The sequence below is a fragment of the Physeter macrocephalus genome, chromosome 20 (genome assembly GCF_002837175.3).
Source record: "Physeter macrocephalus isolate SW-GA chromosome 20, ASM283717v5, whole genome shotgun sequence".
Taxonomy (NCBI): domain Eukaryota; kingdom Metazoa; phylum Chordata; class Mammalia; order Artiodactyla; family Physeteridae; genus Physeter; species Physeter macrocephalus.
Window position 1 is genome coordinate 61,076,527 of NC_041233.1, and position 72,089 is coordinate 61,148,615.

A 72,089-nucleotide genomic window follows, 5' to 3' on the forward strand; every position below is an offset into this window, starting at 1 on the left:
CTGAGAAGGGTGACTGTATCTTAAGCCCTGTTTGGATGAAGGGAGATGAGCATACAGGTTTATTCATTCTGAAGGTATTGATCGGAAAATTTCCCTGGCCGCATGCTGAAATTCTGAGCTGATAGCAGTGTCCACAGAAGCCCTGCATGCTAATTCATGGTGCAGCCAAAAAGCACACGTTTTGAAATGCATTTTCAAATCTGTGGTGTTGTGTGAAACATTATTAAACACGTATTATTACCTCCGTAGAGCTCAGTGAGGGTTTAACTATTAGAGAATTTCACAGCATATATAATATTATCCAAATGAATCAATACCTTCACCTCAAGGCTGATTCCTCAATTACTATAACTACCAGTTGCTAATTGGAATGCCTTTTACACTCTGCTCTCCCTTCAAACTGTACACGCTGTCCATGTGAAGGCAGCCAAGGAGCACAAATACATTGAGCATGAACAATTAGAGTATTCAGCTTTGGGTGATCTAAAGAGAGATGTGAGATGCCATTATATGGCATCGTGATTCTGAATCTCTGAGCTGAGGCGTGACTCTGGCTGACTGAATCTCTTCCTCCTGGCAGGAGTGGAAGATGGGCTTTTTAAAGACCTGAAGCGGTTCTAAAGCCTCTGATGTTTTCAGATGGTAATGAAGAGTTTCACCAAGTTGCTTTACATAGCATCTAACAGAGCTATTATCAGCCCAAGAGTTACTCTGTGGGGCTCTCATTTAATGCTGTTCTCTTCAGGCAGAGAAGGATCTGGCTTTGAATGGTGATTGAAGGATGCTAAGCTTCGGTGACTACAGGGAGAGGTCTCACTTTACACTCTCATGTGGGCAAGTGACTCCAGCTGGAGGATCTCCTGTGATCAGACAGGGCTGCGGGAGCCTGGAGACCTCTCTCCTTTGCTCTGACTTTGCGTTTATGTTGAGACCAGTTTGCTGCCTTTTGAGGAGGAGATGCAATTGCAGTCGCAAAGTTAACTGAGCTCCAGTGAACAAAGAAATAAATGTGACTGTTTTCAGGGATCCTCTGAAGCAAAACAAATCAGGGATCCTTCACTGACTAATAACCAAGTGCGTCAATGGCTTTTACTCACCCACTATTATGAAGTCAACATTTTCTGGCAGCTCACAAAGCAGCTGGGTGCTCACAATATAACCCAGCCTGGTGAATAATAAAATTTTGTCTATTATGATTAACATACTGGGAATAAAGATTTATGTTTTTATTTTTGCTTTTCTCACCAGATTCCTAAGCTGACTGAAACCCAGGGAAATACCAGTATTGGTTGGGCTGGGTTAGTGGTACAAACCTAAACGCCAGCCAAGGTTGGGCAGGCAAATGAATGAATATAGTGCAGGATTTTTTAAAACTCTAATATGTGTTGGAATCACCTGGGAATCTTGTTAAATCTCAGATTGCTGGGTCTCCCTTCCAGAGATTCTGATTGGACGGTTTGGGTGAGGCCAGTGAATTTGCATTTCTAACAAGTGATGGGGATCCGCTGGTCTGTGGACCACCCTCTGGGTAGAACACACATGTGTATAATGGACAGGGCCAAATATATTGTACTGAAGGGTCTGCTTCACTGGAAGTGAAACTAATTAACTCTAGCCAGTATCTGTGCTGGGATAGAGGGCTCCTGTTGTGAAATCATCTGAATTTTGGTGAAATCTTACATTGCAGGCAACTAATTTGCTATTCTTAAAATTCTTCTCATGAAGTATAAGACCCATCTGTTAGATAGGTGTGGTCAGTAAGAGACACTTGGCCTTGTAACATGTACTGGAGGAAGGAGGGCATTGTTTAGTGCTGTTAAATATTGGTTATAAAAGAATAAAACCGCCAGATTCTAAAAGCATGAAGAAAAATGTTAACTTTTACCATCTGATTCTCATACTTTAGAGCTCCATCTGGCTCTTTCAAAACCCAAATGGGAGAAAATGCACACAGTTCTTTACAGGGAAAGAACATTCATACAACATGTGAACAAGGAAACTGTGCTTGGGCATTTCCTGGGTGCATCTCAATTAATTACTCTGAACTGAGACCTGGGCTCATTATGGGCATGAATGGGATGTTGGCAAATAATATTTTTGTTGTTGTGTCTTTTCGCTCTCTTTTTTTTTTTCTGTCGTCAACAGCAAGGCCAATTAGTGCATCTGGGCTGCATCAGGAAAGTGTGAGCTGCAAGAGGAGTGACATTCCAAAAAAGATTTCTTTTCAAGCTCTGTGTCTTTAGGAAGCTTCCGTGCAGTGACCTTATACTTGGAATTCAGCTTTCAGATGGTATATCTAGCATTAAAGGTGACAGGGAAAATAAAACTCTTCCTTCCAAAGATGGTGTGTGCCTTTGGCAAGGGTTACAGATGCGACGTCTTTGAACATCCTTCTTCACGATGGCTCTGTCGCTGAAAATGGGTAGAGAAGAGAGGAAATCTGCAGTGAGCTAAACATGTTTTCAGGGTAATGATTGTCAAATCCTGTACCTCTTGAATGCAGAACAACTGTGGGTTTCATATTTACATCTAAATATCTGGTTTACCTACCATCTTGTTCCTTCCCTCTCCTACCGTCATATCTGTGTAGAAATAGGATAAAAAGGAGAAAATGTGTTAAAAAAAAAAAGTAAAATACCCCAGCCTCATCTAAACTAGTGATTTTTGAGACTAGAAGCAACTCATTAACTCTTTTTCTTTTTTTTAAAAAAATAGATCTTTATTGGAGTACAATTGCTTGACAATACTGTGTTAGTTTCTGTAGTATACCATAGTGAATTAGCCATATGCATACATATGTCCCCATATCCTCTCCCTCCTGAGACTCCCTCCTGAGCCTCCCTCCCACCCTCCCTATCCCACCCCATAGGTCATCACAAAGCACTGAGCTGATCTCCCTGTGCCATGTGGCTGCTTCCCACTAGCTATTTTACATTCAGTAGTGTGTATATGTCGATGCTACCCTCACTTCACCCCAGTTTCCCCCTCCCACCCCGTGTCCTCAAGTCCATTCTCTATGTCTACATCTTTATTTCTGCCCTGCAATTAGGTTCATCAATACCAATTTTTTTTCTTTTTATATTCCATATATATGCATTAGCATACAGTATTTGTTTTTCTCTTTATGACTTACTTCACTCTGTATGACAGAATCTAGGTCCATCCACCTCACTACAAATAACTGTTTCATTTTTTTTTATGACTGAGTTATATTCATTTGTATATATGTGCCACATCTTCTTTATCTATTCATCTGTCGATGGATATTTAGGTTGGTTCCATGTCCTGGATATTGTTAATAGTGCTGCAGTGAACATTGTGGTACATGACTCCTTTGGAATTATTGTTTTCTCAGGGCATGTGTCCAGTAGTGGGATTGCTGGGTCGTATGGTAGTTCTATTTTTAGTTTTTTAAGGAACCTCCATACTGTTTTCCATAGTGGTTGTATCAATTTACAATTCCCATCAACAGTGCAAGAGGGTTCCCTTTTCACCACACCCTTTCCAGCATTTATTGTTTCTAGACTTTTTGACAATGGCCATTCTGACTGCCATGAGGTGATACCTCATTGTAGTTTTATTTGCATTTCTCTAATAATTAGTGATGTTGAGCATCTTTTCATATTCCTCTTGGCCATCTGTATGTCTTCCTTGGTGAAATGTCTATTTAGGTCTTCTGCCCATTTCTTAATTGGGTTGTTTGTTTTTTGATATTGAGCTCCATGAGCTATTTGTTTATTTTGGAGATTAATCCTTTGTCTCTTGTTTCATTTGCAAATGTTTTCTCCCATTCTGAGGGTTGTTTTTTTTGTCTTGTTTATGGTTACCTTTGCTGTGCAAAAACTTTTAAATTTCATTAGGTCTCATTTGTTTATTTTTATTTTTATTTCTGTTACTCTAGGGGGTGAGTCAAAAAAGATCTCGCTGTGGTTTATGTCAGTGTTTTTCCTGTGTTTTCCTCTAAGAGTTTTATTGTGTCTGATCTTACATTTAGTTCTTTAATCCATTTTGAGTTTATTTTGTGTATGGTGTTAGGGATTGTTCTAATTTCATTCTTTTACATGTAGCTGTCCAGTTTTCCCAGCACCACTTATTGAAGAGGCTGTCTTTTCTCCATTGTATGTTCTTGCCTCCTTTTTCATAAATTAGGTGACCATATGTGTGTGGGTTTATCTCTGGATATTCTATCCTGTACCATTGGTCTATATTTCTGTTATTGTGCCAGTACCATACTGTCTTGATTAATGTAGCTTTGTGGTATAGTTTGAAGTTGGGGAGCCTGATTCCTCCAACTCTATTTTTCTTTCTCAAGATTGCTTTGGCTATTCGGGGTCTTTTGTGTTTCCATATGAATTGTAAATTTTTTTGTTCTTATTCTGTGGAAAATGCCATTGATAGTTTGACAGGGATTGCATTGAACCTGTAGATTACTTTGGGTAGTATATTAGCTCTAGTAGTTTTCTGATGGCATCTTTAGGATTCTCTATGTATAGTATCATGTCATCTGCAAACAGTGACAGTTTTACTTCTTTTCCAATTTTTATTCCTTTTATTTCTTTTTTGTCTCTGAGTGCCGTGCTAGGACTTCCAAAACTATGTTGAATAAGAGTGGTGCGAGTGGACATTGCTTGCTTCTCCTGATCTTAGTGGAAATGCTTTCAGTTTTTCACCATTGAGATTGATGTTTGCTGTGGGTTTTTCATATATGGCCTTTAGATTGCTTTGGCTATTCGGGGTCTTTTGTGTTTCCATATGAATTGTAAATTTTTTTGTTCTTATTCTGTGGAAAATGCCATTGATAGTTTGACGCATCTATTGAGATGATCATATGGTTTTTGTTCCTTAATTTGTTAATGTGCTGAATCACATTGATTGATTTGCATATGTTGAAGAATCCTTGCATTCCTAGGATAAACCCCACTTGATCATGGTGTGTGATCCTTTTAATGTGCTGTTGGATTCTGTTTGCTAGTATTTTCTTGAGGATTTTTGCATCTATGTTCATCAGTGATATTAGCCTGTAGTTTTCTTTTTTTGTGACATCTTTGTCTGGTTTTGGTATCAGGGTGATAGTGGCTTCATAGAATGAATTTGGGAGTTTTTCTCCCTCTGCAATTTTTGGGAAGAGTTTGAGAAGTATCAGTGTTAGCTCTTTAAATGTTTGATAGAGTTTGCCTGTGAATCCATCTGGTCCTAGACTTTTGTTTGTTGGAAGATTTTTAATTAAAGTTTCAATTTCATTACTTGTGATAGGTCTGTTTATATTTTCTAATTCTTCCTGGTTCAGTCTTAGAAAGTTGTACCTTTCCAAGAACTTGTCCATTTCTTCATGGTTTTCCATTTTATTGGCATATAGTTGTTTGTAGTAGTCTCTTATAATCCTTTGTATTTCTGTGGTGTCAGCTGTGATTTCTCCTTTTTAATTTCTAATTTTACTCATTTGAGTCCTCTCCCTTTCTTTCTTGATGAGTCTGGCTAAGGGTTTATCAATTTTGTTTATCTTTTCAAAGAACCAGCTTTTAGTTTTATTGATCACTGACTTTGGGTTTTCTTTGTTCTTCTTTCTCTAGTTGTTTTAAGTGTAGGGTTAGATTGTTTATTTGAGATTTTTTTTGTTTCTTGAGGTGAGATTGAAGTGCTATAAACTTGCCTCTTAGAACTGCTTTTGCTGTGTCCCATAGGTTTTGGGTCATTGTGTTTTCATTGTCATTTGTCTGTAGGTATTTTTTAATTTCTTCTTTGATTTCTTCAGTGATCTCTTGGTTATTTATTAGCACACTGTGTAACCTCCAAGTATTTGTGTTTTTTATAGTTTTTTCCCTGTAATTGATTTCCAATCTCATAACATTGTGGTCAGAAAAGATGCTTGATACTATTTCAGTTTTCTTAAATTTTCTAAGGCTTGATTTGTGACCCAAGATGTGATCTATCCTGGAGAATGTTCTGTGTTCACTTGAGAAGAAAGTGTATTCTGCCACTTTGGGGTGGAATGTTCTATAAATATCAATTAAACCAATCTGGTCTACTGTGTCATTTAAAGCTTGTGTTTCCTTATTTATTTAGTCTTTATTTTAAAATCTATTTTATCTGATACAAGTATTGCTACCCCAGCTTTCTTTTGATTTCCATATGCATGGAATATCTTTTTCCATCCCCTCATTTTCAGTCTGTATGTGTCCCTAGGTCTGAAGTGGGTCTCTTGTAGACAGCATATATATGAGTCTTGTTTTTGTGTCCATTCAGCCAGTCTGTGTCTTTTGATTGGGGCCTTTAATCCATTTACATTCGAGGTTATTATCTATATGTATGTTCCTATTACCATTTTCTTAATTTTGGGGTTTTTTTTTTTTTTTTTGTGGGTCTTTTTCTTCTCTTGTGTTTCCCGCCTAGAGAAGTTTCTTTAGCACTTTTTCTAAAGCTGGTTTGGTGGTTCTGAACTCTCTTAGCTTTTGCTTGTCTGAAAAGGTTTTGATTTTTCTGTCAAATCTGAATGAGATCCTTGCTGGGTAGAGTAATTTTGGTTGTAGGTTTTTTTCCTTCATCACTTTAAATATGTCCTTTTATCACTTTAAGTATATCCTGCCACTCCCTTCTGGCCTGCAGAGTTTCTGCTGAAAAATCAGCTGATAACCTTATGGGTATTCCTTTGTATGTTATTTTTTTGTTTTTCTCTTACTGCTTTTAATAATTTTTCTTTGTATTTAATTTTTGTTAGTTTGATTAATATGTGTCTTGGTGTGTTTTTCCTAAGGTTTATCCTGTATGGTGTTCTCTGTGCTTTCAGGACTTGGGTGACTATGTCCTTTTCCATGTTAGGAAAGTTTTTGACTGTAATCTCTTCAAATATTTTCTCAGACCTTTTTTTTTTTTTCTCTTCTTCTTGGACCCCTGTAATTTGAATGCTGATGCATTTAGTGTTTTGCCAGAGGTCTCTGAGATTGTCTTCAATTCTTTTCATTCTTTTTTCTTTATTTTGCTCCTCAGCAGTTATTTCCACCATTTTGTCTTCCAGCTCACTTATTTGTTTTTCTGCCTCAGTTATTCTGTTATTGATTCCTTCTAGTGTATTTTTCATTTCATTTACTATATTGTTCATCTCTGTTTGTTTTGTTCTTTAGTTCTTCTAGGTCTTTGTTAAACATTTCTCAATCTGTGCCTCCGTTCTATTTCCGAGATTCTGGATAATCTTTATTATCATTACTCTGAATTCTTTTTCAGGTAGTTTGCATATTTCCACTTCATTTTTTTGGTCTTGTAGATTTTTACCTTGCTCCTTCATCTGGGACATATTTTATTGCCATCTCATTTTTTTTTTTATAGGTGGGATTGTGTTGCTGTCTTACTAGTTGTTTGGCCTGAGGCTTCTAACACTGGAGTTTGTAGACTGTTGGGTAAAGCTGGGTTTTGGTGTTGAGACGAGGACCTCCATGAGACCTCACTCTGATGAATATTCCGTGGGGTCTGAGGTTCTCTGTTAGTCCAGTTGTTCGGACTTGGATCTCCCACTGCAGGAGCTTTGGTCTGACACCCAGCTCATGAACCAGGATCCCACAAACTGCTTGTTTGTGGGTGGCAAAAAAAAACAAAAAGAGAACAGTAACAAAGTAAGAAATAAAATTAGTCTAGAAAACTAACAGATATGTTAGAAAGAATATAAAAATAAAATTATAGATGAATCAACAACCAGAAGGTACAACAGTACCATAATAGTAAAAAAGAGGAGGAGAGAAAAGAAAATAAATAAAGGGGGGGGAGGCCTTGGCTGTGGAGGGTGGGGCCTAAGCAAGGGCGAGGTTTGGGCGGCAGACGGGATGTATGCTTAGGACCCACAGGGCTGGAAAATGGCTGGTAGGTGGGGCTTAGGCTCAACAGAACAGAAGGGGTCCAGGTGTACCCCCTACCCCTGGTCTCAAAGGGCAGGGATCCTCACCTGGGATCCCAGCAGGCTTTCTGGTCTCAAGTGGGTGAGGCAAACACCCTCCTCTCCTCTCCTGCTCTTCTGGTCCCAGAGGGCCCCTCCCACCTGCCTCTCCTGATTTCCCTGGCTTCAGGGGTGCTGATCCTGTCTGGCCTCCACTTCTCTTCCCTCCACATCCTACCAGTTCACTTGGGGGTTCTTCCCACCTCCTTGGGCATCAGGGTACCCCACCAGCGGCTGGCAGGCACCCTAGTTGTGGGGTGACTCTAACTCAGCATCTTCCTCCACCCAACTCATTAACTCTCTCTGGTCCCAGACTTTTCCCCCAGCTCACCTTGTTTTATTAGCGAGGAATAACAGAAGGCAGAAGGATAACATGTCCTCCTTCCAGTACACTGTCCCTACCTGAAGTGATTCAGATGTCTTGAAACATGGCTGGTTACAGGTCATTATCATTATTTCAGCAATTATTCATTCACTATCTGAGGTGGGCTGGGAACTGGAGACAGGGACAAGAAATGCCCCAAAACATGTTTAGATTTATAGTCCTTCAGATAATTTTCTGCTCACCAGCACTCATCTCTTATTACTCAGGCCATTTCTGGAATATTCACAGTGCTCCCATCTACCCGTCAGAAAACCTCAGTGACTAATTGTATCTCTTCCTTGAAGCTTTCCACGGCTACCTAGGCTAATATTCCTCTGTAGTTAGGTAATTCAGTAGAGCACACATTAGAATGAGACCATCACAGGTTCAATTCCTGACACGTCAGCTAATAATGAGTTATATGCCCTTAAGCAAGTTTTTCACACTTAAAAGCATATTTCTGAATTTCTGTGGTCAGTTTGACATCATTACCAGCTCCTTCTACATTGTCCTCTGCATAGCAGGTGAAAGTCTGGAACAACATGAGCTAGAAACCTTTCCCCTATATGATTCCAAGTTCAATTTTACTACATTTGTAAGATTTGGACATTCAGTATTCTCATTCAGGTGCTCTTATTCTCCGGTGGCTGTTACAGGCAGAAACATGGGCAGACGTGAAGGTTGTAGCAGCCTTTTAGGGTGCTGGGAGGAGCCCCCAGGAAGGTGTGAGACAGTGGATAGCTTCAGCAGGCTTTTCCCTGTGATTGCTGATGTTTTTAGCACCTTTAGAGTGAACATCTTGCTTTGGCACTGCAGATGGGGAGATTCTATGCACAGGATTTCTGATTTGGGGACTTTGCTAGTGGCTTCCCTGCTTTTCATTCCTTTTTCCAGAAAGATATGCCAGTGGTAGTACAAGCCTCTAATTCCTATATACAAATATTTTTACTTGGACTAGCTGGAGGGTCTTCAGTTTCCTTCACCAAACCTTGAAGGGTACAAATCCTCGATCCCTCATTAGCAAAATAGAGATGAAAAACATACCAACCAATCTGGCTATTGTGAGAAAGGAATAAAGCCGTGCATGTGAAGTGCCTAGCATGGCTCCTAGAACTCCACAAACAGCAAATTCCTTCTTTATTTCATAGCGCAAAGCACCTGGGGCAAAGCTGTAGTGCTAGTCCACAAAGACTATGTTTATTAATACAGTGCTCAGCTCAGTTATAGTCAGACCATAGGCACTGAATAAGTAGTAATTGATGGTGTAATTCCTGAATTTGGCTAAGGTAATTTCTAGCACATCTGCTACTGTCTTTCATGTCACAGGGAAGGAGTCCTGGGGGAGTCTTCCAATGACTCATTGTAAATCACATCAATAATTCTTGGATTTGGGAACAAATCACACCAAATGAAGGCTAATAATATCATGTTTCCTAAAGCCAACAGCATAATTATATATTGCTATCTTCTAACATAATACATGGGTTATGACTGTGGATTTAAGCTGTGTGCAGGATGATAGCAGCTGGTCCCAGGACCATTCTGGAGGTGGAAATGGCCTTTTGGGCACCCACAGGCATCATTCTATCATTCTAGTCATTAGTTGATAAAGAGAACAGTAGACATAAATATTGTTACTTCTTATTTCTCTATAGAATTGAAAGCAATGACTCCTTTGTGCTTTCCAAAATGTAACAGCTGTGACTTGAACTAACTTCTTTAAAGGATCTGCATTTAGGGATTATTAATGGGGCACGCTGTCTCCTCTGTGGCGTGAACTAGGGAAGCCAAGGAGATAAGTGTTGGGGTACCAAGAATGACACCATCATTGTTGGGAGCAGACTCTTTGGCTTGTTTGCCCTCTAAGTTGAGGTCAAGTTCCCCTGGAGTAAGCTCTCTGAAAGAGAACTATTTTTCATTTCCTTATGTGTGTATGTTGCCTGGCCGTGATGCACTGTCCCCAAAGACACATCATCTCTGATCAGCACCATTCTGTGCCTACTATCCTGCACAGTAATACGATGTCTAAAACATAGTCTCTGGAGTCAAAATGACTTGGTTTAAATATTGCCTTTGCCAGTGACAGCTGTGTGACTTTGGGCAAGCAACATAACCTTTCTGTGCTAGAGTTTACTAATCTAGAATAGAGACAATGTGGGGATAATGATAGCAACAGTGTCAGAGGGCTACTGAGAGAATATAGAAGATATAGAATATAGAAGATATTTATTGAAAGTCTTTAGCAGCATCTTCTACATTTGTTATTATGGTAGACACTGCATATATATAGTAGCTTGCATTCTTTTATAAATACTTGACATATTCTAGTAACTTCGCTAATCATGTAGCAAGATAAAATGTGAGTAAATGTGGTTTACAATCTCTGGTGTCATGGGCTCACATCTAGTGGGGAGGATGTGGCCTGCATGTAAAAACTCAAAATACGAGGCAGAAAATGTTAAGTACTTTACATTTTAATAGGGAAACAGAAATTTAGGTGCATGTCAAGGAAATATCAGTGGAAGAATGTCTCAACAGGTGGATACAATTTAGACATGCAGAGATGACCAGTGGTACAGAAACACAAAAAGGCTTTTGCACAAAGAGATTGGAGCCAATAAGTGCAGCAACACATAGAAACAGAGGGAGCATTCAGCTGGATGGGGCTGACTCCTTCTGAAGGACATTATGAACAAAAATATGCTGCAGAACGATCAATTAAGCAGCAATGGATTATAAAGTGTTAACTTTGGAAGTTAAGGAGCAAGGTGCTATTAAAATAACCCAGAAGTTTACTGTTATGAATGTCATTTATCAAAAATACAGTGAGCACAGTGCCTGCCACAAAATGAGTTCTCAGTGACGTTTACTTCTTTTCGTCACTGGGTCTAACTACTTTACACTTGACACACATGAGATGGTTAATCTTATGTGTCAACTTGACTGGCCGTGGGGAGCCCAGTTTAAACATTATTTCTGGGTGTGTCCTTGAGGGTGTTTCTAGGTGAAATTAGCATTTGAATTGGTGGACTCAGCAAAGTAGACCCCTCTCCCAATGTGGGTATGTCCAGTCCCTTGAAGGCATGGATGGAACACAAAGAGGAAGGAAGAATTTCTCCTTTTTTTCTTTGTCCACTTCTTGAGCTGGGACATCTCATCTCATCTTCTCACCTGAGACCGGCATTTACACCATTGGCTACCCTGGTTCTTGGGCCTTTATACTTGGACTGGTTTTCCCGGGCTTCCAGCTTGCAGACAGCAGACTGTAGGACTGCTCAGCCTCTAAAACTGCGTGAGCCAATTCCTCATGATAAATCTCTAGGTAGAAGATAGACGACAAATAGATAAATAGATAGATAGATAGATAGATAGATAGATAGCCTCTAAAACTGCGTGAGCCAATTCCTCATGATAAATCTCTAGGTAGAAGATAGACGACAAATAGATAAATAGATAGATAGATAGATAGATAGATAGATAGATAGATAGATAGATAGATAGATAGATAGATAGATAGATAGATAGATAGATAGATAGATAGATAGATAGATAGATAGATAGATAGATAGATAGATAGATAGATAGATAGATAGATAGATAGATAGATAGATAGATAGATAGATAGATAGATAGATAGATAGATAGATAGATAGATAGATAGATAGATAGATAGATAGATAGATAGATAGATAGATAGATAGATAGATAGATAGATAGATAGATAGATAGATAGATAGATAGATAGATAGATAGATAGATAGATAGATAGATAGATAGATAGATAGATAGATAGATAGATAGATAGATAGATAGATAGGTGATTGATAGATCTAGACATAAATATAGATACAGATATAGATATACATAGATATCCATAGGCATCCTATTGGTTCTCTTTCTCTGGAGAACCCTGACTAATATAACACATTATCTCATTAAGTTCTCACACCTACCCTATGAAGTAGGTATTATATCTATCTCCATTCTACAGGTGGGAAAATGAAAGTTAACGAAAGTAAAGAGCTTGCTTACACTACAAAGGTAGTAAGTGACAGAGCTGGCATTTGAACCCAGAAAGTCAGAAACCAAAGTTCAGGATGCTGTGTATGGCCTCCTGTGATCTCTGTGCTTTAGGAACCATCAGCCCTGGAAAAGATGGACATGAAGAATATGTTCTGTGTATGTGATAAGAGCTATAAGAAGGCTCTGCAGAAGGGTCTGCCAGAGAACATGAGAAGAGAACAGGTGCATTTCTGAATGAGGTGAGAGGGGTTTCCCAGAAGGAGTGTCACTACAGCTGAATCTTGAGGACTGGTTAGTTCTTGACAGCTGTGAGTGTCAGGGAGCAGGATGATGCCAGAAAAATGTAGGAAATATCAAGAAGACATATTCATGCATCCTTAGTAGCAGGCTCAATCACCATCTATCAAAACATAAATGATCCATGCCTCTTCTATCTGTAATTTCACTGACTGCAAAAGGGTGAAAGAAAAAATGCACAAAATGCTTATCTGAAATATTGTCTTAAATTAGGAAAAAATAGAAATTATATAAATGTACAGCAACAATAATATCATGAAAGTAATATAACAAACTAATACCATAAGTCATTAAAAGGGAAGATAGATACACATCTACAGACAATCATTAAGTGACAAAGACAGGTAAAAATAACCTTGTGTATATAAAATTGACACAGGTATGCTGTTGGTATAGAGAATAACCTGGAAAGATTTCACCAAAATATCAAAAGTGTTCATCTCCAGGTAGTGAAATTTGGGAGGAGTTTTAGTTTCTCCTTTTACTTTTCTAAATAGATTGCCTTTTTTCAATAGACATGTGTCCCCAAAATTCAGGTATTTAAAAAAAAAAAGAAATGAAGAAGATTGAAAGACCAGACAACTTAAGTATTAAGCAAAAGAATTATAGAATAGGTCTGTTGTCATGAGGCAAGAAAGTGGAAAGAGCAAAGCCTGGAAAAAAAAAAAAGCCCTGATGTGCCCCATCTCTTTCTTTTTATACATATAACTGATGGCTTGGGTGACAGTGTGGTTTAAGGAAATGGTGTGGTTCAAAGCTGTGAAAGATCAACTGTTCGGGAGATTTCAGAGCTGTGCTCCCACAGACTTTTAATTCTTCAAGGCAGTGCTACCCTCTTGTGGGCCCGGTCACACTGCTGAATCACAGTGGGTTGTAGGGGTGCAGGTGTATCCATCCTTCAGGCTTCGGGTTGAACATGCAAGGCTTGTGAGAGTAGAAATCCCTGGACCGGGAGCCACTGGCAATGGACTGCCTCATCGTTTACCCTAGTATGCCATTAAAATACTTTCTTCATTGTAAGCTGGGAGGTGAAGAATAATTGGGAGCCCTGCCTAAAGAGATTATTCTATGTAGTCCATTGTTTTTTGAAAAGCATAACTGGCACTCAGGGAAGTTTAAAGATTTTCCAAAGTCATATAGCTCATTGGATAAGTAAATCAATCATTTATTAAAGTAGATGTAAAATCGATGGACCAAGAGATTATCATACTAAGTGAAATAAGTTAGACAGAGAACGACAACTATCATATGATATCACTTATATGTGGAATCTAAAAAAAAAATGATACAACTGAAGTTATTTACAAAATGGAAACAGACTCACAGACTTAGAAAACAAGCTTATGGTTACCAAAGGGGAAACAGGGGTGGGGAGGATAAATTAGGAGTGTGGGATTAACAGATACACACTACTATATATGAAATAAACAACAAGAAAGTACTGTATAGCACAGGAAACTATATTCAGTATCTTGTAACAACCTATAATGGAAAAGAATCTGAAAAAGAATATATATACATATATACATATATATATCTCAATTACTTTGCTGTACACCTGAAACTTAACACAATTTTGTAAATCAACTACACTTCAATAAAAAAATAAATAAATTAGAAATAAGGATATGGGCAAAAAAAAAAAAAAAAAAAAAAAAAACACAAACAGAACCCAAACATTGAAATACAATCAAAATAGAAGAGCACACAGCAAAGAAACTGAATTCTAGGAATGATCTATTCTGACAAAGTCGCCTCACTGCTTTTCAAGGAAACTGCCTCTCTGTATCTGACACTGATTACTAGCGATAGAATTATCATCACCTATAAAAAGAATAGTTAGAAATTCAAGCTCTTAGCCATGTGCATCCAACAGGGTAGTTTTTACCTACATGGTCGTCTAGGTCTTTTTTTTTGTTTTTGTTTTTTAACCATCTCTCTATAAAGAATCTTAATCTTCATGGTGTTTTCTTCTATTGGAAGGTTCAATTCCAACTATTGATTAGTTATGATATTTATATCCACTTTTGTCTTCAGGACAGCACTGGGATGTTGTACTCATGATGACCTTACTTGGGGCACAGCTGCCAGTCAGTGACATGGATTAGACCACTCAAAGTGGAAGCAATTTGGGAGATAAAGTGCTCACTTTGAGCGGCTGCTAGTGTGTTTTGTGAGGCTCAAGTTCATTTTCCACTTTATGACTTATCCATCTTCCACATCGTAGCCCTCTCCAAGTCTCTATTAAAGTTAAGCTACACACTGGCCTTCTATCTCTCTCCTCATCCCTCAACTGATGTGTCTTCTCATTCCTACGTCCCAGGTTGCTGGGCTTCATGTTTGCCCATTGTGTTCCTTTGACTAGAATGATGAAGCAACAGGGAAATGGCTCCTGTGGGAAGCTGGCTAATGCCCCTCCCCAAAAATCCACATCCTAATCCCTGGAACCTGTGAATGTTACTTTATACAACAAAAGAGACATGACATTAAATTAAGGCTCTTGAGATGGGGAGATTATTCTGGATTACCTGGATGGGCCCTAAATGTAATTGCAACTGTCCTCATAAGAGGAAGCAGGAGATGGAAGCAAGAGACTAGAGTGATACAAAGAAAGGATCATGGCCAACAGGTACAGGTGGCCTCCTGAAGGTGGAAAAGGCAAGGAACAAGATCCTCCCCCAGAGCTTCCAGAAGGAACATGCATGCCAATGCCTTGACTTTATCCTAGTGAACTCGATTTCAGACTTCTGGCCTCCAAAACTATAAGAGAAAACATTTGTATTGTTTTAAGCCTCTCAATTTATGGTATTTGTTTGCAGCAGCGATGATGGGAAACCATTCCAGCTCCTTTGTATATAGAACTGTGCTCCCCATACTACCTGCATGCCCTTCCAGACTGCGAGAAAAATGCATTTGTGGTTAATTTCCACCTACTAATGGTAGCTCAGCTTTATTTTTCTCTATTTTACCATCTTCTATTTTACGAATGAGAACATGGAGACTTAGAAAGCAATGCCATTTTCTCAAGGATGCATCATTAGTAAGTGATAGGGTGTCAGGGGGAATCCTTTTTTGCTGCTTCCAAAACTGATGGTCTTTCTCTTACACCAAGCCCTTTCCTTAAATCTGAGCTTCCCCCTTTGTGATGAAAGAAAAGCAGGGAGTCCCTGGACACTTTTCTAGTGTGTATTCGACTGTATAAAATGTCAATAGGACCATGACTCTAACAATGATGAGCTGTTGACTTAGAAATGCTGGGAGATGAGGCTGCTTGGAACATTTTGGTGCTCTACTCCTTAATGATGGAAGTAGAATCAGAGAGACAGAAATGCCATCTGAAAACATTATTTTACTATGTGACCTCTAAGGAACCTGAGAACTGGATGCATAGAAGACTATTTCAAGAGGTTTGGGTCACTGCCACATTTTGGATAATATTTATGGGCACCCTTTCCTGTTATTTAAACGCACTAGTTTATCTCTTTCTATGCTTTTTATCTCCACTTTAGGTAGAGCTATCCTTTTTAATCTCCCTCCTTCATGACTAGCCCCAAAGTAAAGTTGCTATGAATCTACTATTGGTATTGATGATGATAAGGTCTAATATTTATTAAATGCTTACTATGTGCTAGACTTGGTGTTAAGTAATCTTGCACAAACACTTTATTTTAAGCTTCACAACAACCCTATGATTTAAGTACTTGTTTTACTGATTAGGATTCCGAAACTCAAGAGAGGTTAAGTAACTTACCCAAGATAACAATGCTAGTAAGTAGTAGAACCAAGAGTTAATCAAAGTCATCTCATTTTTAAGCTCATGGACTTCCTTTGTGCTTTCTTCAAGAACTACACTTCAGCTCAACCACTTCTAAGAAATATTAACTTCTAGCCATTCTGTTTCTGCTTAAAAGTCATATGAATTCTCTGGAGGTCTATAAACTCCCACTGCAGCTTTCTAATCTTTCCCACCCTTTTGGGCAGAGCCAGGTACTTCCAAATTATCCCAACATCTTCTTCCTTTTTTCTTATTGATGTATAGTTGATTTACAATATTTTGTTAGTTTTAGGTATACAGAAAAGTGATTCGGTTATACATATACATGCATATATCTATATTCTTTTTTTCCTATTCTTTTCCATTGTAGTTTATTATAAGATATCAAATATAGTTCCCTGTGCTATAGAGTAAATCCTTGTTGTTTATCTATTTTATATATGGTAGTGTGCATCTGTTAATCCCATACTTCCAATTTATCTCTTCCTCCACTCTTCCCCTTTGGTAACCGTAAGTTTGTTTCCTATGTTTGTGAGTCTGTTTCTCTTTTATAAATAAGTTCATTTGTACTATTTTTTGGATTCCACATATAAGTGATATCATATGGTATTTGTCTTTCTCTGTCTGCCTTATTTCACTTAGTATGATAATCTCTAGGTCCACCCGTGTGGCTTCCTGGCCCCAAGTCCATTGGCACTCCCATTTCTTCAGAACAGCTGGCCTAGTGCAGCCTTTCTGAAGAACAAAGAGTGGATCACTTCGACCCCACTAGTGTGTGAAGTTTGCCTGAGGAACTATAAAGTCAGACTTGAGAGTCACATGGTGGTGTGGAAGGTTTCATGTGGATAGAATAGTGACTTGTGATAATTACAACTTTGCTTTATTTTTTAATAATCTCTCAAAACCTATCACCACTAATCTAATCTTTGACAGTGTATTTCCTTTCTGTCTCCCTCACCCCCACCCTGCCTCAAAGGTTAGAACTCACTGGATTAAACAGAACATGGTAAAAACAGTGACTTGATGACTGATATTTAGAAACTGCACCCTATTCCTCTTAGAAAATTGGCCCAGTCTCAGGGGTGACCAGAAGTGTGACATGGAAAAATGCAAAAGAGGTTTTTCTGATGAAGGACAAAGTCAAGGCTCAGACTTGCTTGTTCACTTGAGGGGGATCTTAAAAACTCCATTGTCCTCTACAACACATTCTCTACAACGATGTCCTTTTAATTGAGCCCCATGTTCACTATCAAGAAGAGTGAGTGAAAGATGAGAAATAAAATGTTTCCTTTCTTTTCCACCAGCTATTACCTCAGTAATGGCACTAATAAAAGTGACATTAGAAAGAACTGGGAGAAAAATCATCATTACTCTTGGACCCATAAGAAATGAAGATTCAAAAGGTTATTGCAGGTAATAGATTTACATTTTAACACGTGAAATGATTGTGGGCTTAGATCGCATGCATTTAGCTTAGTGATGTGTTTCCGATAGGAGTCCCATGCTAGGTGAATAGAAGTGGAATCTCTGGGTCAGGGAGGGAAACTGGGGGCTTTTTTCCAACCCTGGGCCCTGGAGCAGGGTCTCACTGTAAACAACAATCCTCTTCAAATCTGTTCTGAAGAGCCCAGGTAAGATCGGTTTCTGTGCTTGCAGAATCTCAGACAGGGAAGAAAGACAGTGTGAGATGAAGACAAGGTGAACACGCTGTCCAAAAGCTATTTCAGGAATCTGAGCACAGCCACTGCCTGGATGCTTCTGTTCACACCCAGGCTCCAGCTGATGCATTTTGCTTCCTCTAAAACCTGAGTTTACCAAGCCATGAGTTTAAACAAGCAAAATATTGTCATTCTTACCCCAGGAATGAAGGGATTTAAAATGGCTGCCACCACTTAGCCAAAAACATACATTTCAATGGCTCAATTTATATATGAAATTGTTATTGCCTCTCTAAAGCTTTTTGGTTATAATTACCTTTACCCTGAATTTTAAGAGAGGAGAAAAAGAAGGAAAATAGGAAATCCCTCTAATGCTTTTTTTCTTGCTTTTTAACTTAAAACAAAGGAGTAATTATTAACCATAAAATTTCGCTTCGCTATTTTCCTCTTAGATTAAATAATAAGAATCCCTTTACGGCCTCTACCTACCATTGTGGAGTAATAGAAAAGGCCCTAGGCAGAGTTGCAGTCTCTAGAATAGATTTCCTATTCTGTCTCAAATATTCAAAACCACAGTGTTACTCTTTACTTCTTTTCCTTTAATACTTTTCATCCATTCTTTCAGCAAATCTGACCATGTCTCACCATTTCTACCATTATTCTACTAATGTCCATTTTACCATCATCTGTACACACACTCTTTTTAAAATAAAAGTCAAACCAGATCTCTCCTGTTTCAAACTGTCTGATGGCTTCCCAACCCACTTAGAACACTTTTCAAAGCTCTTACCATGTTCTACAAGACACGGTCCTGGGTAACTGTCACTGCATTGTCTAGCACTCTTTCCCTTGCTCACTGGGCTCTAGCCCTACTGACCCCTTGCTTACCCATGGGCATGTCTCAGCCAGGAATCTCCTCATATTGGTGACTCCACCTGGGTTGTCCTTTCCTGGGCTCTTCGGAAAGCTTGTCTTGGGCGATAGCCTCCTCAGAGAGACCTCTCTCACCACCCTGCCTAAAGAGGCCACCCCTTGACACCCTTCATCCTCATCATGCTTTACTTTCACTGATTCATCTCTACCTGCCACTATGTTTTATTTTAGTTGTTACTGTTAGTCTCCCCCATTAGCATGAGACCTCCAGTAGAGGAGGGATGTGGTTTTTGTGTTTTGATTGTTCTTGTTTACCATACTTTCTCAGTGCCTGAACAGTCTGGCAGAGAGAAGGCACTGAATGGATAAATTAACTGGGTCATCTCACCTCATTTGGTGTTAGTTGTTTCATCTTTAGTCTTAGATTTTAAGATTTCTAAGGTGCCTTTTTGATTCAATGTTCTGGAGCTCTATAGCCTTCATATTGTTCATTACTCTCTCTGTGATGCACAGACAATTTTTAAAAAGTAGCAGATACAGATAACTAAAAAGAAAAAATAACTTGTAAAATTTTATTTCCAAGAGATAGACATGATTAATGTTTTTGTGCACAACTGTTGTGGGGTGTGTATGTGTATGTACTGGGATCTAGTGTTGCCCAGAGATGAAGTATGGGCAGAAGAGCTAGAATGCCTGCTTTTGGGTCCTAGCTTTGGCACTTATTATACGTAATTGTGGGTGAGCAATTTACCTCATCTCTGCCTCGGTTTCCTTATCTGGAAAATGGGAGCTAAAAACCACTGAGTTATTTTGAGAAGTAAATTAATACATGTAAAGAACTTAGACCACTGAGTACCATATAGTGAGGACTAAAAAGATCAGTGACTATGTTTGTTCACATTTAATTATACATGCTGTCATATTCTCTGGCCACCTTAAACCTTAACTGCTCTTGTTTATCATTTTGTCTTTTCTTGTGAACACTCCCTGTCCCCTTACCCCCGCAAGCTTTGCTGGTATAATCTGCTTGGAGTCTTGCTCCATCTGGCTCATAGTCATGAGTTCAATGTCATGAAACAGTCATTGGATTAACCAATCAATTAGAAATATTGATAAAAGTCCTACTTGGGCTATGTACTCTTGGGAGCATCCAAAGAAGTATAAATACTGATTGTTTCCCTCTAGGTACTTACATACTAGCTGGGGACCTGTAACACACACACATACACACACACACATAAAGGTAACAATAGTGGTGAGTGAATCAAGTGATAGTACCTTGACACCATTAGCAAATATTGAAGGAACTCTGAGGAGGAAAAGGAACTTGTGATCAAGCTCCTTGAAGAGGCTTCCAGGGCTCTGCATGATCTATATCCTCTTACCTCTCCCGTCTCATCGCTCTCTGTTCTCCTCTCCTATAACCTCCTTGCATGCTATAACCCAGTCATACTAAACTTCTTTTCATCTCTCAAGTATTTCATGCCTCTATTTTGTCTCTAAGGCTTTGTACGTTCTCTTTCTTCTGCACAGACAGTTTCCCCCATTTTCTCTACATCCAGCTAACTCCAATTCAACTTTCAGAAATCAGTACAGACAACACTTTCTCTAGAAAGCCTCCCCTGGTGTCTGGGTGTGAGATCCTTTCTGTCTACACCTGACTATCATTTCACATTGTAACTACCTGTTCACTTGCTATACTTTCTCACTAAAATCCCATGTGGGAAGCTCATTATCCTTCAGTTCCCTGCTGCATCCCCAACTCATGGCACAATGTGCGTGTTAAATACAAATCTATTGAATAAATGACTCTACATCAGCTACTGTTTTGGAAGTGTTATTTATCCTAGGTTAGGAACATTTGTTAAGGGATATAATAAAAAATAATTCTTCCAGAGAAGTGGGGCAGCTCTTTCTAATAGCCAGCAAAGCACTGATTAGAAGACAGTCTCAGTGCTCAGGACTGACATAGGGGTCTTCGTTCTCTTACTTGTTGTCTAAATTAATTTCTTTGCCTGTGCCTCTCACAGCTAGTTACATAATATCCCACCATTCTAGGAGTGTCCACTTTCCTACAGAACAGGGTGTGGACTAGTCAGGTCCATCTAGGATGCCATCTTGTCATGCCTCTGTGGATAGCATCCTGTTCCCATTATGGCAGAGCTCTTCCTTTACTTTTCCTTTCTTCATCCCAGACATAGTTTCCATGAAGGAGAAGACATGTGGAGAGGTGGTATGGGCTGACTCTACCATGTTTGGCCTGCCTTTTCCCTACAGGCTGTAATATCCAGTTCTGGGCCCTGCTATATTCTTCCTTAGGGTGCCTTCTGACAGAGTCAGGAGTAACCTGTCTCTGACACTTCTATAATCTTCATCATATACCTTCTCACTTCACCACATTCTCTGCATCACACTTCTCTGGGCCTGGATACCTGTCTGAGGACTATGATGGATTTGCACATCACTATTTGGCTTTAACCTCTAGTTATGGATCAGTCCCAAAGGCTGTCAGTTCTGCACCATTTTGCCCCACGTTATAGCTAACTTTCTTAAAAATTCCCTACCCTGGATTTCCAGAGTGCTGTGTCTTGCTATATTGATTTCCAACACTTTCCTTTATATATATGTGTATATATATATATATATATATATATATATAGTGGGATCATAACTAGAGAATAGAGAACAGAAAGTATCTTTTATTTCCTCTGTATTACCCAAATCATGGAGGACAATTTCAGACACATAGAGGTCACTCAACTTCTGTGTGTATGTATACAAGTGTGTGCGTTAAAGTCCCTGGGTAGGGAATGCAGAAAGATAACAAAGATAAAGTTTCAATAGCCTGCTCAGTTGAATGTTCTTTGATGTCCAAAGCATTGATAATACTGGGGTAACTTTGTCAACTGATAACAATTCTCCTCTTTCTGAAAATGCTGGAAGAGGCAAAAGATGCTTTTTTCTTTCCAGTTTTTGCAGCCAGGTCTCAATTTTTTCTGGCAGGTACGTCTTTGACAAGTGGGTACTCACTCTTTAGGGCCAGTGCTTCCTCCTCACTTGCCAATTACTGACAACTCTTGTGTGGACATATGTGAGAGCAATGCTTGATGCTGATCCACATAGACACCTCACAGAGGCCTCCAGTCCTACAGCTGGAACATGATTGCCAGGCTGAGATTGACTCCAGGGAGAAAGATGGTTCTGTTTAATTTGAAGGCTTTTTAAGTGGTGCTCAGGGAACAATAGACTGCTAATGGTGTAAGTGAATTTGTTAATTTTTAATTTTCTTAAGCTGTGGCTCCTTATTAAGAACTCCCCTATGTAAAGTATGCTGGTTTTGTTTGGAGACAGCAAAGCATCCTTGGACTGATGATCTTTGCACATTAAGTGCTCCTGGTGCTGGGACTTTATTGCAAATCCATGATATCCAACCTCAACTGCAGGAAGTCTCTCAAATCATCCACGACACTTATTCTTGAGGCCTTAGTTCTGCTGCTTCAACACTGACCTCTGCAAGAGGACTCACCACTGACTTCCTAGTTCCATAAGGATATATTTAGTAAGTACCCATTATAAGTTAGGCATCATGGTAGATAGAAGGGACCCAGATGAATAGGACACAGTCCCAAGATAGACTTCAAATAATCTGCATATTTTTTGCTTCACTTCTGCTAAAAATATATCCTGCCAGCCTCCCCTTCAATTAAAAGAAAGAATTTATCTTATTTTTTTTGGCAATTTTTAAAATTACATATACAAATCATGACAGGGTCCTCAATATAAATTTGTCAGACTCTGTCCTAGGTCTTTGGGATATCACAAGGGTTAAGAGAGGCAAAGTCCCAGTTTTTTTAGAGATTAAATTTCAATTGAAAAGAGATATATTTTATTTTAAAAATATAGCTGAATAAGGTGATTCTGAATAATAATAAGTATTATAAAGAATATAAGTTCTATCATAAGAGAGAGAGTGAGAGAGAGAGAGAGAGAGAGAGAGAGAGAGAGAGAGAGTGTGTGTGTGTATAGTGTTGCTTCATATATGGTTATCAGGAAAAACACTATCTGAAGAGTTGACACTTGAGCTAAGACGTTAAAGACCTAGCCACCCAACCATCCTGGAACTGAGTAGAGAGTTAAATCAGTGAGTGCAAAGGTCTTAAGCTTAGCATGTTCTGGTGAACAAAATTAAAGTCCTAAGCATGAGTCAAGACATAGGAATGCGGTAGGAAAAGAGATGGGAGAGGAAAAGGGATGGAAAAGGGGGGAAAGGGTCTGGAGACCTTGGAAGTCTGTAGTAAGGAATTTGGATTTGACTGAAAAGCCATGAGAAGGCAATGGAGGGTTTTGTCAAGATAACAAAATTATTGAATTTTAATTTCAAATATTCTTTTTTTTCCCACTGGAGATATTTCTTTCTCTTTTATTATTATGAAATGCTTCAAACTATAGGGAAGTACAGAGAATAACATTGCACCTATGTTTCCACCATACAGATTGCTTCAGAACTTTTTTTCAAAGATTTAATAAAATACGGCAAAACATTAAGGAAAAACAAGTATTTCAGATATAGTTGAAGCCTCCCGTGTATCTCTCCCAATGCCATTTCCTGTCATTGGAGATATTTCTTTCTCTTTTATTACTATGAAATACTTCACACTATAGAGAAATACAGAGAATAACATTACTCCTATGTATCCACCATATAGATTGCTTCAGAACTTTTTTTTAAAGATTTAATAAAATATGGCAAAACATTAAGAAAAAAAGAAAAGCATTTCAGACAGAGTTGAAGCCTCCTGTGTATCTCTCCCAGTCTCATTTCCCTCCTTTGCTCCTCAGAGAAGCCAACACTATCTTCAATTTTGTATTTATCTTTCCCAAGAAATGTTTTTACCACATTTAAATGTATCCATTAACAATATGTGCTATAGTTTTGCTGTTTAAAATCTCTATAGAAATTATATCAACTGTATGCTATCCATCTGCAACTTGCTCAGATATTATTCTTAATTTATGAAGATGAATGGGTTGTTACCAGGAAAAATGGGGAAAGAGAACCAATTTCCATGAGATCATGGACATAGTCTATGAAAATATAATTGTGGTATGATCTGGTATATTAGAAATAAAGGTAGAGAGGTTCAAGATGTGTGCTGGGTGTAGGACTGATGAGAATTGCTAATGCATTCCATGGGGGAAATGAAAGATAGAAGGAAAGAATAGGTCCCAGGATTCTAGCATGTATCCCTCTATATTGATGTATTTTACTGAGATGTGAAAGACTGAAGGACAAACACATTTGAGAGTGATGAAATATATGTTTTGCTATGCAGGCTATAATTCTGAGATGCTTACTAAATATCTAACAGGAGGTGTCAAGTAATCAGTAAGTTGGTGTTTGGAGCTCAATGAAGGGGTCAGAAATAGAAATTATAAATTTGAGCTTCATTGTTATACAAATGGTACTTGGCTGAATGAGATCGGCCAAAGAGGAACAGGGAGTGTATTGACAAAGAAGTAATATAGGACAAACATATTTAGAGATTGAACAGAGGAGGATGACCCAGCCCAAAAGACAGAGTTGGAATGGCCTGAGGGAAGAGCCTAGTGTGATGTCATTAAACTCAATAGAAGAAAATACAGACAGTCCCCGACCTTTGATCTTGTTGTTTTCTCAAACCCCCAACAAGACTCTCCTTTTATTCTGTACCAAGGGTTCTTACACTCAGCACCATGGACAAGTGGACCACATAATTCTTTGTTGTGTAGGGTTCTCCTATGCTCTGTAAGATGACTGGCAGCATCCTTGGCCGCCCCCCATTGTGACAACCAAATATGCCACCAGATATTGCCAAATGTCCCCTGGGAGCAAAAATGCCTCTTGTTGGAAACTACTGTTCCATACTAATTACTTTTATTACCTCCACCCACTTATTCTTAAATTCTATAATTTGGTTTCCATATCATTAGTCAATAAAATTCTCTTTCTGTGAAGTTGCCTCCAAGCAAATGCAATGACTGTTTGGCTTATCTTTATCACTTTTGTTTCCTATCCAGTTTTGAAAATCTCTCTTGAAACTACCTTACATTGGCTTCCATGATATTCTATCTTCTGTTTTTCATCCTACTTCTAAAATTACTCTCATTTTCAAATCTCTTCTTCTGCACTTTATATGTAAAGCTCTATAAACCTGACCTTAAACACATCTATTTCTATTATCTCCTTACTTAATCCCCACAACTTCCATTATGACCTCTCTGTAAATGGGAATCAAATGTTTATAGAACTTCAGCCTCTCTTCCAGGCCAAGAATTGTATTTCTTCCTGCGTTGATTTTATTTATGTTTATAAATTTCTCTGGAACTTGAAAGTTCAAACTCAGAAACTGATCATTTCTCTCAGCCATACAGTATATTCCAACACAATTATTTATATTAATACCACTATGTTCCTAATATTTTAGTGTTGAAATGCTAGTATAGTCTTTGATCCTACCTCTGTAATGATCTCAACCACTATCTCATACTGGCCTAATTACTTCATCTACACAGTCATTGTCCAAATGTAGTCATTCAGTAGTTTGCCTGGAATATTGCTCTGGCTGATTTTTTGATCTCCTGGCCTACAATTTATTTCTCTTCTTTGAGGACTTCTAATTAGTCCTTGACACTGCTTTTCTACTTGTTTTCCTAAAGAAAATACGTGAACATGATGCCATGACATGCCCCCCTCCATCAATTACATCTCAGGTTATGCACACAAATGTTTTCTAAACTCCCTTAGGCTGTTACCAGGTCCTCCCTTATCTGGTCCTAAACTGTCTTCCCAAATTGATTTCCCTTTGTACCAATCAAATGTAACAGAGACATGTCCCACCCATGTAACTCACATTTTCTTACCTTTTAGTATTGCTTGTGATTCTCACTCTGCCTAGATCCATGGCCCCGCTCTCTTCCCATGGAACAAACATATCAGCTTCGACGGACTCTCCTGATCTTTCCAAAATCCTTAACCTGCTATCTCCCCTTATTCAGTTATTAGAAAGAAAGCATTGTTTACAGAGTTCTTACAGGATGCCATGCACTATGCTAGTTTAAATATATATATTATATAATATAGATATTGTATAGTATTCTTATACACTATATGAATATATATGTATATATATGATTTTAATAGATATTTCCAATTTATAGGTAAGGAAATGTAGCACAATGAAATTAAGTAATTTATTTCACTTTGTATAAAATTTAGATTGAGGATCTGGGTTGGCTTCCTAGATCTGTGTGGATCTAAAACCAGTGCTTCATCCACTACAAACATGACTTCAAAGGTAACACTACTTTCCTCTAACTGTTCACTACTTTTTATCTAAACTTCTATTTTTTTAGCATTTTTACTTTCAATATTTGTGCAACAGTTATGTAGGTAGACACTTCATTTTTCACTGAGCTCCCAAAAGGTCTTTATTTGAATCTTATGTATATTCTCCAAAGCCCCTAACCCAGTACTTCACACATTCAGCTGAGGTTTGCAGAAAATTTCTCTGACAGAAAGATGCAGTTTTGTTGTTGCACATATCAGCACTGAACTGAGACCTAGAAAACAGTTCCAACTGCAGATCCAGCTCTAGTGATTGATGCTTTCAGTCATGACAACTTGAGCTTTAGACCTCCACCATCAATATGAGGCATCAATATGCCTAGTGTTCTATTAAAAGGATTTAGACAGGGTCCCTGCCTCTAAAACTACAGTCCCTAAATTTTCACCAAAATAAATGTATTTATTGGAGGGAAAATCATTATGACCTATAAAATGGAATCATATTTGGTTGGAAAAACACATTCATTTGTAATCACTAATATCATAGCCGGGATTTGTTTCTTCTATTTTATAGCAGATCCTGGGTAATATCATAGCATGACTGTTGAGGAGAGTCCAATTTCTAAACCCTTCTCTAGTATTTACTAGTTATGTTGATGTGGTCTAGACTTCTAAACATCTTGAGCCTCAGTTTCCTCTTCTATAAAGTGAGGGGTTTGCTAACACTTACTAGGGTGGTAAGGGCTTTGATTGGATAACACATATAAAATATTTATCTGAGTACCCAACACACACTGGAAACCCAGTAAGTGATAAATAATAATATTATTAATATGTGAGGGAATATGTGTATAACAGGTATTTGTGGGACTGTATATGTGTGTATGTATATATACTTATTTGTGGAAAAACAATGCCTTTGTAACTCATAGTCATACAACAGTTCCTCAGCCTCCACCTCACACCAAGATGAGCATTTGTCATCAAATAAAATGCAAAATAATGACATCAGAAAATGAGCCTCATATCTGTGGAGTAGCCCAACTGTCACACATCTGGTTTTTCTTTTCTCTCTATTTAGTACCCACTGATGTTGTGAATAACAAGTTCATGGACAGCAGTTTGGTTCTAGCCGTTTGAAAGATCTCAACACTCATGGCAATTATGTATGGATATTTGATCTGACACCAAGTAGAAGGACACTATTTGTGGCTGCTTTCAGCTTCTCAGAGGGTCCTTGTGTTTGCTTCTTGTGGCAGATGGTAAAAACTCTCTACCTGTTAGGAGAGTTTTTATCTCTCAAACTGGGCCATTAGGGGGTATAAATTAAATGCTGATCACAGGTAACCTAAGGTCTGGGACTGGTAGCTTGCTTGTGAACTGATCATGGCATGTAGATTATAAATTGAGGAAGAGGGCCTAGGTGAGTTGTAACTCTAGATTTCAGGATAAGGTAGCAGTAGGCAAAAGCCACAGAGATGTGTGATCATTACCAGAGCAACTAGCTGACCTAGAGTCATGTCTCACTACTTTTCTGAGCCTTGTTTTCTCATCTGTATATTGGGAATGATAATGCAAACCCCATGGTGTTGTTGAACCATGAAGAAATTAGGGTTATAAATGTGCCATTATTTTTATGAGTCTTGACCATACTGATTTGTGTTATGATTTTCAGAGCCTTGGCTGTCATTCTGTGAGAGCCAATTCTCTGATAGGCTCAGTTTCTGTGCTCTGAAGATTTTTACCTTTACCAAAGGCATTTGGTATTTTTACTTGCAGGTGGGACTAATAGCTTCCAAGGATATAATAGGTTGGACAGGAGAGTCCTGGTCCTCACCTTCATTGGGTGATTTGTCCTTTGGGAAACATCTGTTCCTATATTAGGAGAAGGAGCATACATCAGAGACGAGAAAGTAGATGCCTATAGTTGTGGTAAGTTTTAGAAAGGCATAGCAATAAAATAAAAAGAAAACATCCTTAAATTCTCATTAAGTTTCTTTCAGAATGGAGCTGTATTTTCTAAAGTAAAGCTTCTTTTTCTCCCCTCTATTATTTTTGAAACCTTGTCCATTGGATAAAATATTAATCAGCTCAAGGTAACATATGACCATGATAAAAAGACAAAGGTTTTAACCATTCATTTGGCAGATATTTATTTTGTGCTTACTGTAGGCTGGGCTCTGTGATCCTCACAGGCTGAAGGAAAGCGTGAAGGTGATGGGAAGACAAAGAGGTATGCAGGGAAGTACAATGATACATAGCAGGCAATTAACTCAGATGGGGGGTTCAAAAACTGTTCAAAGGAAGTAATGTCTTTATTGAGACCTGAAAGATGAGCACAAATGAAGATTGGAAAGGAAACGTATTCAACTTGGGAAGAGCAATCTGTGCTAAGACAGTGCATTTGTGCAACTCTCTTCTTGAGTGAAGCATATATTTTAGAAGAAAATGATTACTGAAGAAGCTAGGAAGGCGAGATGGGGACAGATCATGCAAAATCATGCAAATCATGGTAAATTTGACCTTTACCTTACGAACAAGGGGTAGGGTAGCATCAAACTATTATACCAGGTGTGTGACTAGTTCTGGTAAAGCTGAGGCTTAGAAGAGCTGAGATGTCCAGGCAGGTATCCAGGAGAGATGGTGGTAGCCAGACCTAATGTACTGCTATTTAGTAAGTACATTGTGAATACATATTGCGCCACTAATTTTGTCCTGGATCTTATAGGAGACATAAATATGACAGTACTTGCCCACAAGGGAAATCTGTTTGCTACTTTGAGTGTTATAGTTTCCCCAAACAGCTTAATGACAGAAGGGAGGACATTTATGTCCTAGGATTTTCTTGGAGCTCAGAGCAAAAATCATACTGGACAAAGTTAAAATGGCATGGAAGATTTTTAAACAGTATAGGATAGAGAGAGACCAGACTGCAGTCTGAACTGAACATTGCTGAAACAAGAGGCTGGAGAGTTTTTAAGAGCTGGAGTAGGGAAACTTTAAGGCCATCTGTGTTTGCTAATTGGCCTTGCCCAAGGGAAAAGTAAACTTTCTCCTATCTTCATGACAGCAGGTAGTTTTACAACAAAACCCCTAGCAGTTAGACCCCTACCCTCCCAGAGACTTGGAGATAGGGATGCTATTTTCCTTGATGATTATATTTCAGATAGAAAGCTCCCAGGACCTTGAGAAAGACATTCCTGGGTTATAAAACTGGCAAGAGACTGGAAGATTTACATCTCAGAGGAGCAGATAAAGAATTTGTAATTACAAGTTTTCTAAAGTATGTGCTCTAAAAAAAAGGGAGGTCCGGGGCCTAGAGGCAGGAGAAACCTGTCTCAAGTTTGGTCAAGCTGAGGGAAATGTTGAGGCTGACTTGGTCAGAAGCCACCTGCCATCACACAATATATTGTCCAGAAACGCAGTTTTAGTTTGAAATCCTATCATGTGTATTGTATTTCACAATGTATGTGTTTATCAAATGTAAAGATGTTTGTCTTGGTTTGGATTCTGCCAAGAGCAGAGCTTGAGATAAAGACTTGATTTGGGGTGGTGTCTTTGGGAAATCATTCCAAGAAGCAGCAGTGAGAATGAGACGAGTGAGACAGAGAAGGCAGAAAATTCAGTAAAGGCATGTTGTGAAGGTACACTATTGAGTTGTTGCAGTTGGCTATAAGAGCTGAACTTGGCAAGGACCTCTGAGAGTAGTATCAAAAAGAGGAATGCAAGGAATTTAAGGAAATGTACTACAAACTTTCCTCCTGCAATTGGTTCTGAGAGTGAAATTGATATTCATTCTGTACCTCCGTCATCACCCATCCTAAGATTTTTCCTCACCTTCAAAGAGAAATTTAGCTCCTAGGTTGTTTACTCGTTGTGGTGATCCGATCCTTCATCCCAAGGGATAATCCTTTGATTTTCCTTCACTTGTCAGACTATGTTGGCTTTAATTTCCTACTTACTGTACAGACCAGACATAAAATTCCAAAATGCATCTTAGTAAATTCCCATAGTTCCAACTATAATCCTCCTCATCTTATGATGTAATAGCAACCCAGCTTCTCAATACCCAGGGCTGATAACCCCAATCTTTTTTTGACCTGTTTGCCTTCCCGTGTGTAGATCCCGAAGTGACCTGGCAGCATTTTTAACTTTGGGTCCAATGGAATTTTCACTGTGTCTCTCAGTGGAAATATTCTTTGCTGGATAAGAGCAATTTTAATCCAAAAAAGCTTAAAATTGTGGTGCCAGAAAGCACAAATTCTGTAACTGGCTTCTGGGCATAATGGAAGAAGGGCCAAACATATATCCATCTCTAGCTTTCCAGTCTGATGTACTCTAGCTACTGACTCTGCTATTACTATAGTGCATATACAGGATTTTTGAGAACAACTTCCTCCCATAGCATGTCATCCGCAAGCTGCTACCTTAACTGAGCCTTTAATAATTTATTAAAATTCTATCAGGACATCTGCTTTGAGATGATAAAGTACATGGTAGGAAGAATTAATACTCTGGTCACGAGTCCATTGTTATATTTTACTTGCTTCAGAATGAGTCTCTTGGTCCAAAGCAAAATTTTATAGGATTCATGTCACTAAGTCAGGCTAATTTTAATAATTCTGTAAGCCCTTGGAGAATGGGGCAGGCAGAATACTGTAGGATGAGATGCCAAACCTGTATCTGAAGTAGTTGGGTTTTTTTTTAATAAGGAAGAATAACTGCTTCTTCAGAGTTGAATGAGTCCAGTGGAGTCAACTTGCCACCAAGTGGCTGTCTGGTCTTATTGAGGGATATTTCCATACTGAGCATTCAGTTTTTGTCACTGATGTTGACTGCTTGGACATTTATCAGTAGCAGTGGCTAGATCAGCTTTGATGAGAGAGAGCCCATGTAGAGCCTCCATCCCTGCCACCATGGCTGCTCCTTTCATAGCCCCATTGTACAAGCCTTGGAATGGCTGAGGACAGAAACAGGCTGACATCCACTGGATGAGCCATTCTATCTACCAGATTCTTTAGTGCCTCATTCACAGTTGAAGTTCTCTGTTGGCCATTAAAATAAGACCCAAAAATCTGCCTACTTTGTGCTAAATCTTTGGACCTATCTATATGCCTCTTCCCTAGAGTTGCATATTTCCAGGTCCCTGACTCCATTGGGAAGTGAAGTCTATGGATCCCTTACTTAAATCCACCTTTTACCCCATATTAAGTTGATGACTAGTATAATGAACCAGGGAAAAGTCCACTTGAATCCACGTGCCCATTGGAGGCACTGTTGGAAGGACTTAGGCCAGGCTTACATTTATCACTTGTCATGATTTTAAAAATAAACTGCCCTCTAGTTGCAGAAAATGGAAATCTTTGTGAATGTTGCCAGAAAGCCTTCTTGCTTTCACAGCGTGCCCGAGGCTATAGTTGTCTGATGGAATCCTGCCATTCTCTTTCTTTAAGGTGCCGAAAGCAGTTAGCAAAAACCAACCAACTCCACTGTTCTTAAAATCGCTATTGCACCCAAACTGTCCAAGTGCTAGAGCTATTATATAAACCAACGTTTGCCCTTACATCTGTATTATATCCCAATCTACCACAAGTTCAAATCTTAATAATTGTGATATTTCAACGCCTCAGATGTTATCATGATTGCACTATCAGCAGTGGAGTCTGTACTGGCACCAGAGTGGTCCAATATCAGAATCCTATTCTAAGGTTCCATTTCCTGGGTTCATTTCTATAGTCCTAGTTTGGTTTCTCCTCATGATAGGCATTGGGTACCAGTATTTCATATGGATAGTTATCTTTCAAAGCAGGAATGAGGGAGTAGAGAATAGTGAGATAATGAAGTGAGAGAAACCTGTAAGTTTTTCATTATCAAGTTGGCTTCTGTAGGAAATAGAGGCTCAATTCCAGAGGAACCTCTGAAAGGTTCCTCCCAAAATTACCTGACAAAGAATGAGAGGCTCAGGAATTTATCTATTGGCTCTTGTGCCCCATTATTTGAGAGTTGCCCCGAAGGGTTTGTTTTTGTTTATTTATTTATTTATTTATTTTTGGCTGTGTTGGGTCTTCGTTTCAGTGCGTGATAGACTTTTTCTGGATATGACGGGGGTACAAAATTTACTAAACACAGTCCCTGCCTTTAAATTTTATTTATTTATTTATTTATTTTTGGCTGTGTTGGGTCTTCGTTTCAGTGCGTGGGCTTTCTCTAGTTGCGGCGAGCGGCGGCCACTCTTCATCGCGGTGCGTGGGCCTCTCACTGTCACGGTCTCTCTTGTTGCGGAGCACAGGCTCCAGACGCGGAGGCTCAGTAGTTGTGGCTCACGGGCCTAGTTGCTCCGCGGCATGTGGGATCCTCCCAGACCAGGGCTCGAACCCGTGTCCCCTGCATCGGCAGGCGGATCCTCAACCACTGCGCCACCAGGGAAGCCCCCAAGGGTTTTAATAGTCCTGCAATTATGGGTTCTACCTTCACTTGGTATGAGCTGGATCCCAGAGCCACGAGGCAGAAACGTCCAGAGATTCACAATGGCTTCTTGAGGGGTAGCACTACCAGCCTGCACAGAGTTGTTCATAACCCTGTGACTCAAATCAGAGATAGGCCAAGAGGATGTGATGTGGGACACCAAAAACACATTACAGTATTCTCTTTTAAATCACCCAAAAAGAAAGCAGACAAACAAATAAGAGCAAAACCAACAAACCAACCAACAAACATAAAAAGCTCTAGAATGACGAATCATGAATATCTCATGGATCTTGACGATGCCTGATAATCAGCTGCTTTTCCTTGAGCTTTTGCGTAACCAATCTTGACAAATATGACAAGAGGAAAATAACTTCCCCATGTAGTAATTACTCTAATCAATGAATGCAACAATATTTATTGGTTACCAGATTCCAATATAAGTAGCTCAGGAGATGCTGTCACAGAGAGATTTCCAGGAAAAAAAAAAAAAAAGCTTCTATAAATAGGCAAGGTGAATAGGGTTCAGCATAAAAGAGAGAAGAAAGAACATGCTATAAGATTCAGTAAGGAGGGAAAGATTAGCTGAGGAAATCAACATGGCTTTATGGAAAAGCTCATCTGATTTGGACATTGAAGGATCGGACAATAAAATTATTGAAAAAGGATAAGTCTATCTGAGGTGAGTACTCTAATGCAGGGAACAGTAGAAACGAAGAGAGTGTGTGGTCAGTGAATACCAAGTAGTTCTATCTGGGCTGATTCCAAGGTGAGTTAATTCTTTTCCAAATGAGAAACTCAGGAAATAAACACTGTCATAATTTGACAGAAAATTATTTTGTAAGTTGTCTTAAGTCCTAATGAAGTCACCTTGTGATGCATACCGGGAATATCACCCGTTGAGAATGAACTGCCTGACCAAGAGTTTCTAAAGCCGCATGGCACAGACGTCAAACACAGAGGCTTATGTGCCGCAGCCATTAGGGAGTGTCCACAGTCTGAACTGCACAATCTTGGAAGGAAAGAATAGACCATGGTTTCCAATAATGTCAAGGTCTTGCCAAGGAGAACACAGAAATGGAAAAAAGCAGCAAGGCAGAACTGTGATTTCCTCTAATTATTCACTCCTGAAACGAGATTTTTCTCAAAGCAGAACAGAACTGCTCTTTTTAATTTTTTTTTTTTTTTTTCCCCAAGGTCTGGGCTGAGGTTTCAACTTTAAAGTGCAGGTGAGCTTTCAAGTTATAGCACGGCAGGTCTCCATGTTACCAACAACAAAATTTCTTTCATCAGCGCTCCAAGTTCAAAGGGAAGAAAAGCTTCAAATGCATATGTTTTCAAAGGGACTAAAAGGACTGATCATCTATAGAGCCAGTCACACCTGTGAGCTCACGCCAGCTACAGTCAAGTTTTTCTAAACACGCTTAGAAAAAAAAAAAAGTCATCTCTTAAAGGGCAAGTATTCTGTCCTTTTCGGTGCCTGATGCCTTGCAGGAACTCAGCTCCAAGGTGTTGAGAAACAATGTCATAAGACCTTTGTTTTCTGTATCTTTTTCTTTTAAAAATTATTATTAATGTTATCATTATTTGAGGTGACGGGACAAGTGAAGGGGATAGAATGGAGGAGGATCAAAAGCTGGTGCTGCTATTGTCAGCATGGATGTGAGCCAGTGAACAGTTAAAACAGTTATATTTTCTCCCAGTATACTGAATATACGACACGGCATCTGACACTAGACTCAATCCCAGAACCAAGCACAGGTTCAGTAGGAAGCCAATTGGGTTCTGTCCCAGTGGGTAAAAAAGTCTCCTCATTAAGATTTTTCCATTAGGTATGTTTCTATCTAAATGAGAGAATAGAGGGGGGGGTGGTCTGCTACACTGCATTATCTGGGTTGGTATTGGCCATCTTGCTCCACTGTCCATTTCTTCCCTGTCATTCTGTAACAATGCTATCGTTTGAGACAACATGAAAGGCTCCTTTGAGAACTGCCTTTAAGTATGCATTTCCAACAGTAAATGATAAAAATGTTCTGATAGAATAGAATGATTGGATTAATAGAATGGAATGATTGGATTAATTCAGCAATTAATCCAACAGAGCATCTTCACTTATGGGATTAATGGGGGGCCATGACATGATTAGAGGCTCAAGCAGGGGTTTACAAGTATTTCAACACAGGTTAGCCTCATTTTAAGGGAATCTGACACACTAAATATGCAAGTGAATTAATCAGGACACCATATTTACTATATTTAATTTAAAGCAGGGATTCTTTACATGTTAGTTTTGTAAGGATTCTATAGTATATTACTTAAGTAACAACACAAATTGTATTTATACTCAACTATCCCTTGAGATTGACACATGCGTATGTCAAGTAGAAGTTCATCCATATATTTGCAAAAGGAAACCATAATTTTTATACAACTACTATAAAGTCATAATTGCTTTTATTCTTTTGTTTGTGTGTCTACCTTTTCTCTAAATTGTGAGCAACTTGAGGATGGAAACCAGGATTTTTATATTTTTTATTTAACTATCAATTTTTAAAAATTTTAGCCTAATGTTTGGCCATAACAATGACAGTAATAATGGTAGTAGATATGAACCTAAAATTATTTGGTATTTGCTATGTGTCAGATACTATTCTAAGTGTGCTTTACATGCATTATTCTATGTGGTAACCACAACTTAATTTAAAAAAGGGGAAGGGCTTCCCTGGTGGCACAGTGGTTGGGAGTCTGCCTGCCAATGCGGGGGACACGGGTTCGAGCCCTGGTCTGGGAGGATCCCACATGCCACGGAGCAACTGGGCCCGTGAGTCATGGCTGCTGAGCCTGCGCGTCTGGAGCCTGTGCTCCTCAACAGGAGAGGCCGCGATGGTGAGGGGCTCGCGCACCGTGATGAGCAGTGGCCCCCGCTTGCTGCAACTGGAGAAAGCCCTTGCACGGAGGCGAAGACCCAACACAGCCAGAAATAAATAAATAATAGAAATAAAGGAATTCCCTTAAAAAAAATTTTAAAAAAAGGGGGAAGATTAAATATATTACCCCAAATCACACAGCTACTCTGATGGAGAGAAAACCTTGAACCCAAGTATGTTGACTGTAGAATCCGTATTCTTATCCACCTTAGATATAGTAGTCTTCTAGTTTTGATTTAGGTTCCATAAGAAGGGAGGCCTGAGACAAGTAGTTGATTACAAATAGTTTATTTGGTAAGTGATTCAAGGAGCCTAGGTAGGAGAAATGGGTAATGAGTCAGGAAAGGGAAGGAAGCCAATGACAGGATGCATTAATGAGCAAGTTACAGCTCCCCTTGCTGGGGCTCTCGGGAATATGGTATAAAACACACCCAGAGTCTTCACCCAATTAGCAAGGAGCCTGATACACCAGCTCCTACTTACTGAGAGCCGCTCATAGAGTGTCAACTCTCTAGCATGTCTGGCCTTCCCTATGTGGAGATGAACACAGTTCCATGGCCTAAGGAAGCTCTCAGCAGATAGTCATGGTGGATTAGGGATGGTGTTGGCTTCTTCAACACAAGCACACATTTTTGGACAAAAAGAATGAGTAGAGATGTGAAGTATTCATCAGTTCTGGGTCCTTTGATGACCAGCTAAAAAAAATTAGTGCAAGTTCCTAATGGGGCTCTCCAGTTGCCATGCTAATTTTGTGGATCCCAGCCCTATTATGAGGAGATGAAGTTTTTTTTTTTTTACTGACATCTTAAAGCTGTTCAGACAATTACTATATGGTCATTTTCCCTTACCAGAGATAGTGCAACCAGCCTTCCCTGGCACCAATTAACTAAAGGAAAAAAAAAAAAAATGAAGGAAAAATTGTAGTTTCCTGTACCACTTCATTGCTTTACTTAATTGACCTGTTTGAGTCTGTACCAGAACTGAATCTTGTTTGAGTGGCAAAGTTTAAAAATCAACGTAAATTTCAATTTCATGCAGGTTTCAACATAGAACATTTTATAGTTGTTGGTGGTGGGGGGTAGTGACAATGAACTGAGATGGAGAATGTATTTAGGAAAAGGAAACAAATTAGTTGCTTCATGTGCTGAAGTCTTTAATAATATGGTAATCTAAAGCTGAGTTATTATGAATTCTGAATAAGCATTGTCTGCTGTTTAAAATTTCCCATGGCTTACTGTCAAATATATTAAAATGGATTTGGAAAGTCTGTAAGCCTTCTAATCACGGATAAAATATATTATTTTACGGGACTCTAAATTTGTGGTAATTATGTGCCATTTAGTTAATCTCTCTACATTATTTACCAAGCATATTTTGTAGTCAAATACTTGAAGAATTGACAGGGTAACATTCAACAGCAACTATAAGCAGAAATGAGAGAGAGAGAGAGAGAGACATTAGGGGAAAAAAAGCATCAGAATGTAAAACTGATTTGTTTTCCTGTTGGTTGTTTATGGAGTATTCCATTCAATGAGTAAGATAGTTAACAGAGTCACCTGTGTTCTATTAAACACTCAGGTTTGGGTGTGTGTGAACACATGTTTAAAAAAAAAAAAACAGTCTTAGGAGCACAGTGACCCCAACACAAAAAGCAGATTTAATGAGACTAAGTATTAAGATTCCAGCTGAAGCACCCACATCACAGATACTGGTAAACAGCTGTGGCGTGTGAGGACAGTGCAGCTGCTTAGATATTCTGGAGCCGCTAAGTAATTGTTCACATTAAATAGCTTTTCTGAAGCTGCTTGGAATTGGAAGGGATTTATTTTGCCAAATCATTATTGATAGATATTGAGAATGATGTTGTAATGATGCATTTGGCCACCTAAATATTTCCAGATCATCCATGCTCACACATGGTAGCTGAAAATATCTTGATATTTATAAACTCTCGTGCCAGTGAACCCTCTGGTGGGAGCATTCAGAATGGCCCTGTAGCTTCCTGGGTATCCCAAGGGAAGGGAATTAAGACTTTGCCATTTTTGACTTACAGCTATAGAACATATAAGAAGATACAACTTGAAAAGGGGGACGTCTGGGCTGTTGGCATACAAAATTCCATTTTTTGTTTTGTTTGTGACATGAAGGTCCAATGTAGATCTTGGACAGACACAGTTCTAACCACACATCCTCAGCAGGAAATTTTTATACTAAAATTAATATATTACAACAGTATGATACATAGGTGGTCACTGTAAACTAGAACCTCAGTCACTGGATATGGTTCTCTTGCATTTTACAGAGCAAAGAATCACAAAGATAGGAAAGGAAATAAAATGCTTTCCTTTCCCCATATTTTAAGTTACTAAGTTAAAAGATGAATGCATAATAGCAAGTGTGTCATTCCCAGTGGGACTTCCCTCCTTCGTTGCCTACATGTTTCCTATATCCCATTCATTGCCTTGAAAACGGTTTGTTAGAGGCTGCTACCTTTCCATCTCTTTAAGGCAAGTACTTGGGATTCTCCTATCATGTGAGCTCACCAAGTCTCAGAAGGTTTTATTTATTTTAAAATACGGCTAATGATGCTGGGTAACATGAATATTACTCTGGAAACTTCCATTTTCTTCCTGATTCCCATGTGAGGACTACTTCATGTTATAGGGCATCTCTCTGAGAAGAAAAATAGCAAGATTAACTGCAGTAGACTGGAAACTCTTGGAGGGTGTAGTCTTACTCTACTTTGTATATCCCCAGGACCTAACACAATGATTTTTAAAAAACAGGTCTCATATGAGAAGTAAATTCTGTTGAAATGAATTGAAATACATGCACAGACAGGCAGCTTGCCTTGGTTTTCACTCTTAAATGTCTTAAACTTTAAACCAACCATGGGAGGTCAGGCGCTGGTATGGCTGAGTAGATGACTTTAGATATCTTAACATGCATTTGTAGTTCTATGAAGATGCATTTGGAATATAAACTCCCTGATTTTGATCTGGTAACCAAAATGCTAAAATACATTCTCTAAACAAGTGGAAACAATAAACACAAGATTATTTTGCTAGAAACGCTAACATACAAAGCATTTGAGGGCAGGGTGGGGAGGAGGACGCGTTTTCTGTTCTGAGGGAGGAGGTTAGTAGGAAATATCAATACCAGCATTTTGAATTGAGAGGCTTCTTGGCTTCAGAGTTGCCAAAATTCATCTTATTCTGTTTGTGAACCAATTCATCAAGGTATGTAGGGAAATGACAATCACATCTACTATACTGATGGAAAAACTAAGAGATACAGAATGTGTAGTTTTTGCAAAGTCACTCAGATATTGATGGTGATGAAATAGATATCTACCCTCTACTAACTCTGAGTTCAAGGTCTCTCCTCCCTAACCATATTAACACTGAATTTCCTGTTCTCCCCACTTCTATTCTAAAGTATGTTGGCACTCGAGGCATACTAGAAACATGCAGTCACATCTGAACTCCTTCACAGGTCAGATGAGCACATCTTGAAGAGGAAATATACAGTGAGTCTAAACATGTGCATCTCATTCAATTTGTATACATGATACCAAAGGAACTTTTCAAAGCTTACTCCTTCTGACTTCTGACAGTACATAAACCAGTCTTGTAAATAATGACTAGCCTGTACAGAGTGCTTTATACAAATGGGAGCAGATCCAGGGGATATGATAACTATATGTATGTGTATAACTGTGTCTGCTACTTATTATTATTTTTAACAACTCTGTTCACTCTCACCAGAGTAAATAGTAGAAATGACTGAATCCACTGGTCTTTTATTTTCTTTAGATATAACATAATTCTCCATAGGTGACAAACAAATGGTATTTTTACTGACAGATCTCAGCTGCTCTAAAAAGAAAAACACATTATTTCCTCTTATATTTATTATGCTTTAAAAAAAAAAAAAGACCTTTAGCAATAAGCACTACTTAGAGGGCAGAGTCAACGCATTAAAGATAATGTCAAATTATAGCTATGTCCATGAGAGGCCATATACATTAAAAGAGTAAAAGTTAGTATGGCCTAAAATAATCTAACTAGTTTTGTCTGATATATTTTATGAAAGGAGAGAATACACTACATTTTGAGTGCTCTGAGATACTAATAACATTGATCTTATAATAAATAATAATGAATATCTGAATGTATTCCAAAAAAGTGGAAATCGTACAGATGATATTCTTTAGTCAAAATTAATAAACCAGTGTATGAATAAATTAAGAAAACTATAAAACAAAAAGAACAAGGAGAGAATAAAAACTGAAACCACAGAATTTATAGAAAGTAAAATTTAAAAAGGTTTATATTCCAGCCTATGAGATATAGCTAAAGCAATGAAAAAATATAAAAATTTTATTTAAATAATAGAAAGTAAAAACAAATAAATTAAGCATCAATATCAATAAATTAGAAAGTGACCAACAATAAAAGCCTATAGAAAGTTGAAGAAATACTTTAATAAGGATGTAACAAAAATAAGTTAGTAAAGAGAAAAATAGTAAAAATAATAAATGTATTCACTTTTTTGAAAAATTTAAACAAAATAAAAATAGATTATACATTGAATTAAATATAAATAGGAAAAAAGCACACACACACATAAATAAGAAATGGGAATGGAGATATAAATATTGATACAAGGGATATTAGTAAACTAAAACATCTCAGCTTAAGTCTGTACAAATAGATTTGATACCCATATAAAATAAATGTATTTCTTAGCAAATATAAATTACTAAATCTACCCAAATAAGAGAATAAAATGAAAAGTCAAAGAAAGCAATAGTGAAAATTTATTCAAGTGCTCTTCTTAAAAGAGTACAAGCGTCAATGGTTTTATAGGTATATATTACTGAAACTTTAGGAATAGATAAATAAGTGTTATTTAAACTCATTGAAACATAGATGATAAGGGATATTTCAGTATTCTTTTAAAAGATAAAGTCGGTGTAATACTATTCCTAAAACTTGATAAATATGTTAAAAAAAAACACTAATAGACTAATCCCTCTTGTGAGTCTGCAAAAATTTCAAATAAAGTATAGAAACATATTAAAATACTTGATCATTAAAATATATTTCAAAACAAAAATACAATGATCTTTCAAAATCAGATCAATTAATGTATTTCACAGTTGTAGTCCAAAAAACAAGAAAGCCATTTCCATAAAAGTTGGAAAGGCGTTAAAAATTCAACAAGGCATTAAATTCCAACATTTATTACTAACTTAATGCATGTACTTACAGATTAAATACATTTCTATTCCAAAAATATACGATTTTTGGCATATTTAAAATCTTTTATGTAGATGGCATTAAACTGTGCATATCTTTTTGTAACTTTTGTTTTAGTTCCACGTTATATTTGTGGAACTAAATATATCAGCATATTGAACTATGTTGATACTCATAGCTTTAACTTAATTATTTCAAATGTAACTATGACAGTGTTGATTTATCCACTTTTTTATTGATAGACATTTAAGTTGATTCAGTATTTTTCTTTATAACAATGGTGCTGAAAACATGCCTTTACACGTCTTTTTACAAACAAATGTAAAAATTTCTCTAAGGTATATTCCCAAGACTTCAATTGATTGCTTGTAGTGTATGTACATCTTAATATTTACTAGAACTCACTAAATTGCTCTCCAAATCGGTGTTACAAACTTATGTTCCTATTAGCAGAGTGCAAAGCTCCACATCTTTCCCAAACCTCAGAATTGACAGATTCTAATTATTGTTTCTCTGTGATATGTGTGAAATGATATGCCATGGTTTTAGTTACATTTCCCTGATTCCCTGTTCCAGAGCATAGAAAAGGAAGAACCTCCCAATTTCTTTGCTGAAGCCCAGTATTATAAAGACAATGAAACTCAACAAAGATATTACATAAAACATAGAAACAAAGGTCAACTTTCCATATGAATAGAAGAATAGAATTAATAAATACAAAGTTATCAAAATAATTCAGAACACACTGACAGACAACATTTAAATAACTATGTATAGTTTTTTAAAAATTTTTTTGACATAGGAAAAGCTATATATATTTAATATATACAACTTGATAAACTTGAAGATAAGTATGCACCTGTGAAATCTTCCCCACAATCTATGCCATGAACTTATCCACCACCTCCAAAAGTTTCCTCTTGTCCTTGTATTTATTGTTATTATTATTTTGTTAAGGACATTTAACATAAAATCTAATGTCTTAGAAAAATTTTAACTCTACTACACAATACACCATTGTTAATTGTAGGCAATATGCTCTACAGTAAGTCTAGGATTTATTCATCTTGTATAACCAAAACTTCGTACTCGTTGACTAATACCTCCCCTTTGCCCCCTTCACTCCAGCCAGGCCTGGGCAACCACCATTCCATTCTCTGCTTCTATGAGTTTGAATATTTTGGATTCCTACTAAAAGTGGTATTATATAGTGTTTGTCCTTCTATCTATTTTATTAGTGTAATGTTTTCTAGATTTATCCATGTTGTTGCAAATAGCAGGTTTTCTTTTTTAAGGGTGAATAATATTCCAGTGAATGTATATACAATAGTTTGTTTATCCATTAATAGCCATGGACATGTAAGTTGCTTCCATGTCTTGGCAATTGTGAACAATGTTACAATGAACACGGGGGTGCATATAATCTTTTTGAGATCCTGATTCCAATTATTTTGGATATATACTGAGAAGCAAGATTGCTAGATCATATGATAGTTCTATTTTTTTATCTTTTTGAGGGACATCCATACTGTTTTCCATAGTGAGTGCACCGATATGCATTCTTAGCAATGATGTACAAAGTTTCCCTTTTCTCCAAATCCTCACCAACATTTGTTATCTTCTGTTATTTTGATAGGAACCAACCTAAAATGTATGAGGTGATATCTTGTGGTTTTGATTTGTATTTCCCTGATGATTAGAGACGTTGAGCACCTTTTTCTATATCTGTTGGTCATTTGTATATCTTCTTTAGAGAAATGTCTATTCAGTTACTTTGCCCATTTTAAAAATTGGGTTATTTGTTTTTACTATCGAGTTGTAGGAATTCCTTAAATATTTTAGATACTAACCCTTTATCAGATATATGGTTTGCAAATATTTTCTCCCTTTCCATAGGTTGCATTCTTATAAAGAATGGGAGGTATAAAAACTAGAAAAAAGATTAAAAACTGTCATCTCCTTCAGATGATATAATTATACACATGGGAAACCAAGTGAGGCAATTAAAAACACTAAAAACAGAATGATAATGTAGTTAGTTTCACCCAAAATTAATCTAAACATTCCACAGTTTTCTGATCACAAATGAACCTTATTATATAATATAACAGATACATAATTTATAATAACAAAAAGTATACTATCTAGAAATAAATTTGTGAAGAAATATACAATATATGTATATAAACTAGTAAAAGTGGAGTAATATATCCAGCACCAAATATTAAAACACATTATACAGTGACAGTAATTAAAAAAGTATAGTCCACTATGTACCAATGACAAAATTTAGAGATTAGAAAGGGAGTCAAATAAATGTTTTTTATTTATCTGTTAAAACTCTAGATTCAAGAGGATGATTTATTCAAAAGCAATATTGGAGTAACCCCTGAAACTCTTGGCAAAAATTTTATTCTTACAAAATAAATTACATATTCCACTTCTGTCATGAAAAAGTAATTTGGTCTGGTTATGTGTTTCTTCCAAAAATAACTTTAAAATTGAAATATATGATACATATATATATTTCAATATTTTTTATATATACTGGAAACCAAAGAGCAGAAAATATTAAAAGCAACCATGGAGACAAAAAGGTATATTACATTCAGGAGAACAGCAATATGAATGACAGCTGACTTCTTAGAAACCGTGCAGACCAGAAGAGAAGAGAATGACATCTTTAACTTGCTATAGAAACAGTCAATCCAGAATTCTATATTCAGCAGAAATATTTTTCAAAATTACGGATAAAGTAATAACCTCACTAATCTCTCTGAATTCTCTGGTATAAACTACACATGATTAAAAAAAAAAGCCCATTGCATAATCAACTGATGAGGTCTATGCTGCCAGAGGATTCTGCTTGTAAATGTATCAAGAAAACTATATTAACCTTTAAAATTAAGCTAAAACCAAAGCAGTAACTTTTGCCACTCTCTATCAGTCAATGTGCTGGATATGCTATTTTTCTCCAAACCCATTCTCCACCATTTTTCACCCTTCTGTCTGCCCTGAGATGTTGATCTTTACAGACGGCATCAACAGCCTCACTTTCCTTCCAGCTTTCAGTTGAGTTCAACCAGTGGAAGGTACCAGTAAGAGAGTGGGTTATGAGTTACCATGTCTGTATTCCTCCATCACAGACCAAGCTCCTTGATGTAGCCATCTCCTATAGCTATACCTCTCTTTCAGACTTCTGGTGATTTTTCCTATTCTGTCTTCCTCAGAAGAGTAAGAGTATAAACTCCCTGCTAGCAAAAGAGTACTTCACTGTCCTTTGTAGTTTTCTCTTAATACTGCTCATACCTTTGTCAACAGTATTTCTTTAAACTACCCTCAGTTATCCTATTTATTACATCACCTTTTTTTAAATATAAAAATCTGGAAGGATACTGTCAAGGTTCTTATTTGCAAATAACAGGAAGCAATGATGGAAGTTTGAAGCAAAATGGCAATTACTAAGCTCGCACCATCAGAGTGCTAGAAGGCCAGGGATACTGACTAGTGTAGTCTTCCATTAAAATTTATCCCTGAATAAACTAGTATTAATGTCTACAGGGTTCTTCTAAGATCCGTCATACTCTTTCTCACTCCCACTGTGTAACAGCAAGCCTAAATCCCTTGATGAAGGGAATCAACCAGCCTGTGTAGTACTGTACATTCTCCCATCATTTTTGTTGGGTTTTCCCTGGTTGAGAGAACCTGGCCAGGGGGCAGTCTCAGATTCATTTCAGTGGAATCTTTTTTTTTTTTTTTTTTTCTTATGGTGGAAGAGCTCTTTCTTGAGTATGGATATTTTTAAGCCAACAAAGTCCAGTAAAAAGAAAACAAATATTTTTTTTCTAGCATTGTAAGTACATCTTTATCTAGAATAATGAGAAATGCATTCTCTTCTATGCTTGTGTTCTGCCTTTGAGAGAAATAGTACCCAATGTCTTGTGTCTTTCACCGTGATTTCTTTGGTCAGAGCCTATGGAGTATCAGATATTATTATGGTAAGTTATGAGATTTCATGGAAAATTATGTTGACAGAAGAATGGCAGGCACAAAAGGGATAACCAATTTTCAAAATTTGTCTGTTCTGGTGAAGACAAACTCTTCAACTCTCCAAGATGGAAAGGGCATAATACAATACCCTTTCCACTATGGCCCAAGGGTACAATATTCTTTGAGTAATCTGGTGTTGGTTGCTGCAATTGCAAAATCAGGCATTCAAGTAGGCTGGGCCCATCAAAAACAACTAAGATGTTCTGTCCAACTCTTTCTGCTTGAGAGTCATCCAGTGACTAGGTTCTTTAGGATAACAAGAGGCAGTGTTCTAGAACCTTTAGGTTCCTCTGATTCTTGTGAGATAAAGGCAACTTCAGGATCTGAGAATGGGATTTAGAAAAAGCTGTGTCATAAATGCAAAACAAGACAAAATCAACATAGAGAAGAGGCTGAACCTGGCCTTCCTTAGAAGAAATTCACATAGAATACTTTTTTCTTATTCATTTAAGAAAGATTAGAGATTAGTCACAAGGGCACTAAAGTAACAGTTAAATATGTTGTTGATGGATATTTATTTTAAAATCCTGTACCCGTCGTCAGCTATACGATCTTGGTACTGTAGCCTTTCCCAATCTCCGTTTTATTATTAGTGAATGGGCAAAACTGCAATTCCTGCCTTATAAGATGGTTATGAGATACTTAATATAGTTTCTATAAAATTCTTAACACAGGGCATGGTACATTCTAAGGGTTCAATAATGGTGACTATTGTTTTTCAGAAACTATAAGTTCTCTGAAAAATAAATTAAAACTGAAGTTTCCATAACTTAAATTTAAAAAAATAACACATTGATAGAATAAGGATGGTTGATGTATAATCCAGGAAAAAAACCAAAAACAACAAACTCTGAAGGAGTAAATTCTCCAGATTCAAAGATGAGAAGCATTCTATTTATTTGCTCTAAGATTTCTGGTTATTGGAGATGTATATTTCATCACTGGGCACACCAGTTTTTTCCATAGTTAGGATAAAATTTCTCTAAATATTTAAATGTTTCTCATTATTCTACACAATATTCCACAGGTCACAACTTTTAATTTGAAATCCCCCAGTATCTGAAAACTGAATTCTCATTCCCTCCTTCCCTTCCCTTTCTCCCCTTGGTAATTTTTCAGGAAATTTGTTTGTTTGTAAAATCTGAACTGTGTTTATGTGAAACTCTTTCTACTCATCATCCCTCCCCAACTCCACCCCTGCCACAGAACTCATTGGGGATGCTGAATAAGCTACACAAAAAGTACTAAATCACCATTCAAAAACCCTAAAAATTCTAAATTCCAAAACACATCTGGTACCAGTGGATCGGGACAAAGCTGTGTAGACTCACCTACTTTTTTAGGTGCCATGACACTGGAATTGGATTATCCTTAAAAATGGCTAAAATTATTTTAGATCCTGGAAAAGTAAGGATTCTGTTTAAACAGTGGGTCATATTCCCTGAACAACTGATAAATTCTCATTTCTGGTTCTGCCAAGCTGATAGCCCTCACTTCAGGCTTTGCCCCACTCAGGAACTTTCCACATTGGCTATTCCTATTTGACTGAGTTCCACTCTTCATTGAGTCTGTATATCCAGCCTTTACCCCAGAGACATTCTCCTCATGATTCTCCACCTCACCCAACAGCAAGGTGGTAGCAGCAGTACCAGGGACTTCTGTAACAATTGACTAAATGACTCTCCAGATGGGGTGCTGTCACTGATACCCTAGCACTGCATCTGCAACAAGCTCACTTTGGTTTTCTGTGCCAGCTTTCTTCATTTCCTCTTTACTTAGAAAGCTAGACTACTTACTTAAGTAGGATTTCTAGAATTCTGAAATGTAGCCCTGTAAAATTAAATCTTCAGATTGGTTCTTCAGTGAAATTGAAAACTCATATGTGCGCTTGCATATCCCTTAGCCAAAAATGAAGTTTAATAGTTCCTTTCAGATGGATGGGCAATGAATGAAGAGATAAGTCAATTAAAATCATAACTGTAGTAATGAAAATAATCATGGTGCTCGGAATATCGGCTTCAGTAGTAGTGACAGTAATTACAACTGCTGTGGCCACCTCCACACTGGTTACCATGTTCTCAGCTTGTATGTATGTGCCAGATACCGTGCAAGGTGCTTCACAGATATTATCCCTGACCCTGTTACATAAACAATTAGGCCCATTTTACTTATGGGAAAATGGTGTTTTCAGAGTACAAGTAAATTTTCCAAGTTCATGTGGCCATTAGATAATGAAGCCATGTTCTGAAGATGGGTATATGAGAATAAAGCTGGTACTCACCCTGCCATTTTATTTTGTTCTAGCTTGTCTTATGTAACTTTGACTTTGGTTATGGGACTTTATAAATTATTTTTTCATGCTTTCTTGTCTCCATTCCCCCACCTGTGGAGTAAGCCTCTCAGCACTTCTATTTTCTTCGCACTGCTCCTCTGTCCATTGAGCTTCTAAGCACAGGGTTCTGAACACAGCAGTTGTTAAATAAATATTTGTTAACAAACTGTCCCTTTTTTATTCATGTAAAACATTACCCACAGCGTTCACTACTCTGCCAATTACCTTGTTTCAAGTCTCAAAGTCACTCCATAAATTAAAGCTTGACATGGGGCTGACACAGTCTACCAAAGCTTTGTTCATTTTCCCAACTAAAAATGGTGAAAAGCACCAGTGAAGTTCTTAAGGAAAAAAAAGAAAACAAAGAAAATGATTTGGGGCTAAGTAGGTAAACACAAAACTCAAAGCTTATGGTAGTCTAGCTAAAGAAAGGAAAGAAAAACAAGCAAATAAGTAAAAGGTTTGTAAATGAAAATATGCAATGAGGTATTAAAACAGTTTGACATTTCTCCAAGTGAAAACACTGCTGGTCTATTATACCAAAGGAAGAAGGTAAATACGTATTTTCTTCATTTCTAGTTTTTAGCTAATGCCGAGAAATGAAATTATATTTGCTGAAGAACCCAGAGACTGCTGGCAATATTTTCACTTGGGTTATTTTTTAAAAAAGAAGAGATTTTACCCCAGCCATGGCTCTTTTTAGAAAACTGCAGCTTTTAAAATTAAAGTTCAACAGATGATTTTAAAGTTTGAAATTAATTTTTAAAGTTATGTAATTTTTAGTGGCTTGTTGACTGATATTTCCCACTCAGGATGAGAGATTAAGGAAAGGTGTCACAAGAAAAATTATAAATGACACTCTGGAACAGCCAACTTTGATCAAAAAGAAATAAGAGAGAGAAAAATCTGCTTTGGTCTGTCTGTACAGCTTGATCAACACACTGGTCCCAGGTAGCTGGGGCGTGTAAGTCAGACTTGAGGCTGGCAGTTGGTTCATCAGTCCCAGTCTCTTCAAAATTAAGGCCAGCTCTTTAATAAGTCCCACTCTAATCCTGTCATTATTCAACTCTCTTCCAAACAATATAAGGTAAGATAAAGAGCTAGAAAGCGAAAGAGCTGCGCAAGAAAAAATTTTGTATCTAAGCAACAAATATCCAATGAAAATAATTCTTTCACACTGAATCCTAGGTCTTTATTTGAACATACAAAAGCACAAATAAAAAACCTTACTCCTCAGCACGATTACCTGGTCTCTCTCTCTCACTTGGAGAAGTAGCAAATGGTAATAATGAAGCCAAAAACTACTTTTTTTGAAGTTAGAAGAAAGTTGCACTCTTGTGGTATATAATCCTCTGTGAATTGACTAAAACACAGAATGAAACACCATTTGAAAACATTATGAAGTTTGAGAGCCATTATCTGTGTGTGAGTCTGTAAGATGTGAACATTTAATAAAATAAGGCACATACATTTAATAGGATAACCATGAAATATAGAAGTTTAGAGAAGTTTATATATAGAAATATAAAGAAACAACAGAACATGAATACTTACATACCAGATGCCCTGCCAGGTACATTTTTGAACCTTGAGTGTGGCCTAGGTGATGTGTCTTAGACCAGTGATTCACAACAGTGGCAATTTCCCACTGTCTACCCCCTCCCATCCCAGGAACATTTTTGGCTGTCAAAACTGGAAGGAGGGCAGGGATTGTGTGTCACTGGCATCTAATGAGTAGAGACCAGGGATATTTCTAAGTGTCCTACAATGCATGGGGCAACTCCCCAAATTAAAGAATTATACAGCTCCCAAATATCAAGAGTTATGAGGTTGCAAAACCTTGGTTTAGACAAAATTCCAAATAGGCTGGGGAAAATAAGAGAAAACCATTGCAATGAGGCTTGCTTCACCTTCTACTCTCCAGCTCCTTTGTAAAATAAATAAGAAAACTGTGTCAAGACACCAGAGGCTAACAGATCTAGAGCCAGAAAAATTCAAGTCCTGTAGGTGCCCCAGATGAATTCAGGGCATGTGTAGCTCAACCTAGATGAATCTTTCCTAATCAGCCAGGGAGTTAGGAAATGTCCAAAATCACCTTTCCTCAGAAGCTCTGCAGTCCTCTCGAACCTCTGACTTCTAAGCTCCTGTAGAAAACAGCATCTCTGAAATCCTTGAACTACATGATTTATTTTGCTTATTTAGTTGACCATCCACATACCCAAGATCAGGGCATTTCTCATCTCATTTGAAAGTATATAAGGAGCATTGCCCAAGCTACCACCAGTGCTGACTGTCTATTTCCATCCCAGACCCACTGCATGGGGAGATGAGAAGCAGTGGGTAGCTACAGAGGGGAAAGCACCACAGTGAGTGCTGGGGCATGGTTAATTACTCTGTTGTGGCGTGTTCTCTCTAGCTGAGTCCCAGTGCCACAACAAGCCATTATTTTCAGCAGAAATAATGAAAATAATTCATCTGAAATTAATTAATTCATCTGAAATCCTGACTCAAGCTGCCTCTTCAGTATAGAGCAATTAGCTGATGCCCTTTGCTGCTGACAGGGTATGAATGTGTTCTGTTAGGTGGTGGGTGTCATCCTCTGTATATCACACAGCAGTAAGCTCAGTGTCCTTGCCCAACCTCTGTCAGATCCAGCACTGAGCTCAAATAAAGTTAATCTCTCCAATGGCAAGAGTAGAGAAGAGGAAGAGAAAAATGTTGGAATAGATAGTTCCTAAGATGGATTTCCATCTTTTTACACTGTCATTGCACAAAACACCATAAGAAAACTGTGTCATGACCTCAAGTGGAGTTTTATATTCCACTAAATTTCTTGCCTAGATCTAAGGAGTTGAGAAATTGATTAGAGCAGGTCCTGGGCAAGCTAAGATCCAAAGTTAAGGAAAGTGTCGCTGTCTATTACTGGAAATGTAAGGAACAAGGTGAGAACAAGTGCAGCAGTAAGTTGAAGTTATATGACTTTATGGTAGTGCTTCTCAAACTTTGGTGCACTTTAGAATCACCCAAGGAACTTTTATAAACACTGAACGCCCAGGACCGGCCATGGGGATTTTGATTTAATTGATCTGGGATGAGACCCAATTATCTGTGTTGTTCAAATGTTTCCCAGATGATTCCAATGTGCAACTAGACTTGAGGATCCCTGGAACAGTGTGGGCCCTGGCAAGGAGCAAGGGCATCACCTTGGAACTTGTTAGAAAAAATTATTGGGTTCCACCCCACACCTGCTGAATCAGAAACTCTATGGGTTGGATTCAGCAATCTGTGTCTTACCAAACTCATCAGGTCATCCTGATGTGCACTAAAGAACTGCATATTAGAACATTGAGTTGCTTTGTTTCCTTGACTTTCTCTACCCTCCTGGTTAGGTATATTGGTCCTGGAGGTGTCCTAGCCTTGGCACTCTTTTTTTGTTTTGTTTTGTTTGTCTTCAAAAGAAATTATTGGAGTATAGTTGATTTACAATGTTTTGTTAGTTTCAGGTATACAGCAAAGTGATTCAGTTATACATATATTCATTCTTTTCCAGATTCTTTTCCCATATAGGTTATTACAGAATATCGAGTAGAGTTTCCTGTGCTATACAGTAGGTCCTTACTGATTATCTATTTTATATATAGTAGTGTGTATATGTTAATCCCAAACTCCTAATTTATCCTTCCCCCCATATTTCCCCTCTGATAACCACATGTTTGTTTTCAAAATCTGTGAGTCTGTTTCTGTTTTGTGAATAAGTTCATTTATATCATATTAAAAGTAAGATTCCACATATGAGTGATAGCATATGATATTTGTCTTTGTCTGAATTCCTTCACTCAGTATGATAATCTCTAGGTCCATCGATGTTGCTGCAAATGACATTATTTTGTGTTTTTTTAATGGCTAAATAATATTCCAATGTATATATGTACCCCATCTTCTTTATCCATTCGTCTGTCGATGGACATTTAGGTTGCTTCCATGTCTTGGCTATTGTAAATAGCGCTGTAATGAACACTGGGGTGCAGGTATCTTTTGGAATTATAGTTTTCTCCAGGTATATGCCCAGGAGTGGGACTGCTGATTCATCTGCTAGTTCTAGTTTTAGTTTTTTAAGGAATCTCCATACTGTTCTCCATAGTGGTTGTATTGGCACTGTATTTTAAAGCTCCCCAGAGTTGAAACATATTTCTCTAACCTTTACAACTGGGACCATGTCAACTCTATATGTTAATCCTGGTCTCATATTTGAGCCAATACCATCCCTAGATCCAGCTTAAAATGAATAGTAATGATAATAGATAGTTACTGAATATTAAAATTGCAAGGGCTCCTTGCTTTCAAGTGATAGCTTTATCCCAGCTATATACAAAGGTCTCATCAACTTCATCCTCCACTTTTCCTTAACGGGAGTTGCTTGGAAGGAGACACAATTCTTTCAGATAGAAAGATTATTATTTAGCTATTCAGTAGGGGTCAGGGATCCTCTCTTATTTGGAGGGGCCTGGAAGTTATAGCTACCCTACTCTTCTTGATCCACAGATAAAAAAAAAATAACGAACAAGATAGATTACCCACAACACCATGTGTTGTGGCTGACTGGAAGGAAAACAGCATGAGATTTGGGTGTTGAGGGAACTTTCCTGAAAAGTAGAACATCATAAAATGAGAACTGAGTAAAAATGTCTCCTTTTCTACTCAATGAGGATTATTAAAATAATGCCAGAGGCTGTCGGCACTGGACAAAAACTTGAGACTCACCAGGAGAGTTTTAACTGCAAGGATTAAAAGACACGTGTTTCCTGTTGTTGGCTGGGGGTCAGTGAGGTGGAGCTAGGAAGGCATATCGTCCCAGGCTCTAAATTTTAGAAAGCAGGAGTAGGCAGAAATGCTGGTGATTGGCCTGCGTTGAGTAATGAGAACTGCACTCTTTAAGAAGAGAATATTTCCCCTCTGGCTTCCTTGTAGAATAGATGTGAAGCTCCAGGAATCAGTGACTGCATCCTAGGAAGGGTCCTAATTATTGCTGTGAGAGTCAGTGCAGTCATGATGGTTCTGTCGGGAAGTATAGGTAGAACACATTGTGTGTTTGTTACTCCGCACGTGCCACCAGATTACAGAAGTCTCATTTCTGACGGCAGATTAAATAAAAATTAAAACAAAACAATCTATGAGTTTGCTGCCTGGCATTAAACTTTTATGAAAACAGATGGGTGAGCATAATCTCTCAGAGGAACTCATCCAAGCTGGGGCACTTTCTTCAAGCTGCAGGTGTAGACATTTTGAGAGCCCCCGGGTGTCCTTTTGAAGAACAGAAGCAAAAGCAAAAACTAAGGGAGAGAATTGTACCGTATATGGTTCCCTGAACGAGGTATTTGCAACTGTTCTAACGATGAATGAAGAGAAAGAGAATCCGTTTATATTTCCATGTTACATGGGTGGAACATGAAGATTCATGTCTATTTGATTGATTCTTCATATCAGTCAATAAGTTTTAACTGTGCTTTAAACTTTCTTGTACATGTAAAGCTTATGTGCCACCTATCTGAACAGTCCCCCAATTATAAGGGGCCATCAAAGAAGGAAGGGAATTCTAGTAGATTAGGCACGGTTTTATAGATTATGGACTCTTCAAACAGAAAAACATCTCTTTGACTCCTGCCTTTATAATTTATTAGCTTTGCTACCTTGGGTGATATTCAACTTTCTGTTAGTTTCCTCATCTACCAAGTTGGACTGTTTTAAGACTTAAGTAAGCTAATACCTGTAAAACAATAAGCTCCATGGCTATTATATAAATGTGTAAATGTTGTTGATGGTAATGAAAATTTGGGGGGAAGAGATTAAATTACAGCTTTCAAATCCTTAAGCACTTACCAGGAATTATGATAATAATCTGTTTTATTTACATTACTATAAATGACACATCTACTGAGAATACAGTAATCTAAGTCAGCACAATATTTAATATTTTAATATTTTATATTTTAATAGTTGTACTTTCAGGAACTTTGATATGTTGCAGGTCTGGTTAAATTATCTGAAACTTGAACCTAAAAATTTGAACGCTGATCTAACAGTTAATCCAAAATATGTACAGAGAACACTTTGCGGAGGAAAAAGACACAAGCTCACTTTTGGAATAACATTTCACTCTCTTCTCTACATAAGTTAAATTACTTCCTGGAATCTGTTTTTAATGTGTCATTCTGATTTTCTTGTTGCTGCTTGTATTAAGTAATGTGTTACTCCCACACATTCATGGCCTTTGAAAAGGAAGTACATATTAACTACTATTCTAAACTGTACCCTTGCAGACACCCTAAAAGTCGCTGTTGTTTCTAATTAATTCAGTCCAAGTTTATTGAAGTCATACAAATTTGCAATGTCCTGGGATGTAAAAGGATGGTAGGACATGGTCCCTTTCCTAAAGAAATGTATTTACTAAGATACATATAATACAAGGCAGAATAGGATCAGAACTATAGATGTAGAGAGAGCACTGGAAATTAAAAGAAGGACAAATGGCTTCAACCTGGTAAGATTAAAAATTACAAAATGAAAGATAAGGAGTTTTAAGGGGCTTTGAAAGAAGAGTGTGGATTATTCTAAGTGATGCAGAGGAGGAATATATAGGAAATTCTCACATCGGGAAGAGCAAAGGTATGGAAGTGGGAGAGAACAATCATGAATTCTAATAAAACATTCTAGTTTGCTGGAGATAGAGGTTACATTTCAGACCATCGAAGTTGGGATTAGATTATAAAAAAATACAGCAAAACAGTGTTCACCAAAAGCCAGCAAGTGATGAGAAAACTTAAAGATGTAAGTTGGAGAATGATCAGTTTCACTTTAAGAAGATGATGCTGGAATCTACAGATAGGATGTCTTAGTGTCAGATGCATGGTATTTCAGGCAAGAGGTGATGGGGTCAAAGCTAAGGGAATAATATGGAGGTAGAGACATAGAGAAGGACAAAAAGCCCTATGTTTTGGTGATTGAGAGATGATTCAGAGAGAAGAGAGTGGGTGAGAAATAAGACAACTTCCAAGTTTCATTAATGACCTTTTCTTCCCCACTCATCCTTTTGGTCAGGAACTGGAGGTTATGTGAATAAGGGAAGATACATGTAAAAGTCCTTCTGGGTACATTCAGGAATGCTTAGCAGAAACTGGTTGAAAAGATGTGAATTTCAGGGAGGAGTTGGCAGCACTACAGATCTATTTATACATTTAGGGTTTCTCAACAGACAGAGGAGAGTTGAAGCCAGAAAGGATTCATCACCAAAGGATAGTGTATTGGGCTATCTTTCTTATAGGTTTTGGAAACACAAGGCTCTCAAGATAAAGGTCTAGTAAATAGTGTTCAATGCTGAAGAGTGAGGGAAGACATTAAGGTAACAGAAAATACATGTAAAAATAATGACACTATAATAGTGCTACAAATCAAGAAAGGCAGCCAGCAGCAGATCATTTACTTTGAGTAAATATTGGAAGATAGGGAGAAGATGAAGTCAGATTGAAAGGTGAAATGAAGCAGGGGGGAACTCACAGTCACCTGGTGAGATGCTAAACTTCAAGTCGGTGAACGTACAGAGCAGAAGTGGGCCTTGGGCAAGAAGTGTGTTCACGCACATGGGAATCTGGCCCCTTGACAGAAATCTTTAGTGTTCCTTGCCAAAGAAAAGCGTGTGATCTTTCTGGACAAGAGTCCAAGTGTGGGTGACAAGGTCTGACACAGCACATAATCCAGACGTTATATAAGGCCATGGTGAGGGAGAGGGTTGGTAACTCCACCATCCAGAGTGAAGTATTACTTAGTCTAGAAATTGTGGGCATCTGCCTGCCTTTCTTTTCCACACCAAGCATCCTGCAGAGAAGACTGGCTGTGGTCCTGTCCAGTTATAAAAAGGCAATTTGACTTCTGATTCATTTAACGAAATCTCAAATCAGCTGAGGCAAAGTAACAGATAAAGAATGAGGGGTGGATGAAGAAGATGGAGGGAGAATGAAGATAAGGTGATAGCACTGTGGAAAAAGGGAGGGAAAGGTAGAGACTGAGGGGAAGGTGGATGGAATATTCGAGAAGCGGTCACAGTATGGTTGTGCTCATGCTTTGGCATGCATCAGAATCACCTGCACGGGTTGCTGAAACAGCTAACGCTGGGCTCCACCCCCAGAGTACTTGATTCAGTGGGTCTGAGTTAGGACCTGAGCATGTGCTTTCCTAACAAGTTCTTAGACGATGCTGACCCAAGGGCAAGTTTTGAGAAACAAGGGTCTAGGAAGTTGGGAAGTTTTAGCTTGGGGGAGATCACTGTGAGCCAGAAGTAGGGGAGGCTGATTTAATAGGCCTGAATTTAAGGAACTGGTAAAAAGGTGGTCAGAGGGGCAAAGCGGCTGGTAAAGAGTAAGGACTGGGCAGCCCTTGAACATTGTATGTATTTTCTATTGCTGCTATAACAAATTACCAAAACTTAGTGGATTAAAAATGACACAAATTATACCCTTATGGATCTGGATGTCAGAGATCCAAAATCAGTTTCACTGGGCTAAAATCAAGGTGTCAGCAGGACTGGCTCCTTCTAGAGAGTTTGAAGGGAGAATCCATTTTCTTGCCTTCTTTAGCATCTAGTGACCAGCTAGAAGTATTCCTTGGCTTGTGGCCCCTACTTCCATCTCAAAATGTATCACTTTAATCTCTGCTTCCATCATTACATACCCTTCTCCTCTGAATCTGACTCCATCTGTTCTGCGATGATTACTCTGGACTCACCTGGATAATCAAGGATTATCTCCCCATCGCAAGATCCTTAACTCAATGACATCAGCAAAGTTCCGTTTACCCAGTCGGGTAATGTTCACAGGTTCCAAGGATTAGGATGTGGACATATTTGGTGGGGGGCATTATTCAGCCTGCCAAAAAAACTGTTCAATAAAATGGTCTTTCCTTTGTGCAGCCCTCTGGGTCTACACTACCACCCTGAACTGAGATGTGAAACAAAATCACATCAATCTCTAAACATCCAGAAGTCATCTAGCTCTCTCCCCACCTTACCTCAAGGCATGTTTGTTCTTAAATTATCAAAGTACCTCTTCTATGTTTCAAAGTAGCAGTATCCATACACTATTCAGGTGATTCCAAATACAATGCAACTTAAAACCAGACCTCATCTAACTGAAACACTCACTTTTAACTTTATTTATGTATTTCTTTATTTTTGGCTACGTTGGGTCTTCGTTGCTGCACGCGGGCTTTCTCTAGTTGCAGCAGTGGGGGCTAACTTCGTTGCGGTGCGCAGACTTCTCATTGCAGTGGCTTCTCTTGTTGCAGAACATGGGCTCGAGGCATGTGGGCTCAGTCGTTGTGGCGTATAGGCTTAGCTGCTCCGCGTTATGTGAGATCTTCCTGGACCAGGGCTCGACTCCGTGTCCCCTGCATTGGCAGATGGATTCTTAAACACTATGCCACCAGGGAAGTCCTGAAACGCTCACCTTAGACAAAAGTCTTCCTTCTCTAAATAAAGAGTAAATGATAAAACAAGCAAGTAACCCTTTTTGGTGGGCTTTATTAATAACTTTCAGGGCCCAGTTCAAAAACAGCTATCTCTGCTATACCTACATTTAATGAAAATGAAAAGGACATGCCCAGAAGAGAATACTTAAGTGTTTGAAAAGTCCTCATATATCATTATTGAACTTATTAAGGTAAGAGTAAGGAACTCACCCAATTGTCAGCAAATCTTCTGCTTTTTGGATCATTATTTTCTGGAAAGTTTGTCTCATGTACACATCAAACTGACTTCCCTTATTCCAGGTAAGGAACTGGCCATGAGATACTTGTATGCTGTTTATTCTTCCCTTCTCCATATGTCATACCCACTTCCTAACATTCTAGGTAACAGATCCTTTCTGTCCAATCCTGCTATTTTGAGTTTGCTCTCTCTTAAAGAAGACATAAGAGTACCTGGATAAATGTTTTGTATAACATAATCCCATATGTAAAACATCTGACCCCTATACTCTGTCAGATGGTAAAATATGGCTGCTCATGAGAGGCTATGTCATACAATGGTTAGGAATGAGAGCTCTGTAGTGCCATACTGTCTAATTTGAATTCTCACTCAGTCCCTTGCAAGCAATGCCATTTTAGACAAGTGATAACTTTACTTTTTTGGGCCTCACTTCCTCTTATGTAAAATAGAGATAGTCACCACAGTTACTTCATAGAGTTGTTGCAGAGATCAAATGAGATGAATCCTAAAAACTGGCATATAGCAGATGCTCAAGAAATATCGACTCCTTGAATTTTAAAGCTGAGATTGATATATTTTGAACATCTTTAGACCTCCATAACTGGTGCAATGTGTTAATTAGTAGCTTACCCCGTGATCATAACCATAACACTAGAGTAACTGCAGTCATCAATTCATTTCACCAAAGAGCACATTACACATTTTAAAACATTGTTAAGATTCCCCAAAACAAGTTACAGATAGTTGCCATCATTTAAAATGATGTGATGAGTTCACAACATATCTCTGTGTATTTTCAGAATGACAAAATACAGCCTTTGTAAAATAATACAAAATCCTTAATTGCTTCTCCTCACATATAAAAAGCAAGCGTATACTTCAATCTCCTACATGAGAAATATATTTCACCGCAACAGTATAAAGACACAGCAAATCTAGTAGGGGAAATTAGTATTTAAATAGTAGCTGTCATCCAAAACTATGAGAGCATACCACAATTCCTTGATGTTTTTTATTATCTTTAAATTATGACAATATTTTATTGCTTAAAATGAATCTTTTAAAAGACTGGCCTCTCTCAGTAAAATCAAGAGAAGGAAATAATCAGATATGATTTTCTCCACTTTCCAAACAAGAAAATTGAAGACACGGTGAAGTTATCCAACCCAAACGGGATCAAAACTTTTCATCGTATAGCAATGCACCCTTAAAACTAGGAAATAGGTATGATCAATGTAAACACAGTGAAAAATGTATTTGAATGATGAATTTTATGAATTTCCTTGCTCTCAATTTGTTTGTAGATAAATATAACCTCTTTGTTAAGGCTTATGGCAAGGTTCGCCTCTACCTTTCCAGTTTAAGTTCAAGCGGTCAGCGAAGGGATTTATCTAGACTTTCATTGCCTGCAGTTTAAGAGGTGGGGAAAATAAAAGAAGTATTTGATGTTGTCTGAGTCCATTTCTTGATGTCTACTAAATTCCCCAGTGGCCTGACATCTTAAATTACCATCACCCCTAACTTGGTTTTCTAAAGTTGAACTAATGTGGAATCAAAAGAAAACTGAAGTGTTTCCCAATTAATACCAGAAACCCATGCTATATTTTGGGGAGGAAAACCTTACATTATAAAACTACTGTGCCTGTCTGTCAAGTTGATTGGTAAGTAGTTTTATAAGGTGAGGTTTTTCTCCCAAACATGTTACATGGATTCCTGGTGTTAGTTAATTGGGAAACACTTACTGCAGTTTTCCTGTGATTCCAGATTAGCTCAATTTCAGAAAATACCAAAACTCGGGGCTTTGTAATCTGACATCACTGTATTGTCTCCTCCCTAATCCCATTCCCCTTATTTCCTTGAATTAGTATTTAAGGGCTCCCATATGAATCTGTGCCCCTCGTATTATAGAAGAATGACAGACGCACAAACTGAACATCGTAAATGTAAGTAGCTCAGTGTGTTACCCCACCCAGGGGCATGTGCACTTTATAGAGAATCAACAGAGCATGGTGCTTATCCTAAAGTTATGAATGAGAGAGGAGAGAATTTAGACATCAGGTTCAGGACAAAGTGGAGTAGTAAAAAATTCAGCGGACTCAGATTCAGACCCTAGGTCTACCTAGCCCTAGTTTATCTCCTACTAGCTGTGTGCCTTGGCAAAGTCACTTAATTCTCATGATCTTTAGATTTCAATTCTGAAAAAAGCCTCATCTTTTGTTCCATCCTATGTCCTTAATCCTTTTATACAAATATAAATGTAAGTATTTCTAGCATTTAATATATGTTTATAAATAACTATTATAGATATAAATGTACTTTTAAGTACTCATGACTATCTAGTGTTATCCCTATATGCTAGTCGAGAAATGTACTCAACATCCTGTGCTAGTCACCTTATACCAGACAAAAAGATGAGATGAGTATTTCATACTTTCACAGAGCTTACAACCTTGGAGACAAGAGATTGGCAAAGGAGGCTTTGCCAATAAGAAGGGAGGAGATGTATATATGCTAGAAGAAGAATTCAAGGTAAGAGTTGAGGATCAAAATTAAGTTATCATAGATTCATGGCTGGTAGGAGGGAGTGCATTCTAGGTAGGCAAAGAATGTACACAAGGGTACTGAGACTGTAGTGAGACTGAAACATTCAGGGGATGATGAGGAGACAAAACAGATTGGGGCACAGAGCATGCACACTGAATCATGTAGAAATCAAAATTATATAGGTGGGATGTAAGGAAAGATCAGGAAATCTTCAAGGCCAGGAAGTCATGCTTGCACTTGATGCTATAGGCAATCAGGTGGTGACTATTACTGTTAGAGCAATGTTGAGATAGCTAGCCCACTTAGGCAACAACCCAGGTATGAAGTGATGTAGACCCACTTGATACCATGATACCACCTGTGGTTCTCCAGGAAGAACCTGTGGCTCTCCAGGAAGCTTTCACATAGCAAGTAGACTTTTTCTGGGAGAGAATTGGCCTTTTTGTGATTTTAAATAGGATAAGTGCAGATTGTGTTTATTATCATTGCTGATTGTCTTCTTGGACAGTCATAGTTGTTTCCAACATTCCTTTTCAACGTCCCACTGGTACTTTCCCCATAATGGGGTTGATTGGTAGATGTTTTAGTGCAGGTGGCCCAGAAGCAGATTCTGAGACTATGATTGATAGTCAAGCTATTCATTAGAGAAGTGCTCCCTGGGAAAACCAGTAAATGAGTGGAGGAACAAAGACAAGGAAAGGGAAGAAGCCAAGCAAGGAAGTGACTTCAGGCAAGGCAGCAGCCTCAGTTGGATCTTGTGGAGGAACTCTGGGGTGTGAATTACACCTGAGTTTATCCTGAGTTCATCAAGGCAAGAGAGATGGGTTTTCATTCCCTTGTACTGATTAGTCACTGGCTAGGAAACGCTTGGGGGAGGGAATAAGAAAACAAACTTCCAGGCACTTCTAGCTCTCTGTGCTGGCAGGTGAAGCAGCCCTCCTCTGCAAAGGAACTAGAAATAGGACTCAAAGCAACACAGAAGCCAGGGGATGGATGCCCAGAAAAGGTATGAGGGGATCTGGAATGAGAACCGGCAGTAAATGTTTCACACTGGGGCTGGGGGTGCGGGGTGGGTGGTGGGAGTTACTGGTTGTATAGTAATATTATTTTTTGCCCTCCTTTCATACTGTCCTGAACTTGCAATTTCATCACTATTATTTCCTCCCACCTGAGAATCTGAAACATAGAATTTGGAGGGTCCAGATTTCCAAGATACAAACTGTTCCTTTCACCTCTCCAGCAAGAAGTGTTCAAATTTAATCCTGCATCACAGAAAATAATGAGGTGTTTAAAGCCTATAAATTACATTTGTCAGCAGCAGAGGAAACAAATGGAGTTTCTGGTTCTCTGGTGGCAATGATGAATGGCAACATTGAGCTTTTGCCATAAGAAACTCACGTGGACCTAGTAGCTTGTTTACTGACTCTTAACGAAAAACTATTAATCCAAACTGTTTTAGATGGTGGTGGCCAAGCTCTGTGTATAATGAGGATGTGTGTCGGGGGGTATCCTACTGGATTGGGAAGTTTTATATCGCTGACATCCGTCTGATGACAAGAGAAAATGCTGCCCGTGCACCAATTTAGAGTAGAATATGTGGCAAAAGTATACGGATTAGACAACTCATTAACTAAGATTTATACGATGCTAGCAGGTATTAATAGGGTTGACAGTATCTGGGCAGGACATCGATTTCTGGCTAACATTCATGATGTAAATCCCTCAGATTCTGACTCCACAGGGTGGTTTAGTGGCAACATTTCAAAGTTTAAGGTAAAATGTAACTGATTAAAAATGATTCTACACTACAGAGTGTGTAGGCCGGGAAGAAAAGCTGGCTTTGCCCTAACAACAGCTAATGAGGTTGCTAAAATCAACCTGCGTTCTGTTTGCAGTTTTCGAGGAACATGGTGCATGGAATGGCCCTGCGTGCTCTGGGAGGTGGGCAGGTTCAAGGCCTAGGGACATGGTAAAGCAGGTCATTATGCTGTGCATTTTGAAGTTGCTGAAAATAGAACTCCCCCTCATCCCCAGTTCTGCTCCCACAGCAGTCGTTAACTTGCTGTTAAAGCAGGAAGATACTAGGGTTGGGATTAACCAAGAATACATCCCTCCCTTCTCTCCTGTCTGAGGAAGGAATTTACAGCAAATGAGTGTATTTAGGCACACGTGTGTCAGCAAGAGTTTTCAATCAAAGCTGATTTGCATCCAGTAGTATCGTTAGTAGGAATCACATTGCTAAATAGAATAAACAGAAAGGCCAAACAGAACAAAAGAAACACAGCTAAAAGAAACACTCAGCCAACATCTCAGCCTGCTTCTTAGCAATACACACAAGCAATCAGCAGAATAAACTAATGGAAGATGTTCTCTTGGCTTAATGCTCACAGAAAAGGGGAAATCTTTTCAAGGTCCCTGTTCAATACAGTTCAGGGAAAAAAGCCTTGTTGAATTCAAGTTTTTGCACAATTCAGCTACTGTGTCACCATCCAGAAACCTACATTTGTATTCATAAGTTAGAAATATTACGGTAAAATACAGGAAATGTCTCCAGACTCTGTGGACTCAATGAAGAAAAAATAATTCACATGCCTTTGAATCGATAAAAGGGCATGGTAAGGGTATCTAAAAAGCACTTTAAGCTTCCACATAATTTCTCATCACTCTGTTTACTCCCTGGAGAGAAAACTATGCATGTGTCACACATTCATTTAGCCCTCCAATGTGGAAAGAACAGTGCTACATCCTATGGAGGTTGCAGACACGCATGAGGTTTGTCTCCATTTCTCTAGCGGATACTCCTTGAGCTCAGGAATCCAGGCAGATACAGAAATAATTGCTATAACGGGCATCCTGATAATCACCAGACACACAGCTGGAAGCAATACCATGTGTTTAGGAATAGGGGGACTGGGAAAGACAGCATCACTTAAAATGGGCAAAATGTTGAATGTTGCAGCAATGCATCCTGTATAAACAAAGCTGGCCAAAAATACACAGCCCCAGACAAGCTGATAAATGAACCCCTTGCCAAGTGAATATTTTCTTAAATATTTATTCAGTGTTTGTCAGTGAGGTTGGGAAAGTGATTTGTTTTTTAAGTAAATGTTATACCAAAAAACACTGTAGATAGAAACAGATTCCCTCTCAGTACTTCACAGCCATTGGGCAAAGAAGGGTCTAAAATCTATGAGCAAATTAATTTCTGCTTTCACGCAACTTTAAAATTTTTATTTTATATTGGAGCATAGTTGATTAACAATGTTGTGTTAGTTTCAGGTGTGTACAGCAAAGTTACAATATTCTCTAATAACCTAATTGGGAAAAGAATTTGAAAGAGAATAGATACATGTATATGTATAACTGAATTACTTTGCATGCAACGTTCATTTATTTTAATTAGATTATCTCTATTTAGATTTTTAATTTCTCTCAGGAATGTGTTGTAATTTTTAGTGTAACATGTTACATTTCTTTTGATACATTTATTTTTATATTGTCCCCTTTTTTTGTTTTTTTAAAAATTAAGGTATAGTTTATTTACAATATTTTATTAATTTCAGGTGTACAGCACAGTGATTCAATATTTTTATAAGTTATACTCCATTTAAGGTTATTGCAAAATAATGGGCTATATTTCCCTGTGCTGAACAATGTATCTTTGTTACTTTTTTTTTTGTTACTTGTTTTATACATAGTAGTTTGTATTTCTTAATCCCATACCCCTATTTTGCCCCACCCCCTTTTTCCCCACTGGTAACCACTAGTGTATTCTCTGTGTCTGTGAGTGTGTTTCTGTTTTGTTTTATATATATATATAATTTAATTTATTTTTCAGACTACACATTTAAGTGATAACATAGAGTATTTGTCTTTCTTGGTCTGACTTCTTTCACTAAGCATAATACTTCCTAGGTCCATCCATGTTGTTTCAGTTAACAGAATTTCATTGTTTTCTAAAGCTAAGTTATATTCCATCACATATACCACATCTTCTTTATCCATTCATCTGTTGATGGGAACTTAGGTTTCTTCCATATCTTGGCTATAATAAATAATGCTGCTATGAACATTAGGGTGCAATGATTTCTACAAATTAATATTTTTGCTTTCTTTGGATATATACCCAGCGGTGTAATTGCTGGATCATATGGTAGTTCCAAATTTATTTTTCTGAGGAACCACCGTACTGTTTTTAATAGGGCTGCACCAATTTACAGTTGCACCAACAGTGTACTAGGGTTCCCTGTTCTTGACATCCTCTCCAACATTTGTTATTTGTAGACTTTTTGATGATAACTATTTGACACGTGAGAGGTAACATCACATTGTGGTTTTGATTTTCATTTCTCTAAAAGTTATCCAGTTGACCTTCTGTGTATCTTCTTTGGAAAAAATGTCTATTCAGATCTGCCCATTTTAGGGTTGGGTTGTTTGTTTTTTTGATATTTAGTTGTATGAGCTGTTGATAAATTTTGGATGTTAACCGTATTGGTCATATCATTTGCAAATATTCTCTCCCATTTAGGAGGTTGTCTTTCTGGTTTGTTGATGGTTTCCTTTGCAGTGCAAATGTTTTTAAGTTTAATTAGGTCCCATTTGTTTATTTTTGCATTTTAATCCCTTTGCTTTAGGAGACAGATCCAAAAATAATATTGCTGTGATTTATGTCAAAGAGTACCCTGCCTGTGATTTCTGGTCTTACATTTATGTCTTGAATCCACTTTGAGTTTATGTTTTCTATGGTGTGAGAAACAATGAGGCTCTAATCTCATTGTTTTACATGTAGCTGTCCAGTTTCCCCAGCACCACGTTATTTTAAAATTATTATTGGAGTACTGTTGATTTACAACGTTGCATTAGTTTCAGGTATACAGCAAAGTGAATCAGTTATACATATACATATGTCCGCTCTTTTTTGAATCAGTTATACATATACATATGTCCGCTCTTTTTTTAGATTATTTTCCCATATAGGCCATTACAGAGTATTGAGTAGAGTTCCCTGTGCTATACAGTAGGTTCTTATTAGTTATCTGTTTTTTATATAGTAGTGTGTATATGTCAATCCCAATCTCCCAATTTATCCCTTCCCACCTTAACCCCTGGTAACCATAAGTTTGTCTTCTACATCTGTAGCTCTATTTCAGTTTTGTAAATAAGTTCATTTGTACCCATTTTTTAGATTCCACATATAAGCAATATCATATGATATTTGTCTTTCTGTGTCTGACTTCACTCAGTATGAAAATCTCTAGGTTCATCCATGTTGCTGCAAATGGCATTATTTTGTTCCTTTTTAATGGCTGAGTAATATTCCATTGTATACATGTACCACATTTTCTTTATCCATTCCTCTGTCGATGGACATTTATGTTGCTTCCATGTCTTGGCTATAGTAAATAGTGCTGCAATGAACATTGGGGTGCATGTATCTTTTTGAATTATGGTTTTCTCCAGATATATGCCCAGGAGTGGGTTTGCTGGGTCATATGCTAGTTCTATTTTTAGTTTTATAAGGAACTTCCATACTGTTCTCCATAGTGGCTGTACCAACTTACATTCCCACCAACAGTGTAGGAGGGTTCCCTTTTCTCCACACCCCCTCCAGCATTTATTGTTTGTAGATTTTTTGATGATGGCCATTCTGACTGGTGTGAGGTGATACCTCACTGTAGTTTTGATTTTCATTTCTCTAAAAATTAGTGATGTTGAGCATCTTTTCATGTGCTTTTTGGCCCTGTTATGTCATCTTTGGACAAATGTCTATTTATATATTCCACCCATTTATTTATTTATTTTATTTATGTTTTTTGGCTATGTCGGGTCTTACTTGCAGCATGCGGGATCCTTCGTTGTGATGTATGGGGTTCTCTCTAGCTGTGGCACATGGGCTTCTCTCTAGTTGTGGCACACGGGCTCCAGAGTGTGTGGGCTCTGTAGTTGTGGCGTGCAGACTCCAGAGCATGTGGATTCTGTAGTTTGTGGCATGTGGGCTTTGTAGTTGAGGTGCACGAACTCAGTAGTTGTGGCACGCGGGCTCAGTTGCCCCGTGGCATGTGGGATCTTAGTTCCCCAACCAGGGATCATACCCACATCCCCTACATTGGAAGGCAGATTCTTTTCCACTGGACCACCAGGGAAGGCCCTTCCACCCATTTTTTGATTTTTTTTTTTTAATATTGAGCTGCATGAGCTGTTTGTATATTTTGGAGATTAAACCCTTGTCAATTACTTCATTTGCAAATACTTTCTCCCATTTTAAGGGTTGTCCTTTTGTTTCATGGTTTCCTTTGCTGTGCAAAAGCTTTTAAGTTTAATTAGATCCCATTTGTTTATTTTTGTTTTTATTTTCATTACTCTAGGAGGTAGATCAAAAAAATTCTTGCCGCAATTTATGTCAAAGGGTGTTCTGCCTATGTTTTCCTCTAAGAGTTTTATGGTGTCTGTCCTTACATTTTGGTCTTTAATCCATTTTGAGTTTATTTTTGTCTATGGTGTGAGGAAATACAGAAACAATGAGGCTCTAATCTCATTTTTTTACATGTAGTTGTCCAGTTTCCCCAGCACCACTTATTGAAGAGACTGTCTTTATCCATTGTATATTCTTGCCTCCTTTGTTGTAAATTAATTGACTGTAAGTGAATGGGTTTATTTTTGGGCACTCTCTCCTGTTCTATTGATCTGTGTGTCTCTTTTTGTGCCAGTACCATGTTGTTTTGATTACTGTCGCTTTGTAGTATAGTCTGAAGTTTGGGAGTGTGATTCCTCCAGTTCTGTTCTTCTTTCTCAAGATTGTTTTGGCTATTCTGGGTCTTTTGTGTTTCCATACAAATTTTAAAAAAATTTTTGCTCTAGTTCTGTGAAAAATTCCATTGGTAATGTGATAGGGATTGTACTGAATCCATAGATTGCCTTGGGTAATATGGTCATTTTAACAATATTGATTCTTTCAACCCAAGAACTCTGTGTATCTTTCCATCTGTTTGTGTCATCTTCAGTTTCTTTCATCAGTGTCTTATAGTGTTTGGTGTGCAGGTCTTTTGCCTCCTTAAGTGGGTTTATTCCTAGATATTTTATTCTTTTTGATGCAGTGATAAATGGGATTGTTTCCTTACATTTCTCTTTCTGATAGTTTGTTAGTATATAGAAATGCAACAGATTTCTGCATATTTATTTTGTATCCTGCAACTTTACTGAAATCATTGATGAGATCTAGTAGTATTCTGGCAGCATCTTTGGAATTTTCTATGTGTAGTGTCATGTCATCTGCAAACAGTGAAAGTTTTACTTCTTCCTTTTCAGTTTGGATTCCTTTTACTTGTTTTTCTTCTCTGACGGCTGTGGCTAGCACTTCCAAATCTATACTGAATAAAAGTAGCAATAGTGGGCATCCTTGTCCTGTTCCTGATCTAAGAGGGAATGCTTTCAGCTTTTCACCATTGAGTATGATGTTAGCTGTGGGTTTGTCACATATGACCTTTATTATGTTGAGGTATGTTCCATCTATGCCCAGTTTCTGGAGAGTTTTTAATTATAAATTGGTGTTGAATCTTATCAAAAGTTTTTTCTGCATCTGTTGAGATGATTGTATGGTTTTTATGATTGTGTGGTTTTTATTCCCTTACATTTTGGTCTTTAATCCATTTTGAGTTTATTTTTGTCTATGGTGTGAGGAAATACAGAAACAATGAGGCTCTAATCTCATTTTTTTACATGTAGTTGTCCAGTTTCCCCAGCACCACTTATTGAAGAGACTGTCTTTATCCATTGTATATTCTTGCCTCCTTTGTTGTAAATTAATTGACTGTAAGTGAATGGGTTTATTTTTGGGCACTCTCTCCTGTTCTATTGATCTGTGTGTCTCTTTTTGTGCCAGTACCATGTTGTTTTGATTACTGTCGCTTTGTAGTATAGTCTGAAGTTTGGGAGTGTGATTCCTCCAGTTCTGTTCTTCTTTCTCAAGATTGTTTTGGCTATTCTGGGTCTTTTGTGTTTCCATACAAATTTTAAAAAAATTTTTGCTCTAGTTCTGTGAAAAATTCCATTGGTAATGTGATAGGGATTGTACTGAATCCATAGATTGCCTTGGGTAATATGGTCATTTTAACAATATTGATTCTTTCAACCCAAGAACTCTGTGTATCTTTCCATCTGTTTGTGTCATCTTCAGTTTCTTTCATCAGTGTCTTATAGTGTTTGGTGTGCAGGTCTTTTGCCTCCTTAAGTGGGTTTATTCCTAGATATTTTATTCTTTTTGATGCAGTGATAAATGGGATTGTTTCCTTACATTTCTCTTTCTGATAGTTTGTTAGTATATAGAAATGCAACAGATTTCTGCATATTTATTTTGTATCCTGCAACTTTACTGAAATCATTGATGAGATCTAGTAGTATTCTGGCAGCATCTTTGGAATTTTCTATGTGTAGTGTCATGTCATCTGCAAACAGTGAAAGTTTTACTTCTTCCTTTTCAGTTTGGATTCCTTTTACTTGTTTTTCTTCTCTGACGGCTGTGGCTAGCACTTCCAAATCTATACTGAATAAAAGTAGCAATAGTGGGCATCCTTGTCCTGTTCCTGATCTAAGAGGGAATGCTTTCAGCTTTTCACCATTGAGTATGATGTTAGCTGTGGGTTTGTCACATATGACCTTTATTATGTTGAGGTATGTTCCATCTATGCCCAGTTTCTGGAGAGTTTTTAATTATAAATTGGTGTTGAATCTTATCAAAAGTTTTTTCTGCATCTGTTGAGATGATTGTATGGTTTTTATGATTGTGTGGTTTTTATTCTTTGATTTGTTAATGTGGGGTATCACGTTGTTTGATTTATGGATATTGAAAAACTTTTGCATCCCTGGGATATATCCCACTTGAGCATGGTGTATGATCCTCTTACTGCATTGTTGGAGTTGGTTTGCTAGTATTTTGTTGAGTATTTTTGCATCTATGTTCATCAGTGATATTGCCCTGTAATTTTCTTTTTTTGTGCTATCTTTATCTGATTTTGTTATCATGGTGATGGTGGCCTCATAGAATGATATTGGAAGTGTTCCTTTTTCTAAACATTTTGGAAAGTTTGAGAAGGATAGGTGTTAACTCTTCTCTAAATGCTTGGTAGAATTCACTTGTGAAGCTATCCATTCCTGGGCTTTTGTACGCTGAGAGTTTATTTTTATATTACAAATTCAATTTGACTTCTAGTGATTGGAGCATTTATTCCAATGACATTTAAACTACTTATTGACAGTTATGTACTTTTTGCCATTTAATTACTTGTTTTCCAGTTGTTTTTGTAGGTCTTCCTGTTCTTTTCTTTTTAGTTTCTTCCCTTGTAGTTTGATGACTTTCTTTAGTGGTTTACTTGAGTTCCTTTCTCCCTTTTTTTGTGCATTTATTGTAGGTTTTTAATTTGCGGTTACCATGGCATTCATAAATGTTGACCTATAACTGTATCTACTTGTTTTAAACTGGTAGTCCTTTAAGTTCAAACATATTCTAAGACATCTACATTTTTTAATTCCTTCCCCCATACTATGTGTTTTTGACATCATATTTAACTCTTCATGTTTATCCTTTTACTGATTATTACATTTATACTTGATTTTACAATTTTCTTTTGTCTTTTAATCTTTGTGTGAGCTTATTTAAGTGATTGATCCTAAGCCTTTACAATATTTTTGTCTTTACTTGTGGAATTGTTCCCTTATTATACATACATACTTCTTGTTATAGCCTTTTATTTTCCACTTAGAGAATACCCTTTGGCATTTCTTTTAGGGTTTTAGTGTTGATGAACTTTTAGTTTTTGCTTGTCTGAGATGTTCTTTATTTCTCCTTCATTAGTTGTTTTTTTTTCAGGGTTTTTCTCTTACTCTTTCAACTGAGACAGATTCCTCTGTCTTTTCATTTTGCTTATCTTTCTCTAGCTCTATGAAATTAGGTGAAATAGTTACTTATGGTGGTCTTGGAAGGGTGTCCTTATATGGGAGCATCCCTATACACTCTGTCTATGCCCAGTGGCTTTGTTGGGAGAGCTGGATTTGCAAGGAACACAATTCACATTTTTCCTTAGGATGTGCTGGCAGCTATCACCTTGGTAGGAGGTAGGGCTGGAGAACGAGGTGCTAGGGCCAGAGCCAGAGCCAGGTGTGCGGTGAGGCTTCTTCTCTATTCAGTGGCCGTCGTAGCCATTGGGGTTGGGTCAGGTCCCAAGTGGCTGGAACAGAAGCCCTGAAGGTTGGGTCCCAGATGGCCCAGTTCCATTTAAGAGTGTGTGCTCTCCTCCCTCCCAGCACCAGCACCCTCAGCCTCAGATGTGGGTATTTGGTGAGGGTCAGGCCTGGCCACCATTAGAGATCCAGACTGCCTCTGATGGGCCACCTGTGCAATTGTCAGTAATGGCTCAGACCTCTCTCTTCAGTTGACACTTAGGGTTTTAGTGGCCACATCATCTCCCAGCCTAGACTATTCCTCAGTTGTGGCCACTCACATTCCAGTATGGATCTGTGATGTGAGGCCAACAGTACTGGAGCATTCACTCAGTTCAGTCTGGGGTGTCCATTGGGGCAGTTACAGGAAACCAGTCAGCCGGTCACGTAGTGGTTTCAATCGACCCTTTCTGCCCTGCTTTGGAAGCTGGCAAGCATTCATGCACTCCTCAGGAGCAGCGTCCAGCTTCCCACAGCCCTCCTGTAGTCTCACCAGCCCTTCAAGCAGCCAAGGGGGCTCATCTTCCCACTGTCGGACCCCAGGGCTGGGGCACCCAATAAGTTACTCAAACCACTCACTATCCAGAGAGGGTCTCCACCCCCATAATCTCTCTTTTCTTCTTTTTCTGTGCCCAGAGGCACAGGTCCTGACCTGATTCCTTCTATTCCCCTCCTACCCAATTCTGCATGTATCTTTCTTATAGCTGTGGTTATATGGGAGTCTTTTTGCTAGTTTGCAGTTTTCAATGAGAATTTTTCCATGTGTAGATGTATTTTTGAGGTGTTTATGGGGAGGGGTGAGTTCTGTATCCTCCTCTGCCATCTTGATTCGAGTCTCATGCAACTTTTAACTTCAATTTCATTTTATGATTTTATGAACTAAACTTCTGGGGAGGCATGATAATGATAATTACTTCTAAGATTTATTGAGTGCATATTATATTCCAGGTCCTATGCTAAGTGAATTAAATTATCTTTTTAAAACTTTAAAACAACCTTGTAAATTGAGTCCTATAACTAGCATCCTTTAATTAATGAATCTAAAATATATAAATTAAAATAAATTACTGGTCCACCACAAAGAACATTAAAAACATTAAGCCATGTATAAACCATTTTTAGAAACTCAGCAGATTATGGGCACATGAAAGTTGAAAAAATACTCAGTGTGTAGACATTTGTGCAGTAAAGGTGAATTTCATTTCTTCACATTTCCTTGGGAGCATGCTGTCTACTGTGCTGGAAGCTTGATGAATTTAGTTTATTATTCTTTAGATGGAGGTAACCTCACCTTTAATCTGATTTAGGGTCTATAAAATTTCCCCCAAACAAGATTGTTATTATTCACAAATATTTTGTATGACTGATAGATATTTTAGTGTCAGTCTTCATTTGGCTTCTTTTTTTTTCAATTGTAGCTTCAGATGACAATTATAATAATCTTTAATTCTTAAAGACAATTATTTTTATGTCATAATTTGACCCTAAGGTTGTTAAAAGAAGGAGGGAGTTTACAAATTTCCCACAAATGAAGTTATCAACTAACATTCCAACATATCAGGGGGTAACATTGGACTTTTAATACCTGCCTTGTTTCTTAGGAAAATTTCATTGACTTTCAGATCATGGGTAATAGAAAATATGCTTTGCAGATTACAACCTTCTGCTTTCTACCCTACAGGATTTCACTTATTCAACCAATCCTGCAATATTGTTTTAGGTAGTATTTAACAACAAGAATAAAATCTTTTTATCAGCCCCCTCCAAAAACCTATGATCTATGGCTTATTATTAACAGGTAGGGAAACTAAGGTTTAGAGAGTTCCAAGTTCATGCAGACAGGAAGTGGAGAAGCCAGAATTCAAACTTGGCTACATCTAATGCTAGAGTCCTCAATCCTTTCTTGATAAATTGCAACCCTGAGTTTCACTGGTAATATCATGCTGACCCCATAAGGCTGTGGATCTCAGAGTGTACACATGTCCGCTCATGTGCATGTGTAAAAATTAAGATACCTCTAAAAGACAGCATGACCTAGAGAGCAGAGGTTTGGATAGGAGCCAATCCCTGATTCAGAGATTCCTGGCCAGTTGATCTTGCCTAAGTCAGGATATGTTGTGAACCTTGCACCAGGAGGAATCCCAGTGACTCAAGCTGTTTCACAGACTTGTGATAAAGGATCAATCATACTAGCCTATTTAGTTTCACCACTGCAGTTGTCATTCTGATATTTTCTTATGTGTTCATTCATGTATTGCCTCCAACTCCCTAACCTCTTCTATCTAGAATTTAAGCTTCCAGAGAAC